Raw genomic sequence first — 52,872 nt, 5'->3', positions numbered from 1 at the left:
ACTGATTTAGCAGCAAGGCATTCCCTGGGAAATATCCCACCCTCTTCCACCCTCTAACTTCACCACCTCAACCAAGCTTCACAATCATCATAGCTGTGAACAGTATTAAATTGTTTATTTAAAACGTATACTGTGTGTATATCTATATAATATATATTTTTTTGTCCGGTGAAAAAAATTTCCCTGGAACCTAACCCCCGCCCATTTACATTAATTCTTATGGGGAAATTGGATTCGCTTAACATCATTTCGCTTAGTCGCATTTTTCAGGAACATAACTACAGAGTTAAGTGAGGAGTTACTGTAGGCTCATTTTTTCCTGGAGGGTCCATGGACTTCAGTGCAAACAAAAAGAAAACTAAGCAATGTCCCAACCACAGAAGAGTAGAGTGACCAGAGGCAATGGAGAAAAACCCTTCTGCAGGCAGAAAGCAAGGGGTTGTGGTAGGAAGGGAATCTCCCTAGATCTGGTTCCTCACTGCATGGTAAAAAACCAAGTGGCTGGTAAGGATTTCAGAAATCAGTGTCCATGGTTTTCTGGCAGGTCCGACTTGGCGCTTGCAAACAGTACACAGGATTATCTGATTACATTGGCCATTTTTACATGCTTTCTAATGACCCTGGGCTTCCAATGGCTCCTACATAGGATACACTCATGCACATTACTTTTTCCTAAACCCATCTCACTGGACCCAGGGGTATGAGAGTCACAAGTGTGTGTGGTTGCCGTGGTGTGACCAAACTCAGGAGGTGAAAGGTAATAGTGTGTTCCATCAGATTCCTCAGTACTAGGAAATCTGGGATTCAAAATTTGGTACTAGGATGCAAATGAGAGAGCTATGTTTGTCTTTTCTTTCCTTGGAAAATAACAGGCCCGGTCTATATAATCGCTCTTTGCTCTGCGTATAAGTAGATTGTAATGAGTCCCCTTTGTCAACATAGTTGACTTGATGGTGGCCAGGCTGATTGTCTAAGAGTAATTGGATTCTACAGTGGTGTTTTTGCCATGTAGATGGAGCCACTTATCCACGCCTGTGTAGTCGGGTTTGCTTCCTTCGCTAATGAAGGGCAGGGCGTGGATGTCCCTCAGTGCTTTCAGAACTTCCGGTTGTACGAACAGGCCAGAGTTTGTAAAGGCAGCTAAGACTGCCTCAAATTCAGGTGACCTTTTCTAGGGAGTTTCTCACAGTGTGAGATATTTGGATTAGAGATAAGAGATGAGACTGAGTCATGCTGGTTCTTCCTGGTTACATAGGTAGCTGTGCTAACATAGCTGGCATAGGGGGTGAGTCCTGGGAGAATCTGATTTCATATTGAGCCTTGACACATAGCGCTAAGCACTTTGTATCCTCCCACACAGAGGCGTGGAAGGAAGGGGGCATGTTGGACCCAATTATGGAGACATAGGAGGTCCTATCTGTGTTGCAGAAGAACAGACCGTCTCACTTACTCCAGAAAATGAATTAACTTACTCTCAGAAAAATCACACTATAGCCTTGGTCTCAAAGTCTGAGCATCGTGTACACCCACCTCATTGTGAACCATCCATTACCATGTTGTATACATAGAGTGCATCATGATGGTAATCAGCCATGTTAGAACCAGGTGACACACATGGCAAAAAGTTATAGCAAAGACCAGAAAGTCCATAGGAAATTATGCCCCTCTCAGACCTCACAATGGACAAGTCTGATAGGCGGACCTGTCCCTAAAAATGTTGGGCCATTGATCATTCTAAATAAAAAATCCAATACAGAAACTAAGAGGGTGTTGTCTAGAGGCAGAGTGGGGTAGTCAGAAAGATGTGGCGGAAACTTGGCTGGAGGTGTATTACAGGTCTGAAACTGGAGAAAGGGGAAGTCTGGACACAGGAACCATCTCTTCCTAAGAGTGATTAGGTAAAGGAACAGCCACCAAGAGCATGCTGAAATAGTCCAAGGGACATTACTATATGGGTTTGGACTTTACTGTCTAGGAAATTCCTTCCAGATTTGTCATTGATATGTTGCCAAACTTCCAGTATGGCGCTCACCAAAAAATTGGGCCTGATTCTTATTTACACTAAAACCAATTTACGCCACATTTATCATGGAAAGGGGTCTTGTAAGCCCACTTTAAAAGTTACAATTGGATTAGAAGGCCCCTTTTCCAGAACCAGCAGGGTGCAGGGATGCTTTCATGTAAATGAGAATCGGGTCTCTTCGTTCTTTGTGAAACCCCTGTTCAAGAGGTGCATGTGTTGCAGGCAGGAAGGATTAAAGATTAGGGAATTGATTTGTCTTCCATTTAAAAATATTGTTCTCATCCTCAGAACTAAGATGGGAGAGGATACCACTTGGTAACTGACACTATATCAAGTGCACAGGCTGGAAATATTTGTATCATATTTGTTCCTGAAATTAGACCAATATGTGGCTAGTGTAGCATAAATCCATCCTGTGAAATCTGGATGGTGTGTGTGGAGCCTTGTCAGAGCTGGAGACTGGAAACTGTTGAAAATATCTCACTAGTGGAGAACTCTGGTCCCTTCCAAAGGCATCACTTTTTTTTCCTTTTTTTTTTTCTTCAGAACTATTTGTCTGAGTCCTGGGTATAATTCTTTTATGGTAGAGATAATATAACAATAGCGGCATAAGGTGTGGGGGGGAATGACTCCATTGCATGCAGGGACATTACACCAACCTTTTCTTTCATGTGGCGGTGGAATGTTAACAAGCCCTTGTAGCACAACACTGAGCTCCATCATCTGTGACAGTCTCCTGGTCTCCATGAAGACTGCTAGGATCATTGCTTCTTGTTTCTTTCTTTGCAGCTTACTTCTCCCTCCAGGTGATCTATGCCAGACGAGCGTACGGGATCTCTCCTCCAAAAGTCTCAGGGCCACCTGATTTTGAGAGGGTCTTTCGAGCACAGTAAGACTTATTTTTAATGACCTGCTCCATGGGGCCAAGAGTAGCCTCCTGTGTCATCTTTGCTGGCAGAGTTTGATCAGACAGTTTGCTCACAAGACTTCCCCCAGGAATGCAGGTGGTTACAGTATTGGGAGGCCAGAGAGAGGGAGCTGTAGGGGCTATATGGCTGACAGAATGGCAATGACTAGTCATGCTGCCCATCCCCCTGCTCTGTCAATCAGCCTGCTGTCTTGGTGGAAAGCTTGCTGCGTTTTAAACAGAGGGGACTGATTATTGGTATAAATCCCTCCTACTCTGGCTGGTTCAGTCTGGCACTGATGCAAGGGTTCCATCGCAGGGAGGACCCCACAATGCCAGGGTCACATGGATTTATTAGTGTCGCTGTTAGGACTGCTCAGAAGTTAGCCACTATGGCTTGGTTTAAGACTTTCACTTATACACCTTTCAGCTATAGATGGCAGAAACCAGCCTTGGGCACAGCACACTGAATGGAGTAGGGAGGATGATGGGGATCCAGATCTAGATCTCCGATCCCAGACTGGTTTTATGCCAACCCTGACAGAGTTTAGAGTAGCCTAATTGTAGCGCTAAACTCCATCAGCTGGTAACAGCTCCCAAGGAGATCCGTCAGCTGGGAATAGCCAGAGTACAGTGCCCCTGACATAGCCCCTATGCCAGGTACTGTAATGGGGAGAGACAATGGCCTTGGAGGCTCTATGCTCACTGGGGTAATCCCTAGTTAAGGAGACGTGGCCAGTTTCCATCTCCTTTGCATCACCAGAGCAGGGGTGCAGGATCTGATCCTATACATGGGAAAAAAAACGACTGGATCATTTATTCCATTTCCCTGACAGTGCAGGAAATAGTCCTCAGATCTGTAATCTCAGACTAGATCATTAGTGAAGATGGCTGCAATGGCTAACAGAACACACAACCATCGCTACCAACTAGTAACCAAAGCTGCCAAGGAAAACATAAGGGAAGGTGAGGAGGAGGATGCATGTATAAAAAACCTCAGGCACTAGGCTCACCACTGCCCATGGTGCTGGGTGAGTGAAAAGCACTCTGAAAACTAATGGGAAGAAACCACAGTAATTGAATATTATGGCCCACATTCTGCTCTGAGTTACTACATAGAACCCCATTAGCTGGGGTTAGATAGGAGATTTATTCTGAAGACCGGGGCAGGAAAGGAATGGGTGCAAGCCACTGGGCATTGCTTTACAGAGAAGTAGTCTCTGGAAAAGCAGAAGCCTGGAGCCACTGGAAGGCCTCAGAGAGGCACAGAATGCTGACCCTATTCTTCCTCTTTTCCTCCAGGGTGAATTGCTCTGAGTATTTCCCCATTTTCTTGGCTATTCTCTGGCAGGCTGGCCTCTTCTTCCATCAAGGTGAGACTGGCCAGTTCGTTGGTTAAATGGGGCGGGGGAAATGCTGGATCTGTTTAGCTCCATGCGTCTGCTATGTGCTGGCCCAGTGGGCAGAGTCAACAGGACTTGCTTCCTCAGCTCTCTGGCAAGATTGCACCCGCAATAGAGCGGGAACAGTCAGGATCTTCCCTGGAGGCTTTAGCCTTAGAGGGACAGGCTGGTCAAATAGTTCCAAAAAGCCTTTGGTGTCTGCTACTGTAATTTGTCGTCTCCTCTCAATTGCAGCTCTGACTGCTGCCTTGGGCCTGCTTTATCTCTACTCCCGCTACCGCTATTTTATGGGGTATAAAGAGTCCTCCTCGGGAAGGTAATGGAGCCCTGCTATGGTTAGGCGTGGACTTCTTCTTTTGGGGTCTTTGGCACGGGATTTAAAGCACTTGGGATGTGGAAGAGTTTGGTTTCCGAGACTGCCGTCCTTCTGCCTATTCAGGATGTAGCAGGATCCCTACCTCTGTTAAAAAGATCAGCATGAATCAGAACTGCCAAGAGTTCTCTTCCCTGGAATATAAAAGTACAGTTAGATTAAGGGCTGATGAAGGGAATTAGAGCCCACAGAAATGTATAGGGGCCTCTTTAACATCACGATGTCACAGCAGGTGTTTGATGAGTACTGTGTTAAATATTATAGGGAGCCAGAAGTCATTAATATGGGCTTGGATATAGGATTAGGGCTAAGTGTACAGAAGAGACACAAGGAGAGTTTTCTGCTTCCTGGGGTTCTGAGTTTCGTGTGTGCGTGTGCGTGCGTGTATGTGTGCGCGCGCACCTGGGTTGAGCTAGAACAAGGGGAAAGGACTTAGTACAGATGGGAGAGTTCTAACCTCACCCTCCCTTTTAGGGGGCATAGGGAGGTGGGAATGGGAGTCTAATGGGTTTCACTGTACCCTCTCCCCACTTCTCTCTCTTAGGGTATATTACTCCCCTTATAAGAGGCCAATGCTTCTAAGTCTGAGCACTCTGTCTCCCTCCAGGTTAGCCCCAATGTATTTCAGCGCTGGAGTTCTCTGGATTCTTATCGGACTCGCAGCAGTTGGGATCTTGCATTTCTTGCTCTCTCACTATCTGGGGATGAATGTCCTTCTATTAATTAGCTTGTGAAAGGAGCGTCTCCTTGGACAACACCCTCCCTTCTTGGCCCCTCTGAATGTGTTCCCTTTCATTAGGTCCACATAGTCGGTCTCCTGCAGGCAGTGGTGAGCTGGAGCCGGTTCTCACTGGTTCATGTGAAGCGGTTGTTAAATTTTGAAACAGTTTTAGAACCGGTTGTTAACCCACTTCCCTGCGAGGGGGCGCTGTGGCTTTGATGGGCTCCGGCTGGGAAGTGATGTAATTCCTTCTCTGGCCACCGGGGGCGCTGCGCTGCGGGAGCCATGTGGGCTGCCGCCTGGCCCTGGGCACGGGACCTGTTGCTGCTGCTGCTCCCCCGACCCCTGGTCCTGGGGCTCCCGCTGCTGCCTGGTGGGTCCCCGGCTGCTCTGCTTGGCCTGGGCTGCGTTCTGCTGCTCGGGCTGCTCTGAGGCGCTCTCCCCGTGAGTACCCGCCACCCTGCCCGCAGCCAGCCCCTGTCTCCAGACAGCCCCGCATCCCCTGCCCTGCCTGCAGCCAGCCCCTGCCGCACCCCCTGCCCTGCCCTAGGGTGACCAGATTACATAAACAAAATATCGGGACACAGGGGGGGGCCGGGCCGGGGCGCCACCGAAGCAAAAAAAAAAAAAAAGCCGAGCTGGAGCACTGCACCCCCTGTCCTGCCTGCAGCCAGCCCCTGCCGCACCCCCTGCCCTGTTAACCAGCCAGCCCCTGCCGCACCTCCCTGCCTGAAGCCAGCCAGCCCCGCACTCCTCTGCCTGCAGCCAGCCCCTGCCACACACCCCTGCAGCCCTGTCTGCAGCCAGCCCCTGCCGCACCCCCTGCCCTGTTAACCAGCCAACCCCTGCCGCACCCCCATGCCCGAAGCCAGCCAGCCCCGCACTCCTCTGTCTCCAGCCAACCCCTGCTGCACCTCCCTGCGGCCCTGCCCGAAGCCAGCCCCACAGCCCCCTGTCCTGCCTGCAGCCAGCCCTTGCCTCCAGCCAGCCCCCCGCCCCCTTGCCTCCAGCCAGCCCCCCGCCTCCCCCGCCCGCAGCCAGCCCCGCACCCCATGCCTCCAGCTAGCCCTGCCCCACGCCCCTGTCTGCAGCCAGCCCCACGTCCACTGGTGCCCTGCTGTTCCCAGGGCAGTAACCCTGCACACCTGCTTCAATGAGGGGGGCAGGGAACAGCTGGGACCCACACATGTGCACACCCTAGGGTGACCAGACAGCAAGTGTGAAAAATCGGGATGGGGGTGCGGGGTAATAGGAGCCTATATAAGAAAAAGACCCAAAAATCGTTAAAAATTCCTCCCAGGAAAATACGGATATATGGTAACCTTATTGGTACAAAAAAATACATACTGTGGCACATCCCTTAAATCAGAACTTTTTATAGGGAACCAGTTGTTAAGATTTTGGCAGCTGATCACTGCCTGCATGCCTCATATGCTTGCTAACAGAATGGCTGTGCATAGCACTGCCCTCTAGTGGTGTAATGTTGGACACACTCGGTGTCTACATTCTAAGCACTTCACTTTCCTGACCAAGAGCCCCAGTCCTGCTCCCATTGAAGTCAGTGGAAGCTTGTCACTAATGTCCATGGCAGTTGAGCCCAGGTGGCAAGGGAATGGAGCTGTTTTGTTTCCCTGTTTGTGGCAGCTAATGGTCCATGGCTGCATTCTGCATCTATGGGTGTGCCTATGCTTTGATCTGGGGGTGTGATTCCCAGCTTGAGGAGACATACCCATACAGTGCACTAAAAAGTAGCCAGGGTGGTGCAAGCAGCAGGAGGAACTAGCTATCCTGAGTGTGTGTCCGTCAGAGACCATAGCTATGTCCCCAGGATGGCTGATTTCTCCCATTGCTCACATTGTGGTAGCTACTCTCTAATTCTAGCATGCTGGCTTGATCAGATCTACCACAGGTATGTCTCCTGGATCTGGGAATCACACCCCCAGCTCCAGGGTGAAAACACCCTGTGTGGGTAGCTGAGGATGGTAATGGCTGCAACCCCAGATGGCAACTCTGTGCCTACAGTCTCATATCTCGGGTACAGTGCTCTTCTGTTTTGGGTCCAGTTCACCAAATCCACTGCTATTTTGGAAGCTGTTTGGGATCCTTTTCCATTGTGGAGTGTTTCTCCAGAGGTGCTTCAGTCTTGAGGACTTCGAGATAAAAAGTCCCAGTGTCTTGTCCCTGGGGAAAATCGTTTATTCTCCTCAGGTGTATAAATGGAGCTATTGCCTAAAATGTACTTATTTTCCACTGGTGCTGTAAAGCTTCATTAGTTAATATTTGTGCAGTGCTTTAAAAACATAAAGCACTGGCTAAGTGCTGCCTGTTACTCACTACCTAAAAACTCACTAATTCAGAGTTAAGGGTAACTGGCTGGCCATGCCCGTACCCTGCCTGAGCGTTGAGTAGACCTATATTTAAACTCTGAAAACCAGACCATAGAGAGCTATGGTACACACCAGCCCCACCCCCACAACCTTAACTATGCCCTTTGAAGCTGGCAAGATTCACTGGAGATATACTGTAAGTAGGCTTCAGCCAGGGCAGCTCTATAATAAGTAGATGTGAGGAATGTGGTATGGTGTCCTACAGAAGTGTATTCACTCATTCATTTGCAGGCACTCCCCAGCTTCCCTTCACAGTGTTGGGGACAGCTGTAATGACTGGTGCAAGGAGTACATTGCAGCAGAGTGATACAGTGCTGGGGTGTCTGGGGCACCACTCAGAGAGGGCAGACTTAAATTTGTGGGGCAGGGGCTGGTATGTACCTTAACTCTGTATTCCCTGGTTTTCAGAGGTGCACTCAATGCCTGGAAGGGTGGGAGGCGCTGCCGGTCACCCTTAACTCAGTGTGAATAAAAGATTTTTGGACAATGAATTTTCCCCTTTTTGAAGAAGTGGGGGTAGTAATGGGGGGCATGACTAGGGAGCACTGGAGGGATGGTGGTACATGAGGAGGCTTCCTGGGAATATCCCACTGGTCCTCAGCTACCAGCTCTATCCTCCTTCACACCTTTTTGCCCAAGGAACTAGAGCACTTAGAAAGGAGACAGTGACAAGTGTAAACCTTTGGGTTGTCATTTGGATGAACGATTGTAAATAGTTAAATATGCTGCTTGTGTATTTTTCAGGATAAACATAAGTTGCTGTTTTATGTGGGTGCAAGGTGAGTTCAATGGCCACATTATGTCACCATGAGCCACCCACATACTTGGACATCAAGCTTGCAACAGAGTCCCAGTCTTGCTGCATGCGCACAAATGACTTACTCTGGCTCTTACATTGTTCTTGTAGCCATGTCAGTCGCAAGTTACTAGAGAGATGAGGTGGGTGAGGTAATATCTTTTATTGGACCAGCTTCTGTTGGTGAGAGACACAAGACATTACCTCAGCCACCTTGTTACTCTGGCTCATCCACTTGGCTTGAGCCACACTGTAGATCCAACTTCTACCCTGAATAACTTCTAAAATATTGCTTCCCCAAAGGGGCAGTGGGTGCCAGATGCAAGCTGAGATCAGCCTCAGGAGGGTGATCTCAGCTGGCATGTGTTTGGGGAAGATCAGAGCCATAGGTGAGCCCTAGTTATATGCAAAAAATATTAAATCCAGAGAGATCTAATGACTGCATTCCTGTAAAGCTCACTGTTGTAATGCTGTTTTGTTTGATATATACATGGCAAGGATTTGTAAACTTAATACTTCCTTACTAAATAAATTATATAGAAAGTGTGTATGTGTGTGTGTATATATAAAAACTATAAAATGTTGATGTCACATGATTTAAGTAAGGTTTTATATCAGGAAACCTTTGTCCTAACAATCTATCCTGGACCTTGGTGAAGAACAGCAATTTAAGGCACTCAAAGTAAGCATGTGGATTTTAGAGCACTTAGTTTACTTTTTGACAGCCAGTTTTTCTAAGCTCAACCTTACCTCCAGTGGTGCTACTGCCACCTCACTGTAATAACCAGTACAGTACATTCTTGCTTCTCTGCTGAGGCGATCACTTGAATGTTTATTTTTTAGTTAGGCATTTACTGTTTAATATCTTGAGAGCCACGCTGTCTCTCAGGACCACACGTGAGAAAGGTATTCTCCTTGTGGTCACTGAATGGCTTTTCTTTTTCCTGGAAAATGTCTTGGTTCACAGATTTAAAAAAAGCCTTGTGCACTCATGAGAAAAATCTACATGGAACAGTTCAGGTGGTGATCGGCATATTTATGGCTGTGAAATGGTCCGTTCAGAACTTTGATAGAACACCCTCTCCTTGTATAGATCAGGAGACCAAAGTTAAAGTTTACAAATATCCCTCTAGAGGGACAATAACCCGATCAGTTAATAACCGCTGTCCCTGGGTGGGAAGGTCTGTAAATCAGACTGAGTAACTCTATAGCAATTATGTTGTGTTTATTTCAAACATTACCATGCAACCGTATGTATGTAAACCAGCTGCAATAAAAATACAGGAGGAGAAAAAAATAAAATAATTTGTGGTGCATTCAAGTCCACCTGCAGCACAGAATAATAAAACTAGACTGGCTGTTTGGCCTTGGGCAAAACATATGTCGTCTCTGCCTCCCTTTTTCTACCTGAAAACAGGGCTACTTTTTACCTCCCAGAGGAGGGGTTTTGTGAGGCCTGATTGCCAGAGGCCCTGAGCACCTGCAGCTGTTGACTTCATCTGGCGTTCTGGAGGCTCAGCCCCGCTGAAAGTCAACCCCAACGGATCAGATTTTCGAGAGCTCAGCACTCATACTTGTGGCCAGATTTTCAAAAGAATTCAGCATCCAGTGTGCTGAGCTCTTTTGAAAACCAGATACTGAATCTCAATACTGTAGCTTTAAAAAACAAAAGCACTATATCTGTGTTAATACCATTAGTTACAAAGGGGACTCCACCTCATTTCCACAGTGCAAAAAGCTGTTAACATAGCATGCTATCAAATAATAAACCTTCCGTAAAACCCCCACCAAACCACTTTCCTGCCTGTGTAACATGTAACACCTAAGATTATGAAAATCAAAAGGTTTTTTTTAATGACTCATTTCACAATTTTTCTAGTCCCTGCTTTCTTGTATTTTACTCAGCTTGAACAGTAAAACTGATTCACTTTAGAGAGACATGGTGTGTGAGGTGATATCTTTTATTGGACCCACTTCTACTGGTGAGAGAGACAAGCTTTTGAGCTTCTTCAGAAGAGCTCTGTGTGGCTTGAAAGCTGTGTCTCTCTCCAATATCCATGGACCAACATGGTTATAACAACACTGCATACAACAATAGAAGATGATAAATCACTTTCAGGCTTTCATGCGCCTCCTTGCAGTGTCTGGGGTAGCAAACACTTGCAGAACAAGGTTCAAATGCAAACAAAAACAGCTGCACAATGACCTAGCACAATATCCCATCCTGACGGAGATCAATGGGTGGGACTGCAATATAAACAACAAAATAGTTTTCTTCTAACAGTTATAAGAATCTTAAACAAGATGGACATTGATGTTAACACTGACAGTATCTTTTTAACATAAGTGGTGAACAGTTATTTTACAACATCTGTCACATAGTGAGATGTTTCTTAATTCTTTATACCAACAAACAACATAATATTTTAAACTTTATCCCACCCCCCACGTTGTAACCAAAATAACCTACCAGTTCTAGAGTTAAAACAAAATAGCCAATTCCAGACTGCCACTGCAGCTCCCCTTTCTTTGTTCAAAGCATTGCTGCCTGATTTAAATTCAATGTGTGGTGCTTACCACTCCTCCAGAGGCCAGTTCCATCTTTCACATAATCAGCCAGTTTTACAGCCCAGCCATCTCAGTCTGCAGATGCTACCCACCTTGAGCCGTCCTGCTTGTCTGTCTCCTGGTTTGTCAGACACAGCTGCAGAATGACCCAGCAAAAAGAAGTTAATGACTCAGCAATATGAAGTGACTACAGCAAGCTTTCTTCTTCTCCTCTCTTGCTTTGTGAGAGCATAAGAAGCACAACATGGAGCTGAGGGGCTTTGGCACCAGCTACAGTGTGTCTCTGAATCCCATGGAAACACCTTCTAACCCATTCTCCCTTTAAAGGTGCTGTGACTTAGAATTTGTGTCTTACTGTCCTGTGTATTAAGTACCCCGTGCAAAACAAAAGCTCCTCCCCCTAACACGGCTACCACTCTGAAACCTGTCATTCAGTGATGTTTCATCCCACTGCTGCTTAATGATCTTTAATCAAAACACAGGACTCAGCATGAGACTGAGACACAATCTAAAAGCGTAACAGGCACCATGCCGACAGATGTAAAAGAACAATCAAAGCAACACAGTCTCCCTGCAATCATGCGACCAATATGTGTTTTAATGCCATCCACAAGCTACTCCAGTGGCTCCTGCCCCATTCATTTCAGGAGCAATAGCCCACATCCTCAAAGGTATTTAGGCATCTATCTGGACCTTTCTGCCTGTCTGAGCACCTCTAAGTCTTTAATGTACTGATCCCATTTTACAGATGGGGAACTGAGGCACAGAGGGTCAGATCCTCAAAAGTATTTAGGCACCTAACTCCCCTGAAACCAATGGGAGTTAGGTGCCTAAATACCTTGAGGATCTGGGCCAGAGAGAATAAGGCCTTATCTACTCCAAAAAGTTGTACTATACTGGTAAAGTTGAAGCAGTACAACCCCTGCATGTGTTCACATAGTTATAGCACTAAACAGATGCTTTATATCAATGTAATTGCACACACACTCAGGGTTTTTCACATAAAACTATTTCAGTAACCAAAATAGTTATACCAGTAAAATCACCATGCAGTAATCAGGTCTAAGTGACTTGCCCACAGTCCCATAGGAAATCTGTCACAAAGCAGGGAATTCAAGCTAGCTCTCCTATGTCCCAGGTTAACATTCTCCCCACTTCACCACTCTTCCACAGTTTAAAATGGTTTTTACAGCATGCATCCTGTCTCTTTCCTGCTTCCCTCAGGTCATCTGTTGCCAGTCTCCCCTCTGTCCCTTCTTGTGATACCTTCATCTTTGGTGGGGCAAAAGTTTTCTCCCCTGCAGTTCCTGACACAAGTTAGCTGGAAGACAACTTTCTTGTATCTCTCTGCCTCACTGAGTTCTTCTTTTATTTGAGAATAAAGAGGCCATACAGGCTAGTGGTTAGAGTATGGAACTGGGTTACAACCAGCAACTCCTGAATTCTGATCTTGGTTCTGCCACTGACTTGAAGTATGACCGTGGCCAAGTCACTTAATGGCTTAGTGCCTCAGTTTCCCCATCTGCAAAGCAAGATAATGACTTATTTGTTAACACACACAGGTGTGAGGATTTTCTAGTTTGTAAAGTATTTTGAAGATCTACATGTTCTGTGTTGCCAACTTGCAATTTTATTGCAAGTCTTGCAAGAGTTGATGTTTGTTAAAGCCCCAGCTCCTGGAGTCAGGTGATTATGGGAGAATTACAGCTTTCATTTAAAAAAAAATACATTTCTACCTCACATGGTTGTGAAGAAAGCTTGAAAATGTGACCCTATAAATTCTCAAAAGTCAGAAGAACTCAAAATGAATTATTTTTAAAATCTCCTAATTTTAAGACAATCTAATTTTTTTTTAAAGCCTGACATGATTTTTGAGCCCTTGAGATTGGCAATAAGAATCACTATACTTTTTCTCCTTAACTACAACTCTTAGGCTATGACTACTCTGCCACTTATGTCAGTATAACTTATGTCACTCAGGGATGTGAATAAGCCACCCCCCTGAGCAACATAAGTTACACCAACTTAAGCGCTGGTGTCGACAGTGCTGTCAGTGGGAGAGCTTCTCCTGCTGACATAGCTACCACCGCTCATTGCGGGTGGATTAATTAAGTCAACAGGAAAACTCCCATCAGCTTAGAGTGTCTACACTAGAGAGCTTACAGTGGCTCAGCTGCTTTGGTACAGCTGCACCGCTGTAACTCTCTAGTGCAGCCATGGCCTAAATGTCTGTTCTCCTCAGCTGTTGGTCTTATAACTGACTGAATGCTTCAATATTATTCAATCTACACTATCTTTTCAGAGCTGTTTTCAGTCACAAACTGCTGGCTTGTAAGTTTTAATAGCTAGGTACGGCGTTACAGGAGACTCTATATCAAATAAAATTTGTTATCTTCCACTGTTGTTTGCAATGTTGTAGCCCTGTTGGTCCCAGGATATTAGAGAGACAAGGGGGGTGAGGTAATATATTTTATTGGACCAACTTCTGTTGGTGAAAGAGACAAGCTATTGAACTACTCAGGTGGAGTTGGCAACTACAAGGGCTGGGTTCAATATCTTGGGGTTCTTCTTAACAATACAAAACAGAACCAGACTGAGTCCCCACCAAGTAATCTGGAAAAATTAACACCACCTTGGGTGCCACTAAGAGGCCAGACATCCCCACTCGCAAGCACCGAATCTATGGGTACGTCTATACTTACCTCCGGGTCCGGCGGTAAGCAATCGATCTTCTGGGATCGATTTATCGCGTCTTGTCTAGACGCGATAAATCGATCCCGGAAGTGCTCGCCGTCGACGCCGGTACTCCTGCTCCGCGAGAGGAGTACGCGGAGTCGACGGGGGAGCCTGCCTGCCGCGTCTGGACCCGCGATAAGTTCGAACTAAGGTACTTCGACTTCAGCTACGTTATTAACAAAAGAAAACTTATATTACAAGGGAAAGGGAAACCAGAATTCATCTGGGAAAATACAACCATGATTCGAAAGCATGTATCCATAAGCAAACACCCATCCCACAATACGTTGGGTGGTGTTCTTTGCTTCAGTTTCCCACCTTGTGGTGTGAAAATCTTGACAAAGGAATATCCCTTTAACATGCCACTCCCTGTGCCCTCTGCTGCACCCCACTCATAGTTGGTTATTCTTGGTCAGCGAAGCCCCAGAGTTCAGAAGTGCATTCACCTGGGTTCACCTCCCATCCCTAAAAGGGACAAAACCTGAAGAAAAGTGCTGTGTAGCTCGGAAGTTTGTCCAATAAAAGATATTACCTCACCCATCTTGTCTCTCTGATATCAAATACAGTTGTTTTATAATGTATTTTACCACATGCTTTGCACACTGCACCAACAGACATACAGGGACTTTAGGGAAAGCCTCTGTAGAGGATGCAGTGTCTAGAGAATTAGAAGGCTAGAAGAAGGTATGAGAGCACAGAGGCAGAGAGGAAAAGCCAGTTTCCTAACCATAGTTGATATGCATTCTGAGAATGTGACATTTGCCTACATTAGAATACAGGTGAAAAATAAAACTATGTTCCACTGAGGGTTTGGGACAGACCTTTTCCTTGGCACATTCTCAGGGCCTGATCCAAAGCCTATTGATGTCAATGGAAAGACTCCCATTCACTTCAATGGGCTTTGGATCAGGCCCTTACTGTTTGCCCTAGGGTGACTAGCTGGATGGTCTATGATGAACGTTAAATCTTGTTTCACTGATGTCAAATGAGCTCAATGGGATCAAGATTTTGCACTAAATATGTTAACACATTCTTGTACCTCCATCCCTCCCCTTCCTTCCTTATGGCTTTGTGTTGTTAATCAATTGTGGGACATAGTCCCTCTTTCCTTCTCTCTCCACAGAAAGTGTAAAAAACTCACAGAGATTGAATTGGAGTCTTTGACCTTTCATGCCATTTAGGCTCTTTCTACACTTGGAACATAGTGGTGTTTGAAAATTGTAACAGGATTTAATAATGATACACAACAGTGTTGCCAGTTCTCACAAGTTTATTGAGAGTCTGGTAGTATTTGGTGTTTTAATTGAAGCTGCAGTTTCTAGAGTCAAGTGATTACAGAGAAACTCAGCTTCCATTTTAAAAATAAGGAAGTTTCTTGTTCTCGTGGTTGCAGAAAAAAGTTTGAAAATGTGATCCGAGTGCACCCTAAAGGCTCAAAGACCAAAAGGGAAATAAACAGTCTCATGATTTTGGGGCCAGATTCACGATTTTTGAATGGGTGGTGTTGGTAACACTGACACAATCTTATAATAAAGCCAAAGCCAGAGAAGTGGTGAGACTTGTACTCTACACAGTGTGTGTCCTTTGTTTTAGAGCAGGGAAGGCATCTGCTCATGGCATTATCTTCATTTTGCAGATAGGGATACTGAGACATAGAAATGATTTGCACAGTGACAGAACTGGGAATAAAACCCAGGTTCCTCTGTTCTTTTCTTACCGTGGGAGCACACTTCCACCTCCACAGCTTCTGACTGCCAAAAGCTGCTTTACAGATGTCTCCACAAAGGACATATTCAGTTTCAGTAGAAATCTACTTATGCTGTTTCTGCTGCTAAGTTTGGGGATGAGATAGGTGGGATCAAAAGGCATTTGTGTGTCTGCTTTGAATGAAAAAGGCTCTGGCCAAAGCTGGCTATTTCCTTTTGGGGGCTGCATTAGGGTCAGCATCTCACCAGGTGGCGCTGTTTATGAAGTCACAAGGGCTACTGTTGTGTATGGGAGGAAAGATTGACAAATATGTTCCTGTAAAAAGCATTTCATGATTAGTCATGTTGACTCGAGGGAAATGCGGTTATTTTGCCATTGAGGATTAAATTCATCCAAGTGCAGAGGGCTTGCGCAAGGCCCTATTATGTGTTATCTCTTTGTTACACACCAACCACGCTCCCCATAAACTCTTAACACAAGGTTTTCAGAGGTGACTAGGGCCTAATTTCAACCTCAAAAATGTATGTGTGTGTGTGTATTTTCATACGCCCATATGATTTAACATGCAATTGCATGTGTAAATAGGCAGATATACACATGCACACACAATCTTGTTAGCTTTCAGTCAGCTGCCCATTGATAAACAGCCACTAGCAACACAATTCCCCTAATGCTGTGCTACAGGATTTGGTGATGGACTATATCCAAGCCACAAAGGACAGCAATGCAGGACCCTGAAGACACAGCTGGGTGGGATAGAATGAGCATATCCCTGTGCTTCCCCTGGAAACTGAACTGCTAACTTTCTAACTGGATGTGTTTGTGAAAGAAGCCTGCTGTGAAACTGAAAGCAGTAACTGATGCATAGGGCTCATTTAATGAAGATCTTCCTTTGTGATGCCTGCATGTTACACAGGTTACCATAGTAGCAGCATCCATATCAAAAGGGCCAAGAGGCTGGAAGAAGTAGGTCAGTGTGGTCTAAATAATACCCAGACATGTCAGTTTCGAACTCAACTTGATCAGGGGAAGAAAAAGAAATCCAGAGACAAGATTAAAATATATGGCTTCAAAAAGTACATTTCTTTTAATCAGAAAAATACACCATGAGCAACTTTTTAAAGCTACTTATCTTTTGTGTTATTATGAGAGATGGGCCTGAATCAAACACCAGAAACTATAAGGGAATTTGGATGCCACTTTGGCCCCCAACTTCTCAGCTGGTCTTTATTTCTCTAATGGCCCAAATTAAAACTCCCACACTCTAGCTCCATGAAACTATGATGAAGTTCAGATCTGGACCCAAATTTTGCAGACTGGCCCCCATATTTAGTTACTAACTTTGCCTTATTTTTATCTGATTAAATCAAATTTACTTCAAGGAGCAGAGGAAGGAAAGGAAGTCATGCTGAACTTATGCAATGTACATTTTATTTCCTTCTGTGGCATACAGAGGCTTCAATGTTCTCATGCTTGGTTTGAACTCTCTGTATTGTTATGAGATACATTCCAATACCAATTTTATAGATTTAAAACCAGAGTGTTTCAGATAGGCTTGCTGAGGGCTATACCATCACTTTCAGGGGGGCTCTCCCTTTAACATAAGGTATAACCTCACAAGGAAAAGGGGGTGTTCTTACCTCAGGCTAGCTAACACGTGATAAAATCCTGTTGAGGTCAAGGCAGTTTATAGGTTTCACACTAGTTAGCAGGTCAAGGTAGAGATTATATGGGAGTAGAGGGTTCACCTTGACTTGCTAATGTATTATTACTGTAACTGGCATTGCCTGGCCTTCGCTAGGATTTTACTTCATGTTAGTTATGATGATTAGTGAACACGAGGTCAGAATGAACACATATTTTTCCCTAGTAAAGACAAAACCAAAAAGTTTAACAGATGCATAGGGCCTTGTGTTAACTCTCTGCTTATGGGTGAATTTCCTCCAAAGAGAGAACCTTGAAACAATTTAGCCATTCATTGCACTAAAATTTAGGAAAAACTGTGTCTTTTCCCCATCCAAACAGTTAACATCACTGTTGTACTGTGGGTTCTTATATTTCTAGTTTTTAAAAAAATGCTTTAAAAGTAATAATTACATCAAAACTGCCAAAGCAGGACTCATTGAGCAAGAATTAAGAGTCTGACAGAAAAGTCCTTGTAGAAAAGGATAAAGGAGAGGGAATGGGGTGAGGAAAGAGCCTCAGTTAGCCTGACAAAAATACAGATGTTCAAGGCACTGACGTGTTGTTTGCATCAGAAGCGTTAATTAGGTATCAAATTATCTAGTTTAGATACATCCTTAATCCTAAATATTGAAAGCTCTGAGTTACTTGCTGGTAACTGGGAAGTATAAAAGTGACCACTCAGATATCCCTCATGTGTGAAAATATGACAACAGGGCGATTGTGAGTCACTGCAAGCAAGGTGATGAGGTTGAGCCAGGCCAAACATCCAGGGTGGCAGCGAACAAGCAAGCCCCAAGCAGGTGAGCTCCTGAGCTAGCCCTTCCTGAGGGTTTACTGAAGCGAGAATCAATTCTGTACTTTGGTGAGTGGCTGAAACAAAGGGCTGGTTACTGAGCAGGATGTGTTTAGAACTTGATCAAGGCATTTTAGGTCTAGTTCTGCACCTATGGAGTCATTGGGAGTTTTGCCATTGACGTCAGTGGGTCCAGGGTCCTTTTTGAGCTGACTGGTGACCTCACAGGTTTGTTCTGAAAGCTCACTATATGGATTGCCAGAGTAACCAGGCACTTATGAGTCACCGGCAGAGGTATCACCTGCATATAACAACATGAGATCAGGCCTTGCTTACACACTAAACATATGCCGGTATAGTTATAGTGGTACAACCCCATTCCCACAGCGTGGATGTAGTTATACTAGTATAAATGCGCTTATATCACTCTATCTTAGGCTATGTGTACACTGTGCGCCTTACAACAGAGCGGTTGTGCCACTACAGTTGCGCCATTGTAAGGCACGCAGTGTAGTCGCTCTTTATCGAGGGGCGGTAGCTTTGTCAACGGGAGAGTGGCTCCTGCTGATGAGTGCTGTCCACACCGACGCTTTTTGTCGTTAAAACTTTTGTTGTTCAGGGGAGTGTTTTTTTCACACCCCTGAGCGACAGAAGTTTTAACGATGAAAGTGCAGTGTAGACATGGCCTTACTCTCCTATGGGAAGGGGAATACTCTATACTTGTATTAGGCAGCTTTATATTGGTATAACTGTGTGCACACTAGGGGTGGAACCAGTATAACCATATAAGTAAAAATGTCCCACCCTTAACTATTACACTGGTACAAAATGTGTGTGTAGATCAGGCCTCAGTTTAAATAATGAATAGAAAAGCAGCAAACAGATGAGCTCCCAAATAAGTGCAGAGAGACCTGGGAAAAAAACATGGTGGATAGAGGTGATCAGATGCTTCAGGTCCCAAGTGAAAACTGATGCTGGAGACAACCTTGGAGATAAGCTGATGGTGTAAAGAGGAAGGTTGTGGATTCAACAAGCATAGAAATGGTTTCTGAGATGAGAGATGACTGGATAAGCTGGTCAACACTTGAATGTCACCCCCTCAAAACAGCCTCAAAAATAGCCTGTTTTATTAGCGAATTTCAGATTAGGACTATTGGGGCAGGGGAGTTCTCATCCAGTTTCAAGTAAGCAGACAACTACTTTCAGTGTAATTAATAAGAAAGAACACATACTCTGTAAGAAAAGGGGAAGAATAAGAATAGAAAGGTGCAATGGACGCTTGAACCTTCATCATTTGCACAAAATGAATGGGAGGCCCATTGTGGATTATCTAATTTTGTGAATTAGCAAAAAGAAAAAAAGACTATCACACAATACACATTTTTATGAGTATGGTTTTGCTTTTATTAATCATGACAATGTACCTTGGGGCTAGCTCCAAAGCCCATTGACCTCAATGAAAAGACTCTCATTGACATTGGGGCAAGCCCATGGCATTTAAAGAAAAATCCCAAAGCATTGGGAGTAGAGACCTCCCTGTATCTCCCTGCTTTAATCCTCTCATGACAGATGGAGCAATGTCAGACTGTCAGTGTTTTGGTGAGAATTAATCTGGTTTGCAGATTAACTAAGGGCCTGTCTACATTTAAAATGCTACAATAGCACAGCTGTGCTGCTGTAGCACTTCAGTATAGACACTCCCTACACCAAGGGTGGGGGTTCTCCTGTCAGGGTAAGTAATCCACCTCCTTGAGAGGTGATAGGTAGGTTGATGGAAGAATTCTTCTGTCGACCAAATGCTCTCTACACAGGGCCTTGGGATTTTTCACACCTCTGAACAATGTAGGTGGGTTAACCTAATTTTCTAATATAGACCAGCCCTAATTGAGAGTTAACGAGGTTTAACTGTGCATTAAGTGTCCATACATAAATGCAGGGAGCAGAGGGAACAAGCAACACAATCTAGAAGTGATGCCCAGCAATGAGGAGAACCACCTAGTGCACACAGCTGAAACGTGGTGGGATGATTCTCATAACTGAGGTGTGAATGTCAATTGGTACAAGCTCTGTAAGGAAGACATAAAGGGAAGGGGGGCAACAGATAATGAATCCCATCATCTTTTAAAGGAGCAGATTTTTGAACACTGACTGATCAGTGTTCAAAAATCAACTGATTCTCCTCCTCCCCAAAAGGGTGGTTGCTGACACATTATGTATTATTTGTATTACAGTAGCGCAGAGGATTCCCAGGCCAGGATCAGAGCTCCATTGTGCCAGGCACTGTACAGAGAGATAGTCACTCCCCCAGAATGCTTACAGTCTAGGTGTCAGACAGGGTGGAACAGATGGACAAAACAGACAGAGTGGGGATGGGGTGGAAAGATAAGGTAATAAAATTAACAGGGTTTAGTAGAAAAATAGCAGTCTGGGCTCGCCCTTTTCCCAGTCAATGCCACGGGGCAGCGATGTGAAGGCATCATGGCAGAGGCAGGTTTTAAGGAGGGAGTTAGAAGAGGATCAGGTGGTGGATTTACACACAACCATACTTTATTACTTCTAGAATGGCCTTGATTTGCTAGAGCTGCTGGTTCATGCAAGACAACCCTAGTCTGACAGCCTGGCAGTGAGATTTTTTTTCATTTCTTGTTTTATACTGACTTTGTTTGACCTTCAAATAAGAGAGGGGTAAAGAATCATAGAATATCAGGGTTGGAAGGGACCTCAGGAGGTCATCTAGTCTAACCCCCTGCTCAAAGCAGGACCAATCCCCAGACAGATTTTTGCCCCAGATCCCTAAATAGCCCCCTCAAAGATTGAACTCACAACCCTAGGTTTAGCAGGCCAATGCTCAAACCACTGAGCTATCCCTCCCCCCAAAGCTGGCGATGCTATTAATAACCATGTCCTGGGCCAGACACTCCCTCTTCCATGGGAAACCCTAGAGAGAGGAAATAGCTGCGAAGATTCCCCATCAAGTTCTGATGCGATTTTTCCATCCGCAGCAAGGCATATCCTCCTCGTCCTTCCACCATGGGGCCTTCCCCTGAAAGTGATGGATCTCCAAGTGTCTGGGGCAGGCCAGGGGTATTTGCTCAGATGCCCGGCTTACTCAGCACTGCTTCTCTGGTCCCCAGTTTCCTGGCAGTACGGCTTCCCTGCAGCCATGGTCCCAGGGATCTCCACCTCACAGCGGTTGCCTCTGCGACTCTGGGAAATGGAGAAACTTCATGGAAAAGCTAGTACAGCCTCATGCTGTATTATCTTTCCCAGGCAATCACCACAAAGATAGAGGATGGATGATGCATGTTGTTGTCTCCCAACCACACATGCCTCTTTCCCTTCCTCAGTGAAAACCTGCAGAGCATCCTCTGTTAGCTCCAGAGGAGAGGGGGGCAATGCCACTTATACTGACCCTTGCTTCCGCATTGATGGGGGGAGATCCACAGATGGAGGATTCCCTCTGTCTGTGGATGTTAGAGGCCAGTGTGGGGGGGTTATCTGAGCATGTGATTTCTAACTTCAAGGTGCAGTCTGTGTAATACTTACCATATGGACCAAATGCTGCCAGTACTAAAACATTCTTGAAATTTTTAAATATTATAGAGGACAATTTACTAACTCAAAAAGTGTCGCAGCCAACATGGGGGAATTCTATATTAGACCTTGTCTTAAAAAATAAAAAGGAATTGATCATAACAATAAAAATGAATGGTAGCTTAGGTACAAGTGATCATGACTTGATCACAGTTATAGTCTGCAAGCAGAATAAAGTCCAGACCACTAATATATACATTTAGAGCTTTAATAGGGTCAATTGCACAAAGCTGAAAACAATTATGAGCCAAATGAGCTGGAAAGAAGAAGTTAATCAGAAAACTGTGAATGATAATTGGGAATCATTTAAGAGCATCTTACTAGTTGCCCCAAAAGCCACAATCTCACAATCGAGGAAGAAGGCCATACTGGTTAAGGGCATGGCTACACTTGCAGATGTAAAGTGTTTTGAGTTAAACCAGCCTTCGTAGAGCACAGTAGGGAAAGCGCTGTAGTCTGTCCACACTGACAGCTGCCAGTGCACTGGCGTTGCCACATTAACAGCTCTTGCAACAGCCACAGAGAGCAGTGCACTGTGGTAACTATCCCAGCTTGCAAGTGGCTGCAATGTGCTTTTCAAATGGGAGGTGGGGCGGAGAGTGACAGGGAGTGTGTTGTGTGTATGTGGGGGGAGAGAGCATGTCAGCATGGTGTCTTGTAAGTTCAGACAGCAGCAGACCTCCCCCCTCCCCCCCCCCCCACAGCATTCCACAGTAACGGCTTGCATGCCGGCTGTCAGAAACGAAGCTTTGAAAGGGCATTTCCGCATTCCTACAGGAGTTCAAAACAATGACAAGAGTGGCCACTTGACTTAAGGGGATTATGGGACTTTCCGGAGGCCGATCTGAGCGCAGTAACGCAACACCTCGTTCACACTGACGCCCGGGTGTTGTAGCCAAGGCGCAGCAAACATTATTCCTCTCAATGAGGTGGAGTACCAGGCGTGCTCTAGCTGCGGAGTCAGAGTGCTCTACATGCCTTGCCAGTGTAGACAGGGAGTGAGCTAGTGCGCACGGGGCTCCTTTTTGCGCACTAACTTGCAAGTGTAGCCAAGCCCTAAAAAATAAAAATAAAAAATAAAGACCTGGTTCAGTGGGGAAGTGAAGGCAGCTATAAAAATGATATATAACAAATGGAAGAAAGGGGAGTGGATAGTAATGAATATAAATCAGAAGTTAGGAATTGTAGAAAACTGATAAGGGAAGCAAAGGGACGCAATGCTTTGAGCAGGGGTTTGGACTAGATGACCTCCTGAGGTCCCTTCCAACCCTGATATTCTATGATTCTATGATAAGGAGAAATCTATGGCCAGCAGAGTTAAGGACAATAAGGAGTTTCCCCCCCCACTATTTTAGGAACTTAAAAGAATCCTGACAATGATATTGATGGATGGATATGGTAAAATTATCAATAATAATGCAGAAAAGGAAGAAATGTTCAATGAATATTTCTGTTCTGTATTTGGGGAAAAACAGATGATATAGTCTCATCATATGATGATGATAACACTATTTTCATTTTGCTATTATCTCTGGATGATGTTAAGCAGACACTACTAAAGTTAAACATTTTAAAATTAGCGGGTCCAGATAACTTGCATCCAACAGTTTTAAAAGAGCTGGCTGTGGAGCTTGCAATTAATGTTGATTTTCAATAAGTCCTGGAGTTCTGGGAAAGTTCCAGAAGACTAGAAAAAAAGCTAATGTGCTAATATTTAAAAAGGGTAAATTATAGACCGGGCAGAATGACATCAATCCCAGGGAAGATAATGGAGCAGCAGATATGGGACTCGATTAATAAAGAATTAAAAAAGGGTAATGTAATTAATGCAAATCAACATGGGTTTATGGAAAATAGACCTTATCAAACTAATCTGATATTTTTTTTAAAATGAGATGACATATTTGGTTGATAAAGGTAACAGTGTAGACATAAATAGACTTCTGTAAAACATCCGAATTGGTACTGCATGAAATTTTGTTTAAAAAACTACAATGATATAAAATTAACATGGCACACATTAAGGGGATTAAAAACTGGCTAACTGATAGGTCTCAAAATGTAACTGTAAATGCGGAATCGTTATCGAGTGGGTATGTTCCCAGTGGGGTCCCACAGGAATCAGTTCTTGGCCCTATACTATTTAACGTTTTTCTCAAAGACCTCAAAGTAAATATAGAATCATCACTGATAAAGTTTGCAGATGATACAAAAATTGGGGAGTCGCAAATAATGAAGAGGACAGGTCGCAAATAAACAATATGTGCTTATTTCTGTATCAAGGACCTGTCCTCTTCATTATTTGCGACTCCCCCAATTTTTGTATCATCTGCAAACTTTACCAGATAAACAATATGTGTTTTAATATGGCTAAATGTAAATGTATACATTTAGGAACAAAGAGTGAGGTCATACTTATATACTTACAGTGACTCTGAAAAAGATTTGGGGATTGTGGTAGATAATCAGCTGATCATAAACTCCCATTAGGTCAAAAGGGCTAATGCGATCTTGGAACACATAAACTGGGGAATTTTGAGTAGGAGCAGAGAGGTTATTTTACATCTACATTTTGCACTGATGAAAGCTGTTGGAATATTGGGTCCAGTTCTGATGCCCAAAATTCAAATTGATAAAATTGGGGAGGGTTCAGAGAAGAGCCATGAGAATAATTAAAAGATTAAAAAACATGCCATACAATGATAGACTCGAGCTCAATCTATTCAGCTTAACAAAAAGAAGGTTAAGGGGCGACTTGATTACAGTCTGTAAATGCCTACATGGGGAACAAATATTTAATAATGGGCTCTGCAGCATGAGCGATGGATGAAGCCCCCCTTCGGCCCCCAGCTCTGTTCCTTCCGCGCCCCCCCCCAGCAGGAGCCACAAGCCCCATCCCCCCGTCTGCAGCCCGGAGCGCACCCTCCCCCCTCGGCTGGCCAAAGCCTTGCCATGCCTCTCCTCCCTGGACCCAACCCCCACAGGAGAAAACGTCCGTTAAGATGCTTTTGATATGCCTCATGCAGGTTCTGGGGCAACCTGCAAGCGGGTGGCCCAGCAGCCGTGGCAGCACCAGGGGAGGCAGAGCTTCCCAGGCCTATTATACCCGCCACCCATGCTCTGCAGTCTAGCAGACAAAGGTATAACACGATTCAATGGTTGAAAGTTGAAGCTAGACAAATTCAGACTGGAAATAAGGTATACATTTTTAATGGTGAGAGTAATTAACTACTGGAACAATTTACCAAGGGTGGTGGTGGATTCCCCATCATTCACAATTTTTAAATCAAGATTGGATGTTTTCTAAAATATGTGCTTTAGGAATTATTTTGGGAAAGTTCTATGACCTGTGTTATACAGGAGATCAGATGAGATGATCACAATGGTCCTTTTTGGCCTTGGAATCTATAAATCCATGAATATGAAAACCACATGCTTGGACGCCTACTCAACCTGTGCACCAAAGCTCCATGGTTTCTGTATGATTTTCACGCTCAGTAAAGAGATAAATAAAAAGCTGGCAGATATAATTTTATGATTACCCTAGACACCCTAGACTTTGGCCAGATGGCAGACTCTAGAGCCTAAGTTTTAGCTACTGGTTCTAATTCAGTGATGTCCTGTCTGTCCTCTCAGTTTTGTAACTCACGCTGCAGGTTGGATTTGTATTCCACAACTTTCTGCTATAGGTTTCTTGACTGATCTTCCTGCTTTCATCCTGCCTCACCATGAATACCATCGCTAACATAATGCAGGAGCTGCGTGACTATTGGGCAGACCATTTCTCACGCAGATTTCTACCTAAGAGGCCTCCCCTTCGCCGAATCACCTCCATTTCCACTTTCTACCTCCTGGACCACAGAACCCGGCAGGCTGAACTGGGTTTGGATTACGGCCCTCCGCGGGCTCAGCTGAGTGATGCCAAGTTTGTCTTCCAGGATGGCAAATGGCAAGGTGAGAGTGGCCTCTCTCATCGGCCGCCACTGCTGCAGTTATTCTCCTCCCATGACCGGGAGCAGTCCTGTAAAGTAATGAAGAAGGAGAACAAGGCTCTCTTGGAGGAGAACAATTACCTGAAGCTGCAGCTCGAGCTGCTGATGGACATGCTGACAGAGACCACGGCCCGACTGCACATGGTGGAGAAAAAGATGGACATCCCTACACGGCATACCAAGATGAAGAAGCCAAATAAGGTGTTGATGCTTAAGTCCTAGCAGGAACCTTGGATGCAAGACCAGGGAGTTTACACTTGCTTGGTTCCAGAAGTCTAAAAAATTCCTGAATCAAATTAACTTGTAGAGTGATTTTTGCTTTAATTGTATGTATTAAGTAAATTAGAATTTATTTTATGACTCCCAATTAGACAGCAAGAAATCAGTCAGTACAGTTCATTACACTTCAAAACCAAACCTGACTGTTCATGGATTGTGTCATATAAACAACAGAAAAGCAGTTTTACCCATTATTCAAATGCAGAAGTTGGGATTTAAGAATATTCTTGAACTTAAAATCACTTTTAACTAACAGTAGAATAAAATAATAAAACTTAGCACTTTTATGGTGCTGTTCATCTACAGATCTCAAAAAACGTTAAAGGAAATATCATTACCTCAATACTACAGTTGCAAAACAGATGGCAGATAGAGAGGAAGGATGATCCAGTCAGGGCCGCCCAGAGGATTCAGGGGGCCTGGGGCAAAGCAATTTCGGGGGCCCCTTCCATAAAAAAAAGTTGCAATACTATAGAATAGTATATTCTCGTGGGGGCCCCTGTGGGGCCTGGGGCAAATTGCCCCATTTGCCCCCCCCCAGGCAGCCCTGGATCCAGTGGTTAAGGTGCTTAAGACTCAAGAGACCTATGTTCAATTTTCTACTCTGCCAGGGGCTTCCTGTGCATGATAACCTTGGTCAAGTTGCCTAGTCTCTCAGTTCTCCAAATGTAAATGGGGGTGATACCTCCCTTCCTCTCAGTGGGGTTGTAAGGATAAATACAGTCTTTTTAAGATGGTGAGGTACTAAGGTGATAAGGTTGCATCCGAAGAAGTGAGGTTTTTACTCACGAAAGCTTATGCCCAAATAAATCAGTTAGTCTTTAAGGTGCCACCAGACTCCTTGTTGTTTTTGTAGATACAGACTAACACGGCTACCTCCTGATACTTGACATAAGGTGATGAGGATTCCCTAGAAGTGGGAGCACAGCCTTTATGATACTCTTCAGGCTGAATCACCTGTGGATGATCTGCGTCAGTGGTATCATCTCTTCTCCCTCAGGATCTGCTGGGTGTTATCAAGACCCAAGCAGAATTATTTCAGAATCAAAAAAACCCTTGTAGTATTCTGAGTTCAGAGGTATTTTCACGAGACTGTAGCAGGTCCACTGTAATATATATATATAAAAAAGAGGCCAAATTACTATCTTCGGTGCAGTTTGAGCAGCCTGGCAGTAAGATGGAGAGTTCCCTTGGAGCTCTCCCTCCAGACCACCCTGTGGCTATACTCCAGATTCAGGGATCCATTTGCCTTTGTGTTGCTTTGTCTGTCTGTTGCACGAGGAGAAGAATGGCCAGTGAGTCTGTGTAATGGCAGATAAGCCCGCCCCACCTCTAAATCCCCCTACAATGCAGCAGAGAACAGGGACCCCCCTCCAAACCAGGGCTCCATGATCCTCTCTCTTTCTCTCTGATGAAGGTAGTCTCACCCAGTGTAGCGGACCTGCCTGCTGCCCCTAAATGACAAGCTGTCGGTCGCCAATTTTAGCACAGCTGCCTCACCGGATTCTAAGAATAAAATATTTGTAACGTTCTGCTTTAGCATCACAGACTCAGGGACCAAATAAACCACTGATTTACATCCCATGCAATCTCTGCAGGATCGAGACCACATCTACCTTTCTGTATGACCAATGCCTGGCAAATCAGGGCCCCGATTCTGGTTGCAGCCGGTGGCTGCCATCATACTATAAATACAAACAATGCATTTCCCCATGGCGTGGGCTACATCTTAATCCAATTCATTGTGAGCCGCCTCTACCCTTCCTCCCTCATTTACATTCATGCCGGCCCACATTACGCCTCCCATTTGCAATCGGGCACCCCCTCCCCCCCCAAAAGCGCAGCCCACCTCCCATTTGCGCGTGCGAGACAATTTTGTGGCACTTGCTTACATAGGAGTATTCCGTTACTTTTAACTTTTTTTGCGGCTGGTTCCTGAGACTGAGAGTGGCTTCCATTCCCTCTCCTCCGATGGAGCCGCCGTTATTAGTGGAGGCCGCCAGACTGTCTTCTCCCCCCCGCCCCGCCGCTGTTTTCACAGGCCTCCACGTTCCTCAGTCGATGCAATAGGGTATTAGCCAAAGCCACTGGAAGCCAGAAGGCGGAGCCAGAAAGCACATGACGCAGCCGCTTTCCCCGGAACGATTGCAGCCATAGTGGATCTTTGCCCTCCCGGTTATATATCCCGCCTTGGTGGGGAGTCGCCGCTCCTCCTGCGGGACCGAGTACCTCTGTCGCACCGCGCTGTAAGGTTTGCGGGGGATTCGTTCACGCGTGGGTCTCGCTGCCGACGTTCCGGGCAGGGCTTTGGGGGGCTTGCTGCTCTGTGGGGGGGCCGGCGGCGGAGGCGGGGGGGGGGCAAGGGGCAGGAGCTGCCTCCTTCAAACTCACATTTTCTCCATGGAAAAATTTCACCGAGTGACCCCCCCCCCGTGTTCGTGACTGGTTATTGCCCGGGCTACGTGGAAACCTTTCACAGACGCCCCTGCCATGGTGTGTGTGTGTGTGTGAGGGGGACTGCGGTTACTAACGCTCCTGTGCCGAGCGCGGCTTCTCAGGGACGTGCCGAGCGCGGCTCGGAGGCCCGCCTGCCAGCTCCGACACCAACGGCTGGGCGCTAAAGCCGCCTCGCTGCCCTCCCCCGGCTTCCCCTCCCCCTTCCGTGGCGCTTTTCTTGCCACTTCCCCGCGTAGGTTAGTGGCTCTCTGCAGAGCCCGGCCCCTTCCACGGCGGCAGCGCGCGCTGGCGCGGCTGAATTTCACCCTGTGAGCTTGGCTGGCTTCTGGGAGGGGGGAGGGGGGGCTGCCGCCACTTTACACCAGGGCCTGCGTTTGGCCTCTCGGCCGTACTGAGCCGCCGCATTGGCCACCCACTGATTGGCCGCGCGGGAGAGGGGCGGGGTTATTTAATCTGACGTCACAATCCGGCAACTCGGTAATCCGCTATTTATAACGCTGCCCAGACGCCGCCCGCCTGTGGAAGGAGAAGAGCGGTTGGGGCTGGGTCGGGAGAGAAACCGAGTTCTACTTTAAACAAAACAAAAAAAAAAAAAAAAGGGGGGGGGGGAAGTGTGAGCGCCGAGGAGGCCGTTAGTGGGGGGTAGCCTGACGCTCTCTGTCTTCGTTGTCTAGCGACCGAGCCTTCCCCCTGCCGAGTTTTTTTTTTTTAATCCGCGAGCCCCTGTGAGCGCGTGGGCAAGATGGACCCTCTCCGCAGCGAGGAGACCGAGGGAGAGATTCCCGGCCTGGGTGAGTATCCGCTGGTCAGCGCGCGCCGCGGGTTCCAGAACGTTCCGAGGGGCGGCCGCGCGGGGATCGGCCCCGCCTGGGGTGCCGCGCAGGCCGCGCGAGCCCGGAAGTGGCGGGTTGGAGGCCCTGGGGGCCGCGGCCTTCTCCTTCTCCCCCCTCCCCGCCTCGTGGCGCACAAAAGAGTGGGGCAGCCCGCTGGGGAACGTCCCCCCCCGTGTGAAGGGACCCCCCCGGGCGGTCTGGGTCAGCCCCTGCCCCCGATTGCGGCGGATGGGCCCCGATCACGGCCCTGTCTCGGCGCTAGGCCCGACAGGCCGCCGCGGTAATGGAGCGCGGCTTCCGCTGCGGCCTAGGCCGTGCCTGGAATCGGGGATGTGCAAAAGCCGCTTCGCTCCCCCCCCGCCCTCTCCCGCGCTTCTCCCCGCCTGTTGAGATGCCTAACTCCCAAGCTGAGCTTTAGTCACGCATTTGGGGATAGTTTCGGGTGCAATCGGGAGCCCTAGATAGAGTAAAGCGAGAGTCGCCAGTCTGCTGGGTTGTGTCCGCCCATGCGGAGAATGGCGGGGGGGTAAAGAGGCCCGTAGAGTTCAGCTGTCTTTGTTATCCCTCATTGCGTTTATTTTCTGCATTTTTAGAAGCGGGCTGGTCGTTCAACACGCCTGCCATTATTCAGTATACTTACTGCATGCTTTAAAAATATGCAGTAGCATTTGCTTGGGGGTCAGTATAGAAGGCTACATGTTTAAGAGTTCATTGTGGTGGAAATATTAATTCCAGTCATTACTTCATGTATGTAGTTAGTCATTAGCATAAATATTGTGAAACGACTCCATAATGCAGAAACTAACTGGAACCCCTAAACGTTGTTGCTTAAAGTGGTGAAATATGCCAATTGTGAAATACCTTGGGTTTTTGATGACTTTCTAGTTTCTGGATTGTCAGCCATTGGTACTTAGTTAACTCTTCTCCCCCTGACTGGTAACACTCCCTTATCTTAAGTTCGGTGCTCTGCTGTTGCCCATCTCTGGTTCAACTGTATAGCACACTGGCTGGCTGCTTACGCAACTTAGCATGCCCTGAGATTCTAGCTTCCCCCTAAACACAGTTGACTGACTGGAAGAAAGGCTGGAACCCTAGTACAATTACAGAGGAGGCTCGGAACCATTGTTCAGAGTCTCTTGAGTGGTGGGATGGAAACTAATACTGAAAGTGACTGCTTCAGCAGCACTTCTTGTGTACCTCCTACCAGTAAATAGGAGATACTGTGCTGGGGGGTGAGTGGGTGGGAATTGTGCATCAGGCTATGTTTACACCAGGAGTTCTCAAACTTTATTGCACCCCAACCCCTTCTGACAACAAAAATTTACATGGGAGGGGATGACCGAAACCTGAGCCCTGCTGCCCCAGGCGATGAGCCCCCAACACCCAGGGCTGAAGCCCTTGAGATTCGGCTTCTACCCCAGGTGGTGGGGCTTGGGGCCTCAGGCCCCAACAACGCTAAAGCCAGCTTTGGGATCCACAGTTTGAGACTGCTGGTCTACACTAAGGACCTTACAACAGCAGAGCTGTACCACTGCAGCTGTCCCGCTGTAAGGTCTCCTATGTACCCACTCTATGCCAAGGTGAGAGAGCTGGCCTAGTTAAACCACCCCCCATGAGTGGCGGTACCTATGTCAGACATGGCACTTTTCTCAGTGAAAGCTATATTGGTCGGGTATGGGCTCGCCGCAGCTTTGAGCTTACCCGCCAAAGTGCTATCTAGACCAAGCCTTAGTCCTATCTGCCCGAACACACAAGACCTTAACTTTGTGTGGCGTGACAATAGGGCATTTGCAAAATCAGTGCATTCATTGTCTGTTACAAGAGACATCTATTTGCCTCTTAAAACATATAAAAAGCCCATATGGGTGTAAAAAGTTTGAGGCTCAAACAGACTTTTATGATGGATGGGTGAGTTAGGGGAAAAGGAAAATGGTCAGATGCAGAATCAGGGCTAAAGTTAACAAGGTCTGAACAGCAACCAACATCAGGAGTTTAATAGTAATATTACACCATTGAATAAACTTAATTTAGTTATGTACAACAGTCCAGACTTTGGGTTTCCTAAAAGGTGTCTTTAAAATTTCAGACAGTCTGATTATTCTTATTAAGCTTTAAATATTAAGAATTCAAAAAGCTTTGACCTGTTAAACAAGAAATCTACATGATTGAAGTGTTTCAAAAAATCTTGTAACAGTTTGTAACAAGAACAAAACTTGTTACTGTGAAAGCTTCCACACATAGCTCTACCTATACATACACCCTTGACCTGAAATGCCCCTCTCTATTTGTGATAATGGCTTTATATCATAGGATTTATAACTTGGTACTGCACTTGAGTGGATTTCCATGAAGTCTATCCTAAATGAGTAACAATAATGCCCTCCTGGTTCTACCAGAGGAGGAGCAGGATGTGTGTTTGAGGGAGAGGGGAAAATCCAGTCTTTAGCGTGCTGGAGAGAGTAAGTATTGGGGCTTTCAGATGCCTATACAGAAAGACTGGAATATATAATTAAAATGAGAGAAGGGCTTAACTTTAGGGGGCGGAGAGTAGAATATGAAATTAAAGTAGCTCTTAAACTATAGGAAGAGGAGGGGGAAAAAAACAATGGGATATGGTATAGGATTCTTGTCTAACATGCAAGGTTATTGTAGTAGATGGGTATCACCACATTAGTTAAGTATCTTTTTGTAAGATCCTAGTGGAGACAGGATAAGCAAGTATAATGTTGATCTTGCCTTGCTATCTTAGTAAAAACTACAGGGAGCTTGTCTCCACTAGGTTTTACGGCAAGATACATATCACCCTTACCTCTCTGGGGGAAAAAAACAATTGGCAGTGAAGATGAAGCCTTTATGGGTGCAAGTTGGTCACTTGGTCAAGAGGTTCCTCGGTCATATCTCCACTAACCCCCCCCCCCCCCCAAAAAAAACCCAAACAAACACCCTGTTTTTAATAATCCTGTGTAGGGGAGTCATCTCAGTTTAAACTAAGGGACTGGGAGGTGAGGGAAAATCTATTTGATGATAAATCTAGTATGGCTTCTGCTACTGGTTTGCTGTGTAGCCTTAAGCGAATCACTTGGGCCTGACCTAGAGTAGGGGGGGAAAAAAACCATTAAACTAGCTCTGGCCACCTGGTAAAGGTAGTAAACTGTGTAGACACTGGTGTCAGTCAAATTAAATTAACTCAGTTGAGCTAGGTTGATGGGAAGGAGAATGCATTTTTCCTCCTAGTCAATGCCATAGCATCCAACTTTATGGTGCTTAATATCCATGTTTCCACTGAAGTCACCTAGAGTTGTTGTGCCCTTAACCTTTCTAGTCTATCTCAGTCCGTTCCCCCCCACTGTACAGGGTAATGCCTGGATCTTCAGACAGCTACTTAAGTGTTTATAATGCTATCTGAAAAGCAATATCTAATGGAGAGTGGTATGCACTAAAGAGTCACAGTCCTTATATAGAGGAGACCCAAACTGATCCTATTTCTTGATTATTATTATTTTTATTTTTTTGTCTTGTCTTCTACCCAGTATCTGGCTTAAATGAAACTAGAAGGTAATATCAAGGGAACAAATACTGACAATCCCAAAAGTTTAACTATTTATTGTAGCATCTAGGGACCCCAGTCCTGTTGTGGTAGTCTTTGTGTGCAGTGCTACTGTAATCAGACAGTTCCTGCACTGAAGGTCTTACACTATAGACAAGAAAGGGGGTGCATGGTATGGAGTTCACTATAAAACTTATCACCATTGTCAAGGTTTCTGTAGGCCTTGTGGCAAAGGGGAGTCTTGAGGACAGTGGTAGCTTGTAGGCATGTGACTTTTCCCATCCCTTTATAGCTAGTGTACAGTTTCAATGCCAACACTTTCTAGCCCTTCTATCCCCATAGAATCAAACTTAAGTCATAACACAAATTGAGTTTTAAACATTGTCCCCAAAGCAGATTATCAACACTTGAAACCAACAGATACTGCAACTTGAAAAGTAGTTTTACATTTAAAAAAAAACCCCAACAAGTTTAGACTGACAACTCTTGGTTGCTTGCTTCCTGCTTGAGCAAACACTCGTCCTTGACTGAAAGCCATTTCCTTTAACAAGACTTTTAATGCTTACTGTAGCTCTTCGGTACTTTTGCTTAATCTCATCATTTTTAAAGTCGTCTTTAACATCTAAAACAGGCACATCTTTTGAGGTTGTCAAAATCCGCCCTACAAAATAGAGAAATCCGTATCATACTCTTAGCAGAATATAAACTTCATGGCCCTTCTGGTTGTGAAGATCCTTGCTAGGTATGACCTGTCATACAGTCTGCAGCTAGACTGAAACAATAGTAAGAAAAGGCATGAATTGTCGCATTTTTCTCTGTTAGATGTTAATGCTGAGCCTGATGACCTAGCTAGCGAAAGAGCTTTAATTCAGTCGCAAGGAATGACTTCTGTGGATGCAGGTATGTATTGGTCACTCTGCATTCTGACAATAGTACCCTCTATTTTAAAAGAGCTTATCACACTAGGGAAAACTTATTTTCAATCTCTTCTATGAAAACTCTTTCTGTGGAACAATTGTCAGCATTCTATCCTAATTTCGGGAGAAAGTGGGAGAGTTCTTGAAATGCTGATACCTTCTGTCTTTCTTTGCTAGCTAAGTGGATTAGTGTATATAGTAAGATGCACTTGTAAAGCTTTCTTTAGTGCAAATGCCCTCTTCAAAGGGTTTTTAAAAACCTGGCATTTAGAAGATTTTTTGATAACTAGACAAGTTGTCCACAGGCTAGCAATATTTTAAACCTGTAGAGCTTGTACTTTACCTTTGGAACTGACTGTAACAGGTTGTTAATAACTAGCTTCTCTCTTCTTCTCTCCCTTCCCCCCTCCCCCCCAACAGGAAACAGATTCAAAGTACCATAGTAGAAAACCTGAACCAGAATTCTAACTTGCTTTTGAAGACTAAGTCTTCCTCAGTAAACTAATACAGGAAACTTGTCTTCCCTCATCATTCCAAACATGAGGAGACAGACTAAGCATTCTCCAAATTCCACAATATAGGATGCACTCCCTTCTCCTGCTGAAATATTTGGGTCATGAGTTCCACCCTGTATTAAGTTACACTTGGGAGTGTAGATGTTATAACTAGTGCAGTCTTAATGTGTTCTTGCTGGATTTAAGTGATAGGAATATATTGCTATTCTACTCTGAAATGACTTTCTGGTTTCAGCTGAAAAGGAGTTCTGAGTGCTAACCCATCAGAAACACCCAGCAAATACATGTCATGGCAACAGTTTTTGCAAAAAAAGACAAGGACTTCAGCGAGTAGCCAAGGATTTAAGCATATGCCGTATACTCTCCCCCCCCCACTTAGCAGTGGATTTCAAGCTTCAATAAAGAAAATGTAACAAACTTCCAGCTAGAGACACTTCTAAAACTTTAGTTGCCAAATAAATAAAACTAAAGACTCTAGAAATCATTAGTACTCACACCTCAATCTACAGTGAAAGCTCTTGTATGGGATAAATCCTGCAGAGGCTTGATGGCTGGCTCCCCAACTGCTTATCTTGAAACTAGGATTAATCTTTAAACGCTAGTTCAAATATAATCAGGTGGCCTTAGTTTAAATGTGATCAGAGGTTCTTGCCCATATGATAACTAGAATTTGCTTGGTAAGCAACTACCTGATCAGCCAGCCATTATGGTAGGGAGCAGCAGTGGAGAATTGGACTTCTGAGAAGGACTGAAATCTTAAAGCATTCAGATTACAACTTTAAAATTTGCAGCCTTTCAATTAGCTGAAGGCCCCACACCTCACTGAGTAAAGCACATTAGCTAGATGTTAATGCTGCAGAGTGAAATAGTTAAAGCTGACACTTAAATGGGCTGTAAGCTAAAGTTGAAAGTTTTATTTGGATAAATATGCACTTAACGCCTTATGGTACAGATTTTTGACTGTAGGTAACTGCTGCAGCTTACATGCCGAGGCTGAGGGCTATCTTTGCTTCCAGAAATGAGGGGATCTTATTCTCTGAGCTGAGAATCTTTTACTCCCATTTAGGCCTCTAACTTTTCAAGTGAAATGTTGTTTAAGGAAATGAAACCAAAATGCCAAAGGGAGACCCTGAATCCAGAAATTCTCAGAGTAGACTTCAAACCATGTGTAAATTGGGGAAAATTTACCAAAAAACCCTCCATTGACTTATTTGGTATTAGTATTGATGGGAGCTGTAGCGTATGTAGACATGGCTGAACACTTAAAGTAGCTGAAAGCAAGACAAGTTGCTAAGTGCATTCTGTAAGTGCAGCTCTTCCCAGCAGAACTGTTTTTTAGTTGTGGTCAGTCCCATGCTAAATTTAAGTTTCAATTAATGTCAGTACTATCTCTGGGACTTCTAGAGTAAAATGACTTCAGCCATTTAAGTAGCCCACCATGTTCCTTTACAGGAGAAAGAGTCTTAACTTGATTGTCATTTCATGAAGCCACATTTCATGTTTATAGTGGAGGTTTTCCAAATACTCCAGCTCAGTTCCTTGCTCGTCTTCTGTCTCTTATCTGCAGCTTTTCCAGCATTTCTGCAAGAGTAAACAAAGAAATATGTCTCAAACAACATTAATCATGTTTCACACTAAACATCTTGGCATAATAGCTCAAGCATGCACACTTCAGTTAAGCAACGCATTGATAGCTTACAAAATTTTCTTAAATTAACAGATTATTGAAATATCAAGCCATAGTTTAACAGCTGTCCTTACTTGCATTATTAATGCATTAGATGTTTAAAACGGCATTTCTTCATCTGTTCACTATTTAGGCGCTTCCTTTTTGCTAGCAGGCTTCCTTTTTTATTTTTGTTTGCAGTGTTGGTCCCAGGATATTAGAGAGACAATGTGGATGAGGTAATACCTCTTTTTGAACCAACTTCTGTTGGTGAAAGAGACAAGCTTTTGAGCTTACAGAGCTTTTCAGGTCTGGAGAAGTTACTCAGTGTCACATAGCTAAATACAAGTTTGTTTAGCATAAGGAGTTAACCTGTTGTAAGAGCCTACTCAAGGTGAAGTGTATAGTTAACAAACCTGCAGTCCTAGGACAAAGGAAGGTTAGTGGGTCATACATGGTTGTAATGAACCATAAATCCAGTATCTTTGAGTGCATGATTTCTAGTGTCTAACAGTTAAGAATTTAAGCTCCCAGGCGTGTCTTTTGGAGGCTTTTTATTCTTATGCACTAAGACATAAATACTGTAGGAACATCTGGTTTTTGAAGACAATCCAAATTAGAAACCCAAATACTTTTTTCCATTGTCCTCCATCTATCTTGGATGAGATTTCTTTTGAATGGGATATCTAGTATGTAAATCCATTTCTCAAGCAGTCTAGCCTGAACATATGACTGTCAGGTTTAAGTGATTTCAGACTGACCCTGACTAGTCTATATACACAGATTTTTATATCCCCCTCCCCCCCGCCAACTGAGTGAATGGTTTGAGAACCCACTTATTCTAAGTGCATGTTTCTTCACCAAAATGGATTTATAGAGATGTATAAAACTATAGGGTTTATTTTGTTGCATACTACACCTACCAAATGACTCAGAAAACCACAACTGTAAGTTTTCTGTGACAGTCCAGGGCCTTTAGCAACAGTGGTGAATGTTGGCAACAATATAGAATTTGCTGACATCAGAATAGCAGTTCAGAAAAGAGAATTTTGGTTAGAATTAATTAGTCTGTGTGAGAGAGAACTGGAGACTAGCTGCTGTCTGTAAGTATGCAATGGTGTTCTGTCCTTATGCTTGCTTAGTTTTATTTTCTAAATCTAGTTTGATCAGTGTACATACTTGGGTTTGTCTCAGTTGGAGTGTAAAGTACAGTATAATAGGATAGTGTCCTATATTCTCCTCTAGAAGTTAAGATTCATGTAACGTTATGAATACGAACTTTCAGAATGCTATTTGCTTAGTCTTTCAAATTAATTAATTAAAACCCTACCACCTGGTGTCAGACTTTCAAAACCACATGTTTCCATGAGCAGGAGTATTTCAAGTTGTGTGGAATTTTGTTGAAATTGGCACAGGCTTCCAATTAGTTTTAGACTAATTTGTATCCTGATCTCACTGTAATCCCGCAATGTCAGTGTCAAGGAGTCACTTCAGTATTAAAATTAACTACTGGACCCCATAAATGCTGCAAACAAGCACTTGTGCAGTTGTAATGTACAACACATTTTCCTACTCTAACTCTTGAGGATGGAATGTCTTCAGACAAGCGCTAAGAATGTTCTTTAAGTAAATGGTTTGTTTCTGCAGAAAACATTGGATAGCAAAAATCCCTGGGAAGACTGCATAGGCTCAATGCCACATGCAGGGTCACAAGAAACGAGTCATATTAGTGGTGATGGACTTAGACATTTTAGATACACTGTGCAGATGAAGTAATGGTGTCAGAGCAATGATATGACAACCTGTTTTTTCCCCAAAAGCAAATTAAAATTTCATCATTTCCATCTACTTAATTTCAGGGTGGGGATACCCCTTCCCGGGGAAGATTGAGAAAGGTATGTGGCCACGTCTATTTTAGTGTTTAATTTTAATGAAATAAAACCTGATCTACCTCTAGCCATTAATTTAATGTCAGGGGTAGGGGAGACAAAGCATAATACTAAAATGTTGAAAATATCCTGGTGTTTCTCAAATATTGAAACTCTCTGTTCACACCCATTTCACAGCCCTATGTTACATTTACTAACACTTAATCTATGTGCTGAACCCAAAACAAATTAAAAAATAGTTCAGTTTCTATCTGATCTTCTATAGTAAAAATACCTAAAATTACTACATGGTTGCCTGAAGTGTAATAACTTAAATAGCCCTGAGTGAAAGGAAATATGTAGGTCAGAATGAGATGAGCTTGACTATTTTATATTTCCTGTTTTACAAGAAATGGCAATCAATTCAAGTTTTTCTGGTTCAGAAACATCTGGAAATGGTTATTTATTGCATGATATTGATAAGCAATTGTACCGCAGTTGTAGTTCAGAGGTAGATAAAGCCACTCAACTCTGTCTGATTCAAACTGGTGCATAAGCCACATAGGCCAATCTTAATAAATAGCTCACTGTATTTCATTGATGTTTCCAGACTCAGATTGGAAGCAAACACATGCCTTCAACAAAAAACGCTTTTTATAATCCAATGTTAGGAGTGGCAGAAATGTATAAACTGCTTGAAAAAGCTTTCTAAAAAAATTAGAATAGCATGATTAAGAGAGCACAGATTTTCAGGTGGACAACTGTTAGAAATGCATCCCATGACTGTCTACACTTGAAAATAACTCTTACGGTAGGATATAAATTTAAGCATGGTAGCTATTCCCAAATAAATACATATGTAGACTAGCCCTTGTGGTGGTACATAGTACTGCATAAGTGGGTAAAAATGCTTGCTGCTATTGTTTTGTTAGTCTTCAGGAAGCAGCATATTGCTCCACTTAGTAGCAGAGTTGCAAGTATGATGAAGTGTACTAGTCTTGTTTTTTATCAACATTCATTACTTATTAGTTTGAGTTTACACAGCACAGGTTCATTGGGCCTTTCACACTTTAGTTCCAGTCTGCAAAAGCTCCCTGGCAAGAAAAGGCTTTTACAGTTCACAACTAAATTCAGCAGACTCTAAATTGGTCAATGGGATCAGAAGGAGAGAGAATAGATTAGGCATATGATTTATTGCTATTTCCACCACATGAAGATGAGGGTTTGTCTGTGAGGAAGCTATTGACAAATAAGCTAGAGCAGTGGTTTTCAACCTTTTTTCGTATGCAGACCCCCTAAAAATTTTCAAACCTTTCGAATGGGGAGTGGGGGGGAGAGGAGGGTCTGTAGACCACAGGTTGAAAACCACTGAGCTAGAGTAAATTTTAAAGCACAATAGTTATTCCGGGCTACTGCCTCACTTACCCATGCCCAGACACTGTGTTAATCACTGAACTCTGTCAAACTTATTAGCCATCAAGACAAGGCAACTTTTGAGTTACCTGTTGTACGCTAATCTCTCAAACAGTAAAGGATGTTCTGCTTCACAGAGCTTAGCTGAGACGTGCTTTAATTGTGCTCTAACCTACTTAAGTAGGCATACGTCTGAAAGATATAAACCAATCTTGTGGGCTGCTTGTACAACATTTGGGATAGATTTCCTCCACTCTTCTGAGACACTGTACGTGGTGTTGGTGGGAAATTCCTAAGAGCAGCATTTGAGCATTCTCTGTAATTTTTTTACATTCTTGTTTGAGGAGACTGTAAGAATCTGTGGGTTTGTTTTCCCCCTTAATTAGGAAGTGTGTTCTGGACACTATCTGCTTAACATGATTTATTTTAGCTGCCTTGTGTGAGAACTGACAGAAACAACTGTAAATTCTTAAACATGTAATTATTTCAGCATTTATGGCATCTCTTTGTAATAAGTATGCAACAAACCCAGATCCCCCTCCCTCAGAACATTCACTGGGTGGGTGCGCTTTGCAGCCTTGAAACTGCATTTCCCTTTGAATGGGTAACTTTTCACTGCACCCTAAAACTTCTGCTTTGGGAAAAGGCAACAGTTACTTTCTTTTCCTGGTTTTGGAGGCTTTTAAATGACAGCTAGCATCTAATAAGATAGAACTCATGGGATACTGTTAGCTGCAAACCTATTTAACCAGGGATGTTAGACAGTCTCCTTTGTTCTTGTTTAGCAAAATTTAGTGGGTTTTCTCAAGTTTTAAACATTATCTGAAACTTCTATGAATAAATAAGCAGACCAAACAGGAATTTGGTTCTAAAATGCCTGAGGTTGTTAAAACTACTTGAAGTTCACAAATCTGGAAATCAAGAGTCTGCCTTGCTGTCTTCCATTTTAATTGCCTTGTCTGCAACTTTAAGTCTTTCAAATCTGGTTACTGATAGGTATATGAAATGTTTCTAATCAGAATCTGCTTAATTTGTATCCTCCCATTAGTATGTTAGTCTGTTTGCTGCTACACAAGTGCCACTAAAACAACTTCTTTGAAGCAATTAGATGGCATATGCAGCACTTGCTTTGAATAGTGAAATTTTTACAACTGCTGGGAAATGCTCATTTTCATAGGGGTGTTAGGAAGTGCTTGGAAGGCAGTGTGTGTTAATACATGGAGCAGGGATTAAAAGCTGTGGAAGGCGTTTATCTCTGCCTTTGTAGGGACTGTTCCCTTACATGCAAAAGGAATATAGTATCTATAGCACTTCTCAGTTCACAAGATGGTAAATTTAGGCTGCCTTATTTACACTTTTCAGAGTAGCAGCCGTGTTAGTCTGTATCCGCAAAAAGAACAGGAGTACTTGTGGCACCTTAGAGACTAACAAATTTATTAGACCATAGGCTTTCGTGGGCTACAGCCCACTTCTTCGGATGCATCCACGAAAGCTTATGCTCTAATAAATTTGTTAGTCTCTAAGGTGCCACAAGTACTCCTGTTCTTATTTACACTGTCAGTAGGTGGAGCTGGAATGGTGCTGGACCCAGACCTTAGCTACATTTGCAGCTAAGAACTGTGTTGCCACCATTTTAGAAATCATGTCTTAAAAATGGAGGTGGGGCTTAGATGCTGCCAACACTGCATTCTTTAAGAGCTGGGGGTGGGGGGGAAGAGAACACACAATTGCTATGCATGTGAAACAGAGCAATTGAGAATGAGATGGGTGGAGTCTGGGAGAACTTGTAGTTGAGATCAAGCATTATCTACAAGATTACCAGAGCTAAGTAGAGAAGGGGCTGAGGAGCCAGAGTGCCACTTACGGTATCTCTATCTGTTTTGGGTCAGTAACAGAGGAACTAATACAGCAAGTGAGGACCCACATTGTGTGAGAATCTTATTTAAATCCCATAGTAAAAATGCTGTTTTTCTTATTGTAGAAGGAATCACTAATGAGTAGTTGGAGGCTGAAAAGAATCTTTTCTCTGTGACACTATAAATGCTTGTTCCAGTCATGGCAACTTCCTGACCATGCCATTACTCTCTGCTGGCAGAAATTAGTGCTAATGGATGCCACTGAATTATTTTCCCCTGCTTCTCCCTTAAGGCTAATAGACACACTGAATGTGAATGCTGGCTGGGGTTTGCCACTTTTCTTGCAGTGTCTGTGAACTAAATGTTGCAGCACCGTGCTGGGGAAACCAACCAGCCTCACTGATGCCACAATTGAATGAGAGCCTGCCAAGACTCTGTGTGTGTGTGTGTGTGTGTGTGTGTGTGTGTGTGTGTGTGTGTACTTGTTAATTACAGTGAAAGGGTCGGCAACCTATGAGAAGTGGTGTGCCAAGTCTTCAGTAATTTAAGGTTTCATTTGCCAGTAATAAATTTTACATTTACAGGGGTCCCCGACAGAACCCCAGACTGGCAATGGACTGAGCGGGGCTGGTGGCAGGGACCCCAGCTGGCAGAGGCCAGCAGACGGAACCCCAGACCTGCAGTGGCCTGAGCGTCTCAGCGGTTCCATCTGCCACCCGTGCTGCTGGTCTGGGGTTCTGTCCGCTGGCCCCTGCCGGCCTGGGGTTCCGTCCATCCAGGCTGGCAGTGGCGGCTGGAACCCCAGACCGGTGGCAGGCTGAGCCGCTCAGCCAGCTGACAGTCTGGAGTTCCGGCTCCTGCCAGCCAGGGGTCAGCCCCGCTCAGCCTGCTGCGGGCCTAGGATTCCGTTCCCCCAGGCAGGCACGGAGCTGAGGGGGGCTGGTGGCCGGGACCCCAGCTGGCAGCGGCACGCCAGTAAAAATGGGCTCGTGTGCCGCAGGTTGCTGACCCCTGCAATAATGGATTTGGTTCTCTTCTCTCTTCTCCCCCCCCCCCCCCCCCCAAAGTCTAGTGTAGACACGGTCTTAGATGCATGTACTTGTCTGGTGTGACTGGGGCTTGACTCTTGTCACCTGATTCTCTCTTGTGGGAAACTCAGGGTGAAATCTAGAGTTCTCCTGAACGAGCTGGGCAGAGTAATTTGCCCTTGTGTTGGGCAGGGGAGTGGTGCTGGTCGGTTCCCTAATCCTGTAGGGGCAGTGGGAGGATAGGGCGTTGGCCTGGGGTGTCAGAGCCCGCGCCCAGCGCAGGGACCGTGTCTCCGGGGGCCGCGTGCACCCTAACAGAAGCGGTTGGGGTTATTCAAGTGTAGCTGTGCTGAAAACTGCGCAGGCTGGGTCCATTAGCTGCGCGGGGGTGAGGGCCCTGGCTTTGTTTACCACAGAAAGGCGAACGCTAGAGAGGACACGCATGCGCGTACGAGCCGACCGGGGGCGCGAATAGGGCAGCGGAGCAGATGTGCCGAGGGCGCCTGTTGCTGCTAGAGAGCATGCGCAGTTGGTTCGCAAAGGGGGGGGTTAAGCCATGTACGTATTGCGGATGCGCAGCACGGTCTGTTTATGCGCATGCGCCCCGGGCCTCATTCCCAGCCACGCGCCGCGCAGTTTACAAACTGATGGTGAGCGGCGCGTGCTGCCCCCAAGTCTCCGTCTGGCCGCTGTCCTCTAGCCACCTTCACCCGACCCCGATCCCCCGGCCGTGAGCGGGAAGAGCGCGCGCTGTGCAGCGCAGGGGGCTCCGGGCTGTTCAGCTGCCCCGGGGCGGTGGCTGGACGTGTGTTCTTTGTGCGGCGGCAGAGCCCGGCCCAACGGCAGCGGGAGCACGCGCCGCCATTTCCTCACGCGCCCTCGCCACAACCTCATCCGCTTGCTGCTGCCTGATTGGGACTAGGCGATCTCCGGACAGGCTCAGGCTCGGACCATGTGTGCGTGCGGGGGGGGGGCGGGCGGGACCGGGTTATGTCGGACCGGGCTGCGCTCTCGTGAGGCGGGGAGGGGAGAGGTAGTTAGGCACTGCACCGGGCCATGGGGGGGAGTTGGTAGCGCAGGCCCGGCAGCGGGGCGGTTGGACTAGAAGGGGGTCTGGTGAAGGGGAGCAGCGGTGGGAAGGGCGGAGTGACCCGCGTTTTGGCGGCCGGAGGCCGTTATCCCCGCCTCAATGTGTTGTCTCCCCGCAGCGACGGAAGGCGAATCGGAGCCGAGTCTTGCTTCCAGCATGATGCTGAACACGGAGGGCGGCGAGGGCTTCGTGGTGAAGGTGCGCGGGCTGCCTTGGTCCTGCTCCGCCGAGGAGGTCCAGAGGTTCTTCTCCGGTAAGTGTGCGAGCGGGGCGGCCGCCTGAGCGTCAGCGCGCATCCACGGCCAGCCGGAGTGGAGCTGGGTGCAGGGGGGAGGGGCGGGTTTCCTGTGACTCGTCCCTCAGGCTCTCCTGGCGAGCCCACCTGCGAGCCAGGAAAGCCGGGGAATCCACTTTGCAGATAGCAGAGGAGGTGATAAAAGTAAAGAGAGGCCCTGTGGAGGAGTCACTGCACCATCGGGGCAGCACTTCTGTAAGATAAGGGCAATGGGGGAAATAGTATAGAGTATCTTCCCTACTAAAAGTAAGTAGCTTTTTTGAAGTACTTAATTGCAGTAAGCAATTAAATATTGGATGCTTAAACTGAACAAATAGCTCGCCCTTTTGTACTTTGATACCCATTATCAGAGTTGGTTTACAATGTGGTTTAGTGTTTGCTTGAAAGAGTGCACTCCTTACTTACACTTAACTGAGCAGATTTTAAGTCCCATATTGCAACTGGTTAACTCTTGTTTTACTAGATTTCAGATTGACTTTTTTCAGATGGGAGATGGAATAAGTATTCTTGCCATCTTAAATAAGACGGAGTATGTCCAATTAAAATTAACCCCCCCCCCCCCCCCAAAAAAAAAAAAACCAACCCAATATGGTGGTCTTTGGAGGTCTGTAAGAGGGATGTAGTCTGGATTCTTTCACAACTCAAAATTTATCTTGGGTAGCGACTGCCTTCTGTTCAAGGTATGCTGGCAGGGAAGCTTTCCATTGCATCTCTTGATGGATTTTGGTCTCAGTGGTAAATTTAAAAGAATACTAAGAATTAGTATTAATTAATTAAATTCAGTTAAACAAAAAAGGAAAACCAGCATCTTGTATTATGGTAGATAATATGTATTTAGGATTAAACTGGTATACTTCCAGGAATAAAAGATACGAATCACTGCTGTTGAACAATCCAGTGTTGGAACAAAACTGTTCTGGGTTTCTCTCCTAGAATGCAAAATTCAAAATGGAGCTTCCGGTATCCGTTTCATCTATACAAGAGAAGGCAGACCAAGTGGAGAAGCTTTTGTTGAACTTGAAACGGAAGATGATGTGAAATTGGCACTGAAGAAAGACAGAGAAACAATGGGACACAGATATGTTGAAGGTTTGACTTCATTGGCCTAGTAATTGATTAAATGTTTGTATTGACTTTCATTTTTTTGTAACTTGTGGTGTTTAAATGCATGTAAGTTGATTTAAGTGAATTTAGATTATACAGGTTGACTAGCTTCTCAAATGGCAAATGACTTAAAATGGTTTATGCTGCATTCCAAAATTCATTAATTCTAAGTGCCTCTTACAGTTTTCAAGTCAAACAACGTTGAAATGGATTGGGTTCTGAAGCATACTGGTCCTAACAGCCCTGATACTGCTAATGATGGTTTTGTACGTCTTAGAGGACTTCCATTTGGCTGTAGCAAAGAAGAAATTGTACAGTTCTTTTCAGGTATGTGGGGTATAAGTATTAGCTGTAGCGTTATGGGTCAGTGCGAATCACAGTGGCACTGAGCTCTTGCCCATTAATGCTTTCAACAGGCCAAACTGTGCCACAGTTAGCGTGTTAGACTATATTGATCTCTGATGTGTGCAAATAAATCCTAAATTTAATCTATTATTTGGGCTAATAGCTTTTAAATATCTTAATCAACCTAAGTTAAATTATGGGTTATCTAGATAATTCATACTTACACAAGTGTGTGTTACTTAGCATCATAGAAAAATCAAGTTTTCATCCTTTGAATTGAAAACTAAAGTGGATACTTAAAAATTGGAGGATAATTCCTACTTACTGTTTTAGCCATTCCACACATGCTGCTCAGTCGAGCACATAAAAATGGTTGAGCCTTTTTATTGCTGGACTCAGTAAAATGGGTGGAATTTTTAAAGGTGGCAAGACTGTTAGGCTTAAAATCTCTGAACTCAAGTATTGACCTACATGACTTGTAGAGTCAAATATTGGACAATAATTTTGTCTTTAAGTGCAGAGTAGTTGTGGTACAATAGTTCAGTTTTGTTTCATTCACATTAAATGAGTATTTTATGAACTTTGTTTAGGGTTTAAGACTGAATTGTAAAGATTAAAATGACTTGACTTGAACTTGATTTCAAACTCTTGCCAATTTGTATCTAATGTTGACTTCCTGTTTTGGGAATTGGAATGATACCTACAAATGCATACAATCTTGAATGGGCCTAAACATGTCTCTTTTAAAGCAGAAAGTATCAATTTCTAAATGTGACTTGTGCTTAAGTTATAAACCTGAATATTAGAATGTATAACCAAATAAATCGAAAGAGCTTTGAAACATTGTTATAGGATTAGCAAGGACTTCTTTGTTTTTAATGTAGACTGAAAATCTATGACTATTCTGATTAGAATGCAACTAATTTGTTTTGTGTATTTTGGCAAAGTGATGCATTGAACACCCCCCCCCCCCCCTTTTTTTTTTTTTCCCCAAAGCAAATAAGTGCACTGATATCACTGTGTTCATGTGGTTAATAACTTATGAGCAGTGGTGATAGAAATTGTATACATGTACCTAATATGCAGAATGCTGCTTTCAGTTTAGCAATTAACACTTCTGAAATAATTCTTGGATTTCTCTTAGTGAAGCAGTACTCTACAAATATTTATACTGAATTTAGCGAGATTTAAAATGTTTACATAAGAGTATCATTGTCTTACATGAATGTTACTTTTAGTAAATACTTACTAAGATGCCTGTGTAAAGCTATTTTTACTGTTTTTGTGACTTACGTTGTGTGAATTTCAACAGACTGAAAAATTCTGTAAAGTATTCTTAAGAGGCTCTATTTAACTTGTCGTCTTCTTAACACACCCTGCACTAAATAAATGAAAATTGATTTTACTGCTACAAAGTAAAAGCTTTTTTTTGTGCACAGCAGGATGGGTTAAGAATCTAAACTGAATGGTATGTAATCATGAAGCTTCATGTTGACATGCTTTCTGCTAGAATGCTAATCTAGAACTAGCATACCATTCACTTACAAGTATTAACTTTCTGGTGTATTTAAAGCTATAAGAAAAATTCATGACTGGGCTTGTGATGTTAATATTGCCCCCTACTGGGGTTATTTGTCCTTGGGTTGAAGGGTTGGAAATCGTGCCAAATGGGATAACATTGCCGGTGGACTTCCAGGGGAGGAGTACGGGGGAGGCCTTCGTGCAGTTTGCTTCACAGGAAATAGCTGAAAAGGCTCTAAAGAAACACAAGGAGAGAATAGGGCACAGGTGGGGATGGATGGTTGGTTGGATACGTCACTTTTCTTATGGTAAATGCTAATTAAATCCATATTCTCTCTTCTTAAAGGACTGATCCTTAAACCATTAAAACTTAGTCTAGTATTTTGGTCTCTAACTTACTCATAAGTAAAAGTATTGTTACCACCTTGTTTCATGTGTACATAGCGCATACTTAGTAAAATTTATTCAGACTATAAAACAAAATGGGAAAATTAAGTTAATTGAATTTACTCTTAACATTTGGTATTTAAACTGTAAAATTGATAGTTTAAAAACTGACAGAAGTTGAGAGATTATGGCTTTAAACGTCTCAAGTAGCACCAATAATGTCTCTAGCTGTAAAGACTCACATAGTACCTTATTACCATAAGAAAATGTGATAATTTCTAAACTTGTTTTTATAAGTTGAAATGTAACAAATTTTCTTATTGTATTTAATCTTCAATGTAATAAGCATAGCTTTCAAGAAATTGTCACAAAGGGTTTTTTTTATTCTATTTTACTTGTGACTATTTTTCATTGAAGCATGCAGTTTTTCCTATGCTAAACTACTGAAGCATAGGGTGGGTTGACTAGCACATGCAAAGGTTTTTTTGTAGACTCCTGATGGGTTAAAATCTTGGTGGAGACTAGGTTTTTAATCCTCTTAATATATTTTGCCACATGAGCAAAACATGAAAGTGCTGAGTTGAGTGGACTTGTCTCCCTCCTATTTTTTTGACAGACATGATTAAATTTAAACTGTGGGGGGGGACTTAACTTGCTCCCCCACCCTTAAGGTTGGGTTACTGTGAAGTATGAGGAGCCTATAAACCCTTCAGTAATTGTAATTTCTTGAAAATACACTATTTTGAAAGTAAAATAGTATTTGACTAGAATTTGTCATTGCCTGTATAATCTAAAGAAATCTGGCTTAAAATAAACTGCCAGTTTCAAGGCTATGACTAGAATGTCTTGTTCTAGTTTGTTTTATACTGATTTAATATTCCTATGTGGGGAATTAAAGACTGACTGTCTTTCTTATGCGGAAAACATCCTAGGTATATTGAAATCTTCAAGAGTAGTCGAGCAGAAGTGCGTACTCATTATGATCCTCCCCGCAAATTACTGGCCATGCAGAGGCCAGGTCCTTATGACAGGCCTGGTGTTGGAAGGGGCTATAACAGTCTTGGTAGAGGAAGTGGTTTTGAAAGAATGAGACGTGGCGCTTATGGTGGAGGTACGTATCATAAGACTTTCAGTTATTTTAAAACCATAATTTATACTGCTTCATACCTATTGGTGCTTGGATAAAAACTCATGGAAAAATCAAACTAAAGCTAAACTTCTGCTTCTAAAATAATTTCATAGTATTTTACATACTAGTTTCTGTAGTTTAGGAAAAGCATTTTAATATGTATTCTATCTTTTACAGGTTATGGAGGCTATGACGACTACAATGGATATAGTGATGGCTATGGATTTGGTTCTGATAGATTTGGACGAGGTGAGACTTCTTTAATGGGGGTGGTAAACAACTTTTAATACATATAAAAACTAACTTTCAATACATCTGAAAGATCTAGAATGGACTCTTCTCTCCACAGGCATGTCTGACCATAGATATGGAGACGCAAGTTCTACTTTCCAAAGCACAACTGGTCACTGCGTACACATGAGAGGATTACCTTACAGAGCTACAGAGAACGACATTTATAATGTGAGTTCAAATAGTACTTGTTGCACAAAGTTTCTCCTAAATCTGCAACAATATTTTGCCAGACGAAGACAGTCTTATGTAAATATTTTTTTTACCTAGTTCTTCTCACCTCTGAACCCTGTAAGAGTCCACATTGAAATTGGACCAGATGGTAGAGTGACTGGAGAGGCAGATGTTGAGTTTGCTACTCATGAGGATGCTGTGGCCGCCATGTCCAAAGACAAAGCAAATATGCGTAAGTTTGACTTTTTTTTCCCCTTAATGATGGGCCTCCATCTTAAAATCAATGACCAAAACAAGGTCTGAACAAAAGTTAAAACATATCTGCTGAAAGCTTGTATTAAAAAATTATCTGATCTTCTGTTTTCTAACATGGTAGAATAGTAGTTACCGGAGACAAGACTGTCAGATGGATTAAAATCATAACTATAATATGTAACAGATTTGAATAGTTCACATCCTCCATCGGAGTGACCTCACAGTGAGACAGATTGGATATGGATTCTGTAGGAATTAGTTAATCTAATGTCAAACTTCCCTTGCACTACTGGGCTGTCTTAAATTGAAATGAGGCACTGTTTGTATCATGCATAGGCTTAATGTCCAGTACGTTTCAATGCTCTGTTAAACATGCTTTTCCTTTCAGAACACAGATATGTAGAACTCTTCTTGAATTCTACAGCAGGAGGAAGTGGTGGTGCATATGGCAGCCAAATGATGGGAGCAATGGGTATGTGTGAATAGTCTTAACTGCATTTTTATTCCAACGCTTCATATTTAACAAAGCTGGCTAATTTTATACAGCTCCTGCTTATTCTATGCCTGGCATAAAAACTGAAATTCAACATTCTGTCTTAATCACACAGTCAAAGAATCGGAAGGAGTAGTTCAAGATTGGAACACTAGCACATTGCCAGGTATATAAACCTTTTGGGAATACATTCAAACAATTAATTAGGTTTAAGTAAATTGTGCTGAATGTGAAGAGTGTGGTGACTGCTTTTTAGGAATGTGTGATGTTGCACAAATGTGGGAGATGCTAGTCATCCTTGTCCTATTCTCCCCTCCCTCCCCCCCCGACCAGATGTTGATAGAGGGTGTATTAAACTGACACATAATCTCATGAGTAAAGTCTCTTTGGAAACAGGGAGCAACAAAGCTCCACTCTAAAACTTGGAAAAATCAACACTAAAACGTTATGGCAAACCTAAAATTACCAAATTAAAATATGAAATGTCCATTGTAAGTTAAACTAAAACCTGTTACTGCTATTCAGAAACTGTTTACCCCTAGATGGCCAGAGAAACTTTGACATGCAAAAGTAGATACTCCTCTTGAAATTTACTGGTCTCTTAGGATAAGAGCTTAAAGTGGTGGTTGGTTTCTATATCTGTTCTGTGGTGGGGTGTGTGTGGATGATGCTTGTATAGCACCTTGATTGTGGAATGAGATTGAACATTGTAATGCTTTGTCTGTTTAATAATAAAAAAAAAAGCAAACTTCATAATTTCAACTGTAAAGTTTTGCAGAGGTACTGTACTCTAGCAGATTGTGCTCTTCGAAGGTAGCTTAGTTCATTGAGAACTTAGCTTATTAGTTTTAGTTGTTGCTGACTCAATAACTTACCAAGTTCTTGTACAAGTATAGAAACTTTCCCATGTGGTGCATGCAAATTCAGGATAGGAACAAGCCTCAGACTATCTGGAGGATTGACATTCCAGGTGTTCTGGTATTGACTTCCCCCATACCTCTGAAAGCACGTGCTGTTGTGGAGGACATCAGAGGTCACTCAGTTGGCTTACCTAACAATTTTCAAAAATCCCATTATGGATTTTTACTGTGCAGTAAAAGTCAGTCACTTGTAGCTGAGTGGAATATTTAAACATCTTAAATCCTCAGATGTGACTTATTGCAGTGAGTGAACTGATGCTCTTCTGGTGAAATAGGGTAGGGCGCAATACAACTTTCCTATTTTTAAATTAGGCTGGAAAAAAAAAATTAAGTACTCTTAGAATCAGAAGCACAAATATCTTGCTCTTGGCCACTTCCACTAGTGAGAAACCAGAAAAAATAGTTAAGCAGAATGGAATCTAAATAGACCAGATATATGGCACCATGAGGGCTAATATCTGTTAGGAATTTCATAATTAGGTAGTATTTAGATCTGTTTGTTGGACAGATTTTTGGCAGTCAAGGTGTTAACGTTCATTTCCTTAACTTGAAAGGAAACCAATCCACTTATGGTGCTAATCAGCAGCTGAGTGGGGGTTATGGAGCTGGCTATGGCACTCAAAGCAGCATGAGCGGATATGGTAAGATGTTTGTTTTTTATTTTATTTTTTATTAAAGCCTTAGGTGGGTGTCTGATACACTCCTACAAAGAGATCCTTACAATGTGCTGTCCAGCTGTAAGGACAAAGGATGTAGGCTAATGGGCAGCACCACCTTAAAATAGTGCTTCATTGTTGGCATACATTTTCAAAGTATGAGTCTCAATGCTAGTATTAGGGGAAATTTGCTTTTCAAGATGTAATCTTCTGAAATATGAAGAAGCTGGGAAATGGTATTTTTCTGCTTATGTAGATACACACTTGACAACAACTACAAGCTTATGGCTTGGCTTCTGCTCTCTCGCAGGTATAAATTGGGAGTAACTTCATTGCAGTTACTAGTTATACCAGTGTGAGAAAAGGAAACCAGTCTTGCTGTTTCCCAAAATAAAAGCAGTATGTACTAGAACTGTAGTGTCTGGACTTAGTCTTATTTCATTGAAAGACCTGGGAAACTCTTGCAGGTTTCTTTTGTAAAGACAGCACCAACTTTCATTTAGATATCTGGAAGGTTTGTCTTTTTAATAGTATCAGAGTGTGTGCAAGGTGGTGGGTGGATTTGAGTCTCGAAGTGGGCACTTGAGGATAAAAGGGGTGGGGTTGAATCTCGCCCCCAAACTTGTATCGGCAATAAACTGGAACACTTCATTTACCTGCTGCTTGATGTTTTTTCCAGGTAATCAGAGCGCAATGAACAGTAGCTACTACAGCAGTGGGAACCGTGCGTCCATGGGAGTGAATGGAATGGGCGGGATGTCCAACATGTCCAATATGAGTGCTGGCTGGGGAATGTAACTGACTTTTGGTCAACCTTTTTTTAAAAAAACAACAAAACAAAAAACTAAGTTTAACAGTTTTGCAATACAAGCTTGTGATTTATGCTTTACTGTAAGTGAAATCAGGATTATTTTAAAACTTCAGGTTCAGTATTTTTGAACACATGGAAGAAATAAACATTCACTTAGGATGTAATAACCAAGTTGAGTAAAGACTATAACTGTTAAACAATTTTCAGCTTTTTCTCAAGTTAGTTTTGTTGTAGGAGCGTATTTAAGCAGTAAGCGTATTTAGGTTAAAGCTGTTTCAATTATGTTAAATGTTGCTCTTATACCATATTACATCCAACACTGTTTTGAATGCATGTTGAAAAACATGCTTTTTTGTAAACAAATATAGGAGCTGTGTCTGCAATTCAAAGTGAACATTTGGCATGTTAGTTCTAGTTTATTTCTTTTAATATCCTGTAAGGCACGTTTAAGCTTTTTTTTAAGTTAATGGGGAAACATGTTGAGACGTGATACAGCTACTTTAGGATTTTGGTCTTGGTGTTCATATAAAATTCTGAGGCCTTGATTTAATCTTTCATTGTATGGTGATTTCCTTTTTAGGTGTATTGCGCTAAGTGAAACTTGTTAAATAAATCTTCCTTTTAAAAACTACTCTCTTCACTTAATATTCCATGTTCAACATTCTTTGTAACTACAAGGGGGCAGGACAGTGAGTGGGAAGTTGTAATAAAATTTGCATCTATGTGCAAGAATGTTAATGTCATAACATCCATCCAGTAGCATAAATATTGTACTTACGATCCTAGTTCTAATGTTAGGAGTGCTGCATGAGCTGTCAAAGGTGATGAAACTTAAAATTACAGTATAGCATTCCTAACCTGAAAAGTGGTCCATTTGTACTGCACTCCTCAAAAAGATTTGTTTCTGGCAAGTGAATCTATTCCTTTGCCTGGTTGGTGCTGCTTGATTGCATTTACACTTGCTTTTAAAAATTCATGATAGCGAGTATCAAGCTTGTGTCTACAGACACAAGATCATGGGGTTTACACTAGGGTTTGAAGAACAGCAGTGTAGACATTACAGCTCAGGCTCTGAAGCCCCCCCTCAGACTTCAGAGCCTGAATGTCTACACAGGTGATGATAGCACTGTATCACAAGCTCCATGATCCTGAGCCTGTAGACCTGATATCTCTAAGACCCTCTGCTGTGGGTCTTAAACACACTGTCGATGTGCTGCTTGAGGATAGAACAAGTTGCCACTTCTTAGAAGATTAGATTCTGCATCTAATTCCATGAGGACCAACATCACTAACTTATGTTCACAAGCTTCTTAACTACATTCAACCCAGATTTGTT

General features: G+C 43.7%; 3 protein-coding genes across 8 annotated transcripts in view; all 3 read left to right on the top strand.

The window, feature by feature from the left end:
• Nucleotides 1–5,929, top strand: part of LOC112106488 (leukotriene C4 synthase-like) — a 9,149-nt gene extending 3,220 nt beyond the window's left edge. The window contains exons 2-5 of the mRNA XM_024199767.3: nucleotides 2,813–2,912; nucleotides 4,233–4,303; nucleotides 4,568–4,649; nucleotides 5,314–5,929. Coding sequence (XP_024055535.1) covers nucleotides 2,813–2,912; nucleotides 4,233–4,303; nucleotides 4,568–4,649; nucleotides 5,314–5,440 — 380 coding nt within the window. The 3' untranslated portion in view covers nucleotides 5,441–5,929. The remainder of the gene's footprint in view (nucleotides 1–2,812; nucleotides 2,913–4,232; nucleotides 4,304–4,567; nucleotides 4,650–5,313) is intronic.
• Nucleotides 5,930–25,045: 19,116 nt separating this feature from the next.
• Nucleotides 25,046–26,399, top strand: CBY3 (chibby family member 3). The gene has a single exon (XM_024199766.1). The coding sequence runs from the start codon at nucleotides 25,423–25,425 to the stop codon at nucleotides 25,906–25,908; it is 486 nt and encodes a 161-aa protein (XP_024055534.1). The 5' UTR covers nucleotides 25,046–25,422; the 3' UTR covers nucleotides 25,909–26,399.
• Nucleotides 26,400–28,109: 1,710 nt separating this feature from the next.
• On the top strand, nucleotides 28,110–52,167 carry HNRNPH1 (heterogeneous nuclear ribonucleoprotein H1). 6 transcript variants are annotated; one of them, XM_024199761.2, is made up of 16 exons: nucleotides 28,110–28,216; nucleotides 29,097–29,213; nucleotides 33,625–33,702; nucleotides 37,760–37,795; nucleotides 43,274–43,408; nucleotides 44,384–44,539; nucleotides 44,738–44,881; nucleotides 46,549–46,687; nucleotides 47,740–47,918; nucleotides 48,114–48,185; nucleotides 48,259–48,398; nucleotides 48,498–48,633; nucleotides 49,045–49,128; nucleotides 49,265–49,315; nucleotides 50,624–50,710; nucleotides 51,405–52,167. In XM_024199761.2, the coding sequence occupies exons 2-16, from the start codon at nucleotides 29,165–29,167 to the stop codon at nucleotides 51,521–51,523; spliced, it is 1,605 nt and encodes a 534-aa protein (XP_024055529.1). In that variant the 5' UTR covers nucleotides 28,110–28,216; nucleotides 29,097–29,164; the 3' UTR covers nucleotides 51,524–52,167. The 6 variants fall into 6 exon arrangements, with proteins under 6 accessions (XP_024055529.1, XP_024055528.1, XP_024055530.1 ...); XM_024199760.2 differs by having other exon boundaries at nucleotides 28,120–28,211; XM_024199762.2 differs by lacking the exon at nucleotides 28,110–28,216 and having other exon boundaries at nucleotides 29,016–29,213; nucleotides 48,265–48,398.
• Nucleotides 52,168–52,872: the final 705 nt, after the last annotated feature.

This window comes from Terrapene carolina, unplaced genomic scaffold, assembly GCF_002925995.2.
Source record: "Terrapene carolina triunguis isolate 2854851 unplaced genomic scaffold, T_m_triunguis-2.0 Scaffold629, whole genome shotgun sequence".
In the NCBI taxonomy this organism is placed as follows: domain Eukaryota; kingdom Metazoa; phylum Chordata; order Testudines; family Emydidae; genus Terrapene; species Terrapene triunguis.
This window is presented reverse-complemented; position numbering and strand designations above follow the sequence as displayed.

Coding starts and splice junctions, on each gene's coding strand:
- CBY3 (XM_024199766.1), top strand. CDS start 25,423: ATGAATACCATCGCTAACATAATGCAGGAGCTGCGTGACTATTGGGCA.
- HNRNPH1 (XM_024199761.2), top strand. CDS start 29,165: ATGGACCCTCTCCGCAGCGAGGAGACCGAGGGAGAGATTCCCGGCCTG. Junction 33,703..37,759: donor AATGACTTCTGTGGATGCAG/GTATGTATTGGT, acceptor ACTTAATTTCAG/GGTGGGGATACCCCTTCCCG. Junction 46,688..47,739: donor AAGGAGAGAATAGGGCACAG/GTGGGGATGGAT, acceptor AAAACATCCTAG/GTATATTGAAATCTTCAAGA.